Source organism: Loxodonta africana, chromosome 5, assembly GCF_030014295.1.
Source record: "Loxodonta africana isolate mLoxAfr1 chromosome 5, mLoxAfr1.hap2, whole genome shotgun sequence".
Taxonomy (NCBI): domain Eukaryota; kingdom Metazoa; phylum Chordata; class Mammalia; order Proboscidea; family Elephantidae; genus Loxodonta; species Loxodonta africana.
Window position 1 is genome coordinate 15,386,866 of NC_087346.1, and position 72,089 is coordinate 15,458,954.

The 72,089-nt window shown below is 42.2% G+C and overlaps 1 long non-coding RNA gene across 2 annotated transcripts; it reads right to left on the reverse strand.

Annotated features, from left to right (window-relative positions):
• Positions 1-6,577: 6,577 nt before the first annotated feature.
• Positions 6,578-48,707, reverse strand: LOC104845936 (uncharacterized). Of its 2 annotated transcripts, none has more exons than XR_010322008.1 (4): positions 47,713-48,707; positions 39,718-39,846; positions 12,333-12,449; positions 6,578-9,146 (listed from the first exon to the last, which is right to left on the reverse strand). It is a non-coding gene; the product is annotated as an uncharacterized LOC104845936 (long non-coding RNA). The 2 variants fall into 2 exon arrangements; XR_775717.3 differs by lacking the exon at positions 47,713-48,707 and adding an exon at positions 39,958-40,925.
• Positions 48,708-72,089: the final 23,382 nt, after the last annotated feature.

A 72,089-nucleotide genomic window follows, 5' to 3' on the forward strand; every position in this document is an offset into this window, starting at 1 on the left:
ATGGCTTGCTTCACAGTGATAGCAAACTAAAACAGAAATGTTATTTGTGCATTCATTCACATTCATACATTTAAAATTATTTATTGGGGCCCTAATATGAGCCACCTTCTGCACTAAGCACTGGGGATTTAACAGTGAACAGGACAGACATAGTTCCTGTTCTCATGAATTTTGCATCCTACAGGGTAGCTATAAGTTGGAATCGACTCCACAGCAGTGGAAGTTTTTTTTTAATTGGGGAGACGGACAATAAAAAATTAACTAAATACAACAATTTCAGATCATACAAAGCCAACGAAAAAAATAATACAAGATATTGAATAGAAATTTACTGCAGAGAAAGACAAAGAAGGCCTTTTTAAGGGGGCAATATTTAAGCTGAGATTTAAGTGATGATAAGAAATCAGCCATACAAAGATCTGGGCAGAGTCTTCCAGGCAGAGAGAACAAAAAGCAGAAAGAACTTGAAGCAGGAATGAGAATGGGATTCGCAAGGATCAGAAAGAAAGCCAGTGTGGCGGAAGTTTGGTGAGCGTGGAACAGAAGGATAGGAGATGAGAAAGAGTCCAGATAGGATTATGCAGGATCTGGTAAGACCATGTAAGGAGTTTGGATTTTATTCTCCATGAGGTGTAGGCTCCTTTTTCAACCTTTACTCCAGGCAAGTGGCTTTCTCTGAGATGAACAGTGGGGATGGTCCACTCTGGGGTCAGAGGCCAGTGCTGTCTTCCATTTGCTGTTAAGCTTAGTTGCACAATTGAATTCTACTGTCTATCTCTGGAAATCCTGGTGGCATAGTAGTTAAGAGCTACATCTCCTAACTAAAATGTTGGCAGTTCATATACACCAGGCGCTCCTTGGAAATTCTATGGGGGAGTTCTACTCTGTCCTACAGGGTTGCTGTGAATCGGATTCGACTCCACAGCAATGGGTTTGTTTGGTTGTTTGTTTTTCTGCCTCTACTACCTGTACATCCCTTGGTCCATCCATATTTCCTACTTTCCTTCTTCCCTTCCTTCCTTCTTTCCTTTTTTCATTCCTTTCCTTCCTCCTTCCCTCCGTCCTTCCTTCCTTCTTTTCTCCCTTCCTCTCTCCCTTTTTTTCTTTCTTTTCTTTCACTCATTTGACAAATATTTAAAGATCATTTACTATGTTCTAGACACTTCAAAATACTGGGGCTACAATGGTGAAAAAGTCAGACTATCCCATCCCTGCCCTATGGATTTTACAGTCTGGATTACTCTTGTAATCAGCTTCAATTTCTTCATGTTACCCAGTTCACCTCTGGAAACTTCCCCACCCATTTCTGGTTTTGCCCTTTTCCTGTGAGCTAACTGCTGAGATTCTGTTAGGAATTCCAGCCAAGGCCACAGGGTTCCTACAGCTGTCATGAACTTGACAAAAAAGCAGGGAGCCAAAGAATAAGGTGAAGGTACCGGTGACTGAATGACGAATGGGAGATTAGTGAGAAGCCAAGACACAAGCTGAATCTGGCAAGAGATCAAGCAGAACCAGGTATATTGTGAAGGTTTAGGCATGGTCTCTTGAACTCACTGTTTTTGGCACTTAAAGAATTTGACTTCTGCCTCTCTGACAGGTAAGCCTTTATCAGAATCTAGGCACACTTTGGAAACCCTGGTGGCATAGTGGTTAAGTGCTATGGCTGCTAACCAAAGGGTTGGCAGTTCGAATCCGCCAGGCGCTCCTCGGAAACTCTATGGGGCAGTTCTACTCTGTCCTATAGGGTCGCTATGAGTCGGAATTGACTCGACGGCACTGGGTTTGGTTTTTTGTTTTTGGTTGGGCACACTTTGAACATAAAGCATGAGTAAAAAGGTATACTGCTTCCTGTTCTCCCTCCTGTAGTTGTAATGCACCTGTAGGTAGTCAATACATATAAAGGAACAAGTCATGACAAAGAATGTTCTGTCTGCAACTCCCCCTAAGGGCAAGAGAAGTAGATGAGTCAACTACCTTATTGTCTTAGCCTATGGTTATGATCAAACATTTATGGAAAACAAATGATCATAGTCAGTGGTTTACGAAAAAACAAATTATTCAAAGCTAAGTGACAGGTGAGTTTTAAAAAACTCAGAATAATTTTACTTGAAAACCATCTTGTTCACCCATATCACTCAGCTGTCTAAAATAGGAACAACAGTAATAATCTACCCAACTTGTAAGATACACCGTTACATGTTGTTGTTGTTGTTAGGTGCCGTCAAGTCCATTATGATTCATAATGACTCTATGTCCACTGCCCAGTCCTGCGCCATCCTCACAATCCACCACTGCACAGAAACAGGAAAAAACCATGTGATGTCAGAAAAGTCCATTTTGCAGTCAGCCAGCCAGAAAGCCATGGAAATCAATGTGCTCCAGAGTATCTTCACTCTGGGAACACTCTCTAAGAATCGAAATGTTCACTGAACGTTTTCTGTGCTAATCATAGGTGGTCCTGCTAGTGTGATTGTTAAGGCTGTGTGTTAACTTGGCTGGGCCATGTGCCTCGGTGGTTTGGCGGTTATGATGTAGTTTGGCAGTTGTATAATGATATAATCACTTCCATGATGAGATCTGATATAATGTGATCACCTCCATAATGGGATCTGCTGTGAGTAGTCAATCAATTGAAAGGGCGTTTCCTTGAGAGGTGTGGCCTACATCTAATATATGTGGACTTTCTGGCAAAGCTCCCTGGCTTTTGCTCTGCTTTGAATCCTGCATTGAGATCATCAGCACCTAACTTCCAGTTCTCAGGACTTGAGCCAGCAGCCTGCCATCTGACCTGTGGACCTTGGGTTCATCAGCCCCTGCAGCTATGTGAGTTAGGAGAAGCCTCCAGCCTGAGGCCTAACACCTGACCCACAAACTTGGGACTTGTCAGCCTCTACAACTGTGTGAGCCACTTCCTTAAGATAAATCTTTCTCCCTCTTCCTCTCTACCCATATGTGTGTGTGTGTGTATGCGTGCATGTACGCGTATACACACACATTTGTACGCATGCTTTACTTGTTTTGCTTCTCTAGAGAACCCAGCCTAAGACACACAACCTCAGCAAAGCTGGGGGAGGACAGAAAGACAAATCACTGAGGTGTAGACTGAAGCTGCCACTAGCACAGGCAACTAGAAAAAAAACTAGAAGAGGGCCATTAAAAAGGGTTTAAGCTCTGTAAAGAACCCTCTGGGTCCTTGGGTGGTACAAATGGTTAACATGCTCGACTGTTAACCAAAAGGCTAAAAGTTGGAGCCCACCTGGAGGTGCCTGGGAAGAAAGGCCTGGTGATCCACTTCCAAAAACTCAGGCGTTGAAAACCCTGTGGAGCAAAGTTCCGCCCCGACATGTACATGGGGTTATCATGAGTCAGAATCGACTTAACAGCAACTGGTTTAAAGGAACCCTCTAACATTAAATCTCTGCTTCCTACAGTACTCTGAGAATTCTGCTGAAAAGAAACAAACACAGCAACAATAAATCGTGGTGATATTGATGATACTGGGGATTGGTTGAACCCCCGAGACTATGGCCCTGAACTGAAACGATTCCCGGAGATCACCTTTCCACTGAATAATAGACAAGCCTATAAAATAAACAATAATGCCCCTGATGAAAGTGCTCCTTAGAACAATCATCTTTATGAGACCGAAAGGGCGAGATCGGCCCAAAAGCAAAGATGAGAAGGCAGGAAGGGTCAGAAAAACTGGACAAATGGAAATGGAGAATTCCGGGTGGTAATAGGGAGAGTGCTGACACATTGCAGGGATTGCACCCAATGTCATGGAACACTTTGTGTATAAATTATTGAATGGGAAACTAATTTGCTCTGTAAACTTCACCCAAAGCACAATAAAATAATAATAATAATATTGAGGATAATAGCAGCCTCTGAGGATTTGCCACTGCAATTAATCAAAGCCAAAAAAAAAAAAAAAAACAAACCCCGTTGTTGTTGAGTAGATTCCAACTCATAGTGACCCTAAAGGACAGAGTAGAACTGCCCCACGGGGTTTCCAAAGAGCAGCTGGTGAATTCAAAGAGCCAACCTTTTGGTTAGCAGCCGAGCTCTTAACTACTGCACCACCAGGGCTCCACAAATGACCAAGGGGGGTCATAATGCCTACTGAGAAAACAAGAGATAAGGCCCAAAATTCAGTACAATAATCTTCACTTCGGTTCCACTGAGAATAAAATTTAGCACCAAACTCCACATCATAAAGGATTTCCTAATCCCTCAGGGTTTTCATGCAACTCCAAAAAACCATTCTGTTTGTTGCAAAACTTGGGAGGCTCCCGATGTCAAGGACTGAGGTCTAGGTTCTTTTTTGGTTTAATACCAGTTTTCCATCCTCTTCATGCCAGATTCTGTGTTGCTTTTGTAATTTACACAATAAAATGCTGTCTGTTCAAAAGGGAACATCATTAGAGGGTTGGCAGGAGCCCCTCAAATACTCCATTCATTTTGATTGCGGCACTTGACATCCTGCAAAGTTCACACACATGAGGAAGAGATTGCACAGCGTGAACTGAGGGGAAAAAACCCGCTGCCTATCCCTCCAGGAGGGTGCTGATAACGTGAGGCAGGTAGTACACAACATGCTTTATGGGACAGCTCTGTAAATGGTCATGACTTTCAGCACAAAACAAATTAAGACATAGTCATAGCCCCACTACCTCTGCTACCACTGGGTGGCATTCTCTGTGATTAAATATCTATCGTATTGTTTTCAGGCCTGCCAGTACACAAACTGCGGAATTCAGAATTGCAATTTACTTCAAGTCCTGAAAATAAAAGTGATATACTAAAAAAAAAAATTTTAAATTACACTTTACTTTCAACTGTAAGTCAAATCATTATGATCGATACAGAAGGGGTGACTAAATACCTTCCCAATACTGTCGTTTCACGGTGTTGAATATTGTTCAAAATAAATAGGCCATTTGGTAAATATTTTGAAATATTGTCTTAAAAGTGGAGTCCTGGTGGCGCAGTGGTTAAGAGCTCAGCTGCTAACCAAAAGACCGTATGTTGGAACCTACCAGCTGCTCCTTGGAAACCCTATGGGACAGTTCTACTCTGTCCTATTGGGTAGCTATGAGTCGCAATCAACTAGAAATCAACTAGACGGCAACAGGTTTTGGTTTGGCCTTTAAACTTTCAATTTATTATAAAGAAACCTAAGTTATGAAAAATCAGATTTACAGAAAAGATAAATTGAAGGAGGGTTGTTATTTACATCTTCTTAAAGAGTTCACCACAGGATTCCTTCATAGCAAACCCCTGTAATAAAATGGAGAACCTGTGACTCTCAGGTGGATTCCTGCCACTGTATGCTCTCGGTGATTTTCTCCTGTTGACATTTGGGAGGTGGGAGGGAAGTTTTATTTGTCCTTCAAAGAGTAAACTTTTTCCAGCCTCCTCTTTTCTGACTGCCAAGGCCCCCATATGAGAGCACATCCCAGAGTCTAGGGCAAGTGGGCCACCAATCATTGTAGCCTATGTGAGGAAGGGTGTCATTGTTAGTTCTCCACAACCTCAGGTCTTCTGTCCTCAGCCTTGGGTCAAAATTAACTCTTCTCAGCCATTGGTCCCACCAACATTGCCAAGGTTCCTCTGGCGAGACTTTCTCATGGTCCTGGCCACTCACGCTCTTAACCTATAGAGTCTACATCTCATGGAAAGAACTTGGGTGTTGGATTTTGGATCCTAATTCTGATCCACCCATTAATAGCCAAGCGACTGCAATACCTTGGAGCTTCAGTTTTCCCATCCATAGTGGTGGTAAGGATATATAATTTATCGGACAGTGAGAGGATTAAGTTAAATGTTCATAAAGCATCCAGCCCTGTGCCTGTCACATACCAAAACCCAAACCTGTTGCCATCGAGTCGGTTCCAACTCATAGCAACCCTATAGGACAGAGCAGAATTGCCCCATAGGGTTTCCAAGGAGAAGCTGGTGGACCTGAACTGCCAACCTTTTGGTTCGCAGCCAAACACCTAACCACTGTGCCAGCAGGGCTCCAGAGCAGGTGCTTAAAAAATGGGAGATTTCATGATGACAGCTATTACCCTGGGTGTTTCCTGTCTCTTTTTTTTCTCTTGTCTGTGCTTAATATTCTTCCAGCAGGCTCTCAGTTGACGCAGAGTTCCTTTCTTTTAACCTGTATTCCTCCCCACAAACTCCTCATCTCTTACTCTACTCTCCTCATAAGTTAGCTCAGTGGGCCAGAACGCCCACTCCCTCAACAGAAATCATTCCCTTCTCCTAACCCCCACCAGGAGCCAGACACTATTTCCATACAACAGTGGTACATCTGCATGTCATTACAGCCCAACTCCCCTGGCTCCGGCCAGACTGAACAGGATGCCAAATCCACAATGGCTTTTGGGGAAGAGAGTCTGTCGAAAGTTCCTCAGTACATTTAAAATAGAATTTGACTTATAAAACCTTGAGTGTATAGGTAACTTTCAGGAACAAGTATGCAGTTCCTGAGAAGTGACGTTCACAGGTTTAAAAAAAAAAAAGTTCTGTATGATTCTTTGTCCTTATATTGAGCCTTCTCCAGCATAAGAAAGGGAAAGGAATAAAGTTAACTAAAATTTGTTTTCTGAGTGTCTAATCTGTGCTAGGCACTGTATTACGTATTTCACAACCATTATGTTACTTAATTTTCACAACTAACTCCATGAAATGAGTACTATTATCTTCATTTTACAAATAAGAACTAAGATTCAAAGCGGTCAAGTGACTTGGGTTACAAATACAGCTAGTACCTGGCAGAGCCGAGATATAAATCCAAGTCTGTCTTACCATTTATGGCAGAGAATGCTTTATAACACATAAGATCCAATAAAACCTGTCTTTCTGGTTGGCTTAAATATTTAACCTGGTGCTTTGGATCATCGAAGTCAAAAGACCCTCTTATATTAGGTAGAAGAACTCTTGACGCCTCCAGCATCTGGGTGGTTGCAATACTCTCAGGTTGCCGGAAATCGTTAGGGCCAATGTGATGCCTTTCTCATTTCAGCGTCTCCAGAAAGCCCTAATCTCCTGGTGGGAATTTTCTGTCCAGCTTGCACAGTCATACAAAAAGCACTAAACCTTATGACTACAAATTAACCCTTTTTCCCTGGAGCTGTGTAGGGACAAAGATATGGACAGACTGTGACCTCTTCCATTCAGAGATGGACAAGAGACAGGCCAGCTGGGCAGGTGCTCAGGACTCCAGCCTTGACCAGGCACTACAACGTCACTGGGAGCTTAAAGTCTACTGGCAATATAACCCAACTGTAGGAAAATTATACTTATCAGGCTTCTGCTAGGGAAGTATACAGAATGTGGTGGAAAGAAATGTTTTAATAAGCTGCTTGGGGTGAGAGAAAGACTTTTAAGGCGTATGATTAAGTCATGGCTGATGGGCCCTCAGTTGCGATCTAAGGAGTTTAGGTCAGATGACTATAGGGCTCTTGTTTTGGGAAGTAGGGGTTATATATTTGGATTCAGAGCTGGATTGCCTAGGAAAGGCTGAGCCCTGTAACTCAGCATTTATTCATTCATTCATTCAACACATATATATTGACCACTTACTACATGCTGTGTTCTGTCTGAGGTGCCGGGAATAAACCAGTGAACAAAATGTCAAACTAAAAAGACCCCAGCCCTTCTTAAAAGCTTGTGAGTGGTCATCTAAAATACTCCTCTGGTCCCACCCTGTCTGGTGAAATGGAGAATGAAGAAAATCAAAGACACAAGGGAAAGATTAGTTCAAAGGACTAATGGACCACAACTACCATAGACTTCACCAGACTGAGTCTAGCACAACTAGGTGGTGCCTGGCTACCACCACAGACTGCTCTGATAGGGATCACAATAGAGTGTCCCAGACACAGCTGGAGAAAAATGCAGAACAAATTCAAACTCACAAAAAAGGACCAGACTTCCTAGTCTGACAGCAATGGAGAAACCCTGAGAGTATTGCCCCCAGACACCCTTTTAACCCAGTACTGTGGTCACTCCTGAGGTTCACCCTTCAGCTGAAGATTAGACAGGCCCATAAAACAAACAATAATACCCATAACTCAACCATGTATATGAGACAAAATGGGCACACCAGCCCAAGGGCAAAGACGAGAAGCCAAGAGGGGACAGGAAATCTGGGCAAATGGAAATGGGGAACTATGGTCGGGAAGAGGGGAGTGTCGACATGTTGCGGGGTTGGCAACCAATGTCGCAAAACAATATGTGTATTAATTATTTAACGAGAAACTAATTTGCTCTGTAAACCTTCATCTAAAGCACAATAAAAATAAATACATAAAATAATAAAAAGACTCCAGCCTTTCTGCTAAATAAGTATTGAGATAAAACAACCTGAAAAATAATATAAAATAAGAATGTAAAAAGACTAAAGAATGAACTGAAACCATAAGAAAAGACTTGGGCACTATGAAAAAAATATTTAAGAATATCAGTTTGTTGATGTGCCAGGTAAGTACCCTGCCATGAGTACTGAAATATTAACCTACATTGAGTGCCCATGTGCCCAACTCTGCTTCTATTTTATGATTCTGTGATTCTTCATTACATTTATAGAATAAATATTCACCAAAGCAAATACCAGAATTGGGAGTATTATTTTATTAGTACTTCAAGAACCTCTCAATTCAATGTATTCATCTTTCCTATGAACAACTAGAGACATTAAGAAGCAAAGAGATCAATTGAGTTTACCTGTTATATTTATTACAATGAAGGCTGTTTTTATAACAACAACAACAAAAAAAAACCTAAAACAGATGTTTAAAGAAGATAAAGAAGACATTCATTTCTCTCCCAAGTAGCAGTCAGGCCAATCTATCCTGGCAGGTCTGCTCCCCCTAAATCAATAAGGACCCAGGTTCTCCACCACCCCCCAGGGCATTTTACTTGATCTGCATGATCAAATCTGGGTCATGACAGGGGTCACTTCATAGGTAAGGAGCCAGACCAAATGGGAGCACAGGCCTGCTGTTTGAAGGTCAAGGTCTGGGTATGGCACAAATCGCATCCACTCTCATCCCTAGGCCTGAACTCAGTGACATTGCCCGGTCCAACTCCAAGGTTATCTGGGAAATAACCATGTATCCAGCTAAAACTCTCTTACTCTGGAAGAAAGAAAACATAGATTTAGGGGATCATTTAGCAGAATGTCACACCTGTAATTCTAGCAAATATGTGGAGGGGCAGTGTTTTAGTTACCTAGTGTTGCTATAACACAAATAACACAAGTGGGTGGTTTTGGCAAACAGAAACTTATTCTCTCATGGTCTAGGAGGTTAGAAGTCTGAATTCAGGGTACCTGGTCCAGGGGAAGCCTTTCTGTCTGTGTTGGCTCTGGGGGAGGGTCACTGTCATCAACCTTCCCCTGGTCCAGGAGTTTCTCAGTACAGGGACCCTGGGTCCAAAGGATGCACTCCCCCCCGGCTCTTCTGTCTTGGTGGTATAATGTCCCTTCCCTCTCTGCTCGATTCTATTTTATATCTCAAAATACAGCCTAATCCTGTAGATTGAGTCCTGCCTCATTAACATAACTGCCTCTACTCCTGCTTCATTAACATCATAGAGGTTAGGATTTATAAAACACAGGATAATCGCATCAGATCACAAAATGGTAGACAACCACACAATACTAGGAACAATGGCCTAGCCAAGTTCACACACATTTTGGGGGGACACAATTCAATCTATAACAGGTAGTTAGCTAAGCTTTTTTGGGAAAAAAGTATACTTCAGTATGTTAGTCAACCACAAGTATTTGTCAAAGTTCTGCTATTAGCTTACCATTGGGGGTAAAAGAAACAACAAAAAAAAGGAGGTGATAACTTAGATAGATAAGACTGTTCACATATAATAATCAAAATATAATTTTTAAAAGCATGCAAGTAAGTACTTAATTGTAAAGACTCATTTCTAATTTCAGATCTATATTTTTATACTATACTCTTCCAACTTGATACTCTCACATTTAATATATTTAGAACTTGTGTTTTTCCTAAAACTTTTTCCATATTACATCCCCTGCATTCACCTGAAAGTCATCAGTGACTTCCCAATCTCTCTCTCTCTTTCTCTCACTTCCCTACAGTAACCAGACTGCCATCCATTTATACTGGTTAGAACCAAATACCTACTCATCTCCTCTCTTGCCTCTGTTCTAGCTCAGGCTCTCATCGCTTCTTGCAAGGAAAGAGCTCCCACGCTCTCTCCTTCCTCAAACCATCCTCTATATTGCTTCCTGAGTGGTCTTTCTAAAACACAAATTCTTATTTTCAATAAGTATTTATTGAGTGCCTGATAAGGCCAGACACTGTCCTACATGTCTGAGACTCAGCAGTGAACAAGACAGATAAAGATGCTCTCATGAACCTTGCATTTTAGCAGGGGGTAGGGGGAGTCAAAGAATAAATGATATACAAAATAAGTGAGTAAAATATAAGGTACGTTGGAAGGTGACCAATACTAAGGGGAAAAAAGTAGAGTAGAATAAGGGAGATTGAGTGTTGCATTAAGTAGAGTGGTCATTAAATGAGAAGGTGACATTTAAACAAAGACCAAAGTAGGTGAAGGAGTTAGCCGTGGAGATCTGGGTAAAAAGAATTTCAAGAAGAGGGAGATGGCTGAGTTATAAAAACCTAATGTGGGAGCCTGCTGGTGTGTTCAAGGAACAGAAAAGAGGCCAGCAAGCCTGGAGCAAAACCATTGACTACAGAGAGGGCTTAGAGGGGATTGGAAGGACTTTGGTGCTCACTTTGAATGACATGAGACGTTACTGAGGGTTTTGAGCAGAGAAGTGGCATGATCTAATTCAAGGACCACTCTGATTGCTGCGTTGAAAGTAGAGAGTTGAGGGAAAGGTTTGGGAAGGCAAGGGTAGAAGCAGGCAGACCAGTTACGGAGCTATTGCAATATTCCAGACAAGAGATGATAGTGGCTTCTACAAGGATTATAATGGCGAAGAGCACTGGATATATTTTGAAAGCAGAGCCAACAGGACTTGATGTGAGATATGAAAGACAGAAGTCTAGGATGACATAAACGTGTTTAGAACTAAGCAAACGGAAAGGTTGAGATGCCATTAACTGAGATGAGAAAGACTGAGGGAGGAGCTGTTGGGGGTTTGAGAGGAGATCAGAGGTTTGGTTTTAGAATGATAACCTTGAGATGTATATTTGACATCTAAGTGAGGATGCTAAGTAAGCAGTTGGATATGCAAGCCTGGATTCAAGCAAGAGGTCCTGGCCTGGAGATAAATAATAAAAGCCAACACTTGTATATGTACAGGCACTGCACTAAGCGTTTTAGTTATGCTGATTCATCTAATCCTCACAACAACCCCAAGAGACAGTAGGAAATACCGTCATCTCTCCTTTCACAGATGAGTAAACTGAGGCTCACAGAGATTAAGTAATCACAAAGGTAATTTGTGGAAAAGTTGTAATTTGAACCCAGGTGTATAGGAACCAAAGGAGCCCTGGTAGTGGTTAAGAGCTTGGCTGTTTCCTGAAAGGTCAGCGGTTTGAATCCCCAGCCGCTCCACAGGAGGAAGATGTGGCAGTCTGCTTCCATAAACTTTTGGAAACCTGTCCTATAGAGTCACTATGGTGTCACTAAGAGTTGGAATTGAAGTGACAGCAATGGGTTATATAAGCACCAGAATTTGTGCTTTGAGCCATAATGCTATAGTGCAGGTAATAAATTTGGGGGTCTTCAGCATATGAATGATATTTAAAGTTTTGAGATGAGGTGAGATCCCTAAGGGAGTATGACAGGGAGAAGAGGTCTGAGAAATTTCCTTCAAAATAATATGGGATGGGGTCAATGGAAGCAGGTGAGAGTATAAATAAAATAAGATTGCCACAAAGTAGATAAATGTCAAAGCTGGGTATGGGCACATGGGGTTCATTACACCTTGCTGTCTGTAGTGCAGTGGTTAAGAGTTTGGCTGCTAACCCAAAGGTCTCTGCTAATGTACCAGGCACTCCTTGGAAACCCTATGGGGCAGTTCTACTCTGTTCTACAGGGTCTCTAAGAGTTAGAAGTGACTCAACAGCATCGGGTTTGGGTTTACTCTGTGTATGACAAAAAATTGTCCACAATAAAAAGTGAAAAACAAAGGTAGAGAGACGAGGAAGAATTACCAAAGGAAACCAAAAAAGAGTTACAATTAGGCAGGAAGAAAACCAGGAATGTGATATTGTAGAAATCAAGTGTTCTAATTGTCTATCACTGCATAAAAGACCCCCCCAAAACTTGATGGCCTAAAAAAAACAAGAAGCATTGATTTTACTCACAATCTGTAATCCGGGTGGGGCTCCTTCACCTTTTGGCTACTAAGAACAGTATTGCAATGAACATTGTTGTACAAGCATCTGTTTGTGTTCTTGCTTTCAGTTCCATTGAATATATACCTAGTAGTGGGAAAACAGAAAACAACAGGTGTTGGCGAGGATGTAAAGAACTGGAACCCTCATCCACTGCTAGTGGGATTGTAAAATGGTACAGCTTTTGTAGAACCATTGTGCTTCCTCAAAAAGTTAAACACAAAGTCACCATATGACCTAGCAATTGCACTCACTGAGACTTGATTTCAAAAATGCTCTGATACTTGAAATCAGGGATGAGGCAGGAATGTCAATGCTGTATCTCTCCCAAGGTACACCTGGCAAGTACAGAAGGGCAGGGGGCAGCTGTTCTCAACTCCCCTCCAGATTCTGAGAAAAGTGTTGGTCACCCCACATGCCACTGAACATGGCACTGGGGTCACTGCACTGTTGCAGAAGAGCCAAAGAGGGAACATACAAACAAAAAAACATGAGAACTGAAAGGCAAATTTTACCTTTACTTCCCCATTTCTGCTAACTTGAAAGCACAAAGGATGTCTAAAACCATCAGGCTTGACTCAGTACACGTTTTCATCATGATGAAGTATTTTTGCAAGTAATATCTTTGTTTTATTATATGTCTTTTCAAAACAGTCGTTTGAAAAGAGAACACTTAAAGAGTGGGTGAGGTGAAACCTCTAAGGACATCATTCTCATTATCCCATATTCTTGGCCAAGAGTTGAAGTGTTTCTCAAACACGCAAAGAACTGAAGTAACTCTCAAGAGCAGGTATTAACCCTTTCATCCTCTGCCTTCAACTAACATAATTTAGTCAAATCACAGTATGTTAATGAGGCATTTGAAGAGCAAATTCTACTTCACTACAAATATATACTTTTGAGTTGTGTTTTCTTCCTTCACCTCTCCCCATCATTTTTTGGTGCTCACCACCCCCGCCCTTGGCAGAGTCCTCTCCTTCTTGGTGTCTGGAAGATACCAGTCTCCTGATTTTTCTGTACATCTCGTGTTACCGTTCCTTATCCTTAGTTTTTGCACAGACTCTTCTTCAGCTTCTCACACCTCCTTTTCCTCAGTTCATTTCTCTCTTCATTCTAGGAGCTCTTAGTGGCCTCATCCTGACTCATGGTCTTAGACGCTGCTGCCCCATTGGTGTTTCTGTGGTAGTAGCGGTGGTATAAGGAGTCCTTGGGTAGTGCAAAGTACACTCAGCTGATAACCAAAGTTTGGAGGTCCAGATACACAGAGACAGCTCAGAAGAAAGGCCTGGCGATCTACTTCTGAAAAACCAGCCATTGAAAACCCTATGGAGCACAGTTCTAGTCTGACACCTATGGGGTTGCCATGAGTCAGAATTCATTCAATGGCAACTGGTAATGGCGGTGGTCATAACAGCAGTAGCATTAGTACACCCATGCCTCACTAACTGACATGGTTAGTTTCCAAACACAAGGTCGTTATGTGAAAATTGGCATTATGCAAAAACAGAAGACGGCCATATTGGATCACAAAATGGAAGATGACTACATCATTCCATAACTGCCAAATTACATCATTCCATAACTGTCAAGTTACACCATTACATAACTGCCAAACTGAGAATCATGGTACAGCCAAGTCAACACATAACCTTAACCATCACAGCCAGCATTACTCTTGCTTTGTACCTCAGCGTTCGTTACTGCCAGACATATGTCACTAATGCACAAAACAGTCGGATAGCAGATGTCTTACTATTGTTGTAAATGTGAAATGTCAGATAACAAAATGGTCAATAAGCAAGGAGTGGGTGTAGTTAGAGTAACGGCACTACACCGTAATGGCTGTGATAGTAGCAGGAGCACTAACAGCGCAGGAGTATTATTTTTAATCTCAATTATTGCAGTAGCCTTCTAAAAATTCTATCCTTGATTTTGCCCCTTCTTATAGCATCCGTCACATTGCCACCAGTGTAATCCTTCCAAAATATAAATTCAATCTTGTCACTCCTCACTTTCAATCTTCTAACAGCGCCGGTGGCCTTGGGGAAAAATGTAAATTCTTAGTATGGCATAAAAGGCCTGTCGTCCCTCGACCCTGACTACCTCAACCCTGCCATGCCCCCACATAACCATCCCAAACGACTTGCATTTTACCACATACACCATGTTGTTTCTCTCCTTTGTTCCTGGAATGCCCTTCCTCTTACCTCCTGCTCCACCCCCAATCTTGCTAATTTCCATGTGTCCTTCTGGAAAATTTCCAAGTGTCCTTTCCAGGAAAATAACCTCTACCCTTCTGGTCCACCAGGTGTCCATCCTATGTGTTTCCTCTATCACAGCACTTTACAACAATGATTATTATTATTTTGCTATTTGTTGTTTGTGTCCCTCTTTGCTCTATGCCTAGCACTCAAATGCAAGCACATTAGGGATAGTCAATAAGTGTTGAATGGGCTCTTTTCTGGTTCCAACTTTCCGCACCCGCTCTGGTGGCTCTTAGTCTATCTAGCAAGAGAGGTAGAAGTGTCAGTAGATAATCACAGTATAATTTCAGAGGATTCATGAACCCCCTTAGGCTCATCCAGAAATCCCAGGTGAATGACCAATTAAGCAAATGAGGAAATGGACATGCAGAAAGGACAACTGAGAAGAACATCACTACTTGGTGACCTATCGTGTCAGAGTCTTGTGAGAGCATTTGCTTTTTAAAGTTAAGAGTTGAAAAGCGTAGGATCCCACTCGCCTTCCAGACCAACAGTAAGCCACTAACCAGCACCTTTGGATATGGTCACTCCACCAGTTTGGAATCCACTTAATCAAGGGCATGGGAGAGAATTTGTAAAATGCTTTGTGGTAATCCTTCGCTTTGCTCTGATCCACCAACCTCATAGCTTTATTTAAAAATTTTTTTTAAAACACTGGCTTTTTATTCCTCTGGATTCTGTCCACATAAAGCCTCAAGGGTTTCTTTCCTAGGTCCTCTGTGCTCAGGCCATTTTCCATGGAAGTTTCTATTTCAGCTCTCTAATCTTGCCTCCCTCAGTCAGTTTCTCTTCTACTCCCCCTGGCCCTACTTTCAGCCATCTAACTCTTAGCACATAGCTCCTCATTTCAGCACCTGCCCTTGGCTCTGTTCAGCACTTTTTTTTAAATCACAAACTTTTTCTTCCACATCTTTCACCTTTTCTTACCTCATCACCCTTCCTCTTCCCTGGCCAGGCCCTGCGATTTATTTTCCACCTTCCGCTTCAACAGTTCTCCATCTGGTCTCAACATCCTTTAGTCTCACCCACACAGCAGCTTCTAGTCCAAAGTTCACATGTACTTCACATCTGTGACCTTTGTCTAAGTAAGAAAGAGCCTTACAGCAACACACATCAGGGTCAGCATTTCTACATCCCATTTCTCTTTGCAGCTGGTATGACCCATCTGGGTTAAGTGGCTCAATTGGTTAGAGCTGTCATTTTCAAGCTTCTGTGAGCTGCAGAATCCCTTATTCAAATAAAGCCTGAAAGTGTTAGCAAGAAATACTTAAAACACTGGCTTGCTCTGGCTGCAGCAGGTATGGAAGTCTGGAGCCCCCTCTGCCTCTCATTCTCATGACCCCTAGAGGAGTCTGCAAAACCCCAAGGTTTAAAAAGCACTGAATAAGAGTGTGTTCTAATGCAGCCCACATGGCAAGCTCCACACCATCAGGCCAGGTTTTGCCATGGGCTATGCAACATCCCAGAAAGCACCTAACATAATAGTTATGTGGGCAACCCTGGAGAGTAGCACAACTGACAGAGTTCAAATCCCAACTCTCCCACTTGCTAGGTGAGCATCACTGGACAATTTACTTAACCTCTCTGTGCCTGACATTTCTCATCTGTGAGGCAGGGATAATAATGGTTCCTGTCAGTTCAGTGGTAGAATTCTGCCTCCCATGTGGGAGACCTGGATTTGATTCCAGCCAGTACACCTCATGCACGGCTACCACCTATCTTCCAGTGAAGGCTTATGTGTTGCTATGATGCTGAACAGGTTTTATCAGCACTTCCAGACTAAGGTGGACTAGGAAGAAAGGCCTGGTGATACGTTTTTGAAAATTGGCCAGTGAAAATCCAATGGATCACAATGGTCTGATCCTCAACCTATCATGGGGATAGGGCAGGACTAGGTAGCATTTTGTTCCCTTGTGCATGAGGTTGCCATGAGTCAGGGGCTGACTTGGCAGCAGCTGACAACAACTTCTCTTGGTCTAAGAGGATTAAATGAGTTCAGACCTGGAAAAGGCTTAGAAGAATGGCTGGCTGACCAAGTGTAGGTGGTAGATAATTGTTTGCTATTGTTATCTCCAAAATTATATCACTGTTTCCAAGGGAGACCTGGGGTGAAAGTGTAAGTGACTCAACACAGTTTTGCTGTCACAGAACACACCTTGTAGTCAGTGGTTAGCACCGTCCTTCTCTTACATAAGGTACCATGGACTGTCCTTTTGCCAGTCAACCTGTTGAAGCACATGGAACGGCAGCTAGGTGCCCTAAAAGGGGACACTGACTTCGTCCAACAGAGCAACTGACTCCACAGAGGAGTGTACTTCTCAAGATTTATTACAGATTTAGATCAAGTAAAGATTATATTCAGTGCTCAGCTTTTCAATGGAAACAACATGGGCCATTTTCTTAGACTTGTAAATCTAAGGTTAATTGGGAGTTGAGTATTGCAATTTTAGGAAACAGGATACTTGGCATGTTTGTATATTTTTTAATCTGTCCCCTGTTTATAAATACAAACATATGCCATTAATTTATGCTTTTTCCTCCTATAGGCTTCACCAGGGCAACACAAATAAAGAGATTAGTCATTAAACCCAGAAGGAATTTGAAAACAGGACATAAACTTTAAAGAAGGTTATATACTGGGGGAAAAAAAAAAGATGTAAGAAGTACAAGCAACAGAAAATTAGCTGCTAAATCTTTGGGATAATGCATTTTTACAAGTTGTTTTTAATAACACTCCCTATATCGTACATACTTTAAGCTGTAGTCCTCCAAACTAAGCTAAGTAACTCTCAGAGGAAGAAGGGTAGAGGCCTTTCTAAGAAATATAAATAAGTCTTACAAACAAACAAAAATCCAAATCTTTTCCTTCCTGAGTGTGTTTTCCATATTACATTTTGCCCACAAAGCTGCTGCAGAAGATGGAGAGTGGAGATGCTGATCCTGCTTCCTGAGTGCCTGCTTTCCCGACGAAAACGAAGAATGAGAGATGGCCCCAGAGTTGTTCTTAAAGCTCAGCCCGAGTTAGATGCCTTCCGAGCCAGCAGTGGGAAATGCAGGAAGAGCTTTGTTAGCATCTTCAGCCTCAGGTTTCTGATTAGAATGAAAGGAATTGATGCTGATACAGGCCCAAAATCCCTTATCATCAATTCCCAAATCCCCAAATCCCTGCAACCACAAGTTTTTCATCATGGAGTTTTTTCAAAATAAACTCCTTCCATGGCAAAGCCCTACCTACTTGACATGAGCCTTTTTGTAGTTATTATTTATTCCACTTGGAGTCCCTGGGTGGTGCAAACAGTTAACACACTTGGTGGCTAAGAGAAAGGTTGGAGTTCAAGTCCACCCAGTGGTGCCTCAGAAGAAGGGCCTGGTGAACTATTTCTAAAAGATCACAGCCACTGAGAACCCGGTGGAACTCAATTCTACTTTGACACACATGGGTTTGCATGAGTTGAAATTGACTTGACGGCAACAGATATCTACCCCACTTAGGATGATGGCATGTAACTTTTGCTATAAAATATGGTAGTGTTTGTGTTAGCTGGCCCAGACCCCACTAAAAGTGTTATGTAATATATGGAAAATATACCATTTTACCTTCCTAAAATCTGAAAAATTCTGGATTCTGAAACACATATGGCCCCATGAGCTTTAAGGGCCAGTGGCCCTGTCCTAAATGTTCTGATGTGGGAAGAGGTCTACAAAGAAAGGATACCAACTGGTCCCACAAAAGCAGAATGAAATGCAAATCCAGAAGGGAGGTGTGGGCCTGCTTCACAGGAATGGGGACTCAAAGGGAGATCCCAGGGTGGTCTTAAAAGCTTGTGAGTGGCCATCTAAGATACCCCACCGGTCCTAACCCATCTGGACCAAGGTAGAATGAAGAAAACCAAAGACACAGGGGAAAGATTAGTCCAAAGAACTAATGGACCACAAGTACCACAGCATCCACCTGACTGGCTACCACCACTGATAACTACTCAAAACCCACCGGTGGCAATGGTAAGCTGTTTGTTGTTGTTGTTAGCTACCAGCCAGTCAGCCCCTGACTCATGGTGACTGAATACACAATGGGACAAAAACGCTGCTGTGTCCTGTGCCCTCCCCTTGATGGGCTGTGGACTGAACTGTTGTGATCCACAGGGTTTTCATTGGCTGATTTTCAGGCGTAGACCACTAGGCTTTTCTTCCTACTCTGTCTTAGTCTGGAAGCTCCAGTGAAAGCTGTTCGGCATCATAGCAACAATGCAAGCTCCACTGACAAACAGGTGGTGCGTACTTTTGAGGTACATTGGCCAGGAATTGAACCCAGGTCTCCCACACAGAAGGTGAAAATTCTAACACTGAACTATCACTGCCCCAATGGTAAGTTTAGGAAACCTAAAAAGAACAAAATTAGTTTTATTCTGGTTATACTTATTTTATTTTTTATTCTGGACTCAGACTGCCTGGGTTCAAGTCGTGACTCCACCACTTCCTAGCTATGTGACTGTAGACAAATTACTTAATCGCCTTGTGCCTCAGTTTCCTCATTCATAAAATAGGAATAATTGTGTCTATCCTGCACAGTTGTTGAGAGGATTAAGTGAGCTAATACTATGTGAAGCACTTAGAACAGTGCTTAGCTTATAGCAAGTGCTCCACAGAAATAAGCTATTAACACTATTGCACGCATCTGCAACTGGAGCTCTGGTGGCACAATGGTTAAGATCTACAGCTGCTAACCAAAAAGCCGGCAGTTTGAATCCCCCAGCCTCTCCTTGGAAACCCTATGGGAAGGTTCTACTCTGTCCTGTAGGGTCATCATGAGTCAGAATTGTCTCGACCGCAACAGGTTTGGTTTTTTGGTTTGGTGTCTGCAACTCTTTTCTAACTGAGCTTCATACATGGCTAATATGCTTTCTTTTTTTTTTTTTCTTATAGGATTTCTCATATCCAATTTCCTAAGAAGGTACTATGTCCACTCTGTTTTCAGGCATTGCTCTCTACACCTCACACATCCTACTCTTTAGCCAAACAACTTGTTTTTATTTACTGAACACACCCATGCTTTCCTTCCTTTGGGTTTTTATACATGCTGTTTCTCCTCCCTGAGCAGACTCTGCTCCTTCCTCTATATAAATAAATGTTGCCCAAGAAAAAATATTGAGCCAGAGCTGGGCTAGAGATCCATTTAGTTTCTGATTCACAAAGAGTATATTGGATCTTTATTAAATAGTCTAAAATGTCCTTTCAATAATGTTTTTCTTTAATATCTTTTTAAAAGACGTTTAAAGTGAATCAGAATGCAATTAAATGATTAATTGTCACAGCCGGGTTCTGTTGCCCTCAGCCTCTCCGTGTGCTATCTGACCGATTAACCTCCATTTCTGAGCCCTGTCTGATTGAGGACGGCAGTGACGGAAAATGCCTGGCATATCACATGACTGATACTTGCTGTCATGAGCCATCGTTTTCTAACTGTAAGCTTTCATTTTCAAAGCCTTGGCATGATTTCAGGAGCTGTAAACCCTCATATGAGTAAGTGAGCAGTAAGAACTGGCAGGTTTTCAATCTCCAGTCTCTTCAGCTTTAAATTCACATTTAGCTGTGTTCCCCTCCCCGCCCCTTTCTTAAGTTGGACATTCTTTTTGGTGAATACTTTTTTGATAAAGAAAATAGACTGGCAGTAAATTTAACTGAGACAGATACGGGTTGGTCCAGTTAGGGTCAGTTCTAGAGAAAAGAGTCAAGCTTGATTCTCAATCTTAATTCTATAGCAGAGCAGGAGGTGAGAGCAGAGGGATATGTCGGGCTCCCAGCTTCTCCATTTAAAACCATGGACTCAGCGTTGGGGGCACTGAAAATGCACTTGAAGGTTATGAACACATGGGTAGAGATAACCCATGATGCCACTTTGGACAGATGTTGCTCCTGATGTCTTGAGGAAGGTCAGGGGGCATCTATTTTTTAGCTCGGCTAAAGAGCCTGGACTTGATCTATCAGGCAATGGGAGCCACTGAAGTTTTATGGGCACAGAAAATAACATGGTTAGGGAACGGCATGAACTTTGGAGACCACCAGCATTGTGTTGTAATTCAAACCTTGCTTTTCATGTTGGGCACATTAGGTATTTTTCTGGAATCTCAGAAATGAAAGAAGTGAGGTATTAATACAATTTGCAGGGTTATTGCAAACATGAGAAATAACATACATAATGTACCCGCCCCAAGGCTTGGCACAGATAAATGATAACTGTTACTACTGCTGTGCAATGGACAGGAAGACACTGCAGGTGGGAGGCCATAGAGATCCAGATGAGAGGTAGAGAGAGTCTGGCCTAGATAAAGTGTTGTTGTTGTTAGGTGCCGTCGAGTCGGTTCTGACTCATGGCAACCTTATGTACCACAGGATGAAACACCGCCAGGTTCTGTACCATTCTTACAATTGTTATGCTTAAGCCCATTGTTGCAGCCACTGTGTTGATCCACCTCATTGAGGGTCTTCCTCTTTTCTGCTGACCCTGTACTTTGTCAAGCATAATGTCCTTCTCCGGGGACTGATCCCTCCTGATAACATGTCCAAAGTATATACGAAGCAGTCTTGCCATCATTGCTTCTAAGGAGCATTCTGGCTGGACTTCTTCCAAGACAGATTTGTTCGTCCTTTGCATGTTGCTATGAGTCGAAATCGACTCTACAGCAACGGGTTTGGTTTGGGTTTATGATGCTGGAAGCTATGCCACCTATATTCAGATACCAGCAGGGTCACCCATGGCGGACAGATTTCAGCTGAGCTTCCAGACTAAGGCAGACTAGGAAGAAGTACCCGGCAGCCTATTTCTGAAAACCTTATGAACAGATAAAGTACGGGCAAGGAAAATGGCAAAGAAAAAACAGGATAGAAAGCAAGGGAGACCACAAAGGTGGAATCCAGAATTTGACAATGATTGGACATGAGCGAGGGAGGAGAAGCCACAGAAACGCTCAGTATAACATGAGTTGGAAAGACGCAGACCTCTATGGTGAGCCAAAATAAATAAGAAACGTAAATAAATGTCAAACACCAAGCTTGGATTTCTGGAACGACTATGAAAATAACCAAAACCATATTCCTTTCTGCAGTGATCCCATCTGAACTCTTACTAATAAGAGCTGCCCTGAAGAGCAATTTTCAGCTCCACAGGGTCAGACGATTTGGGTTATAATATTACCCAGCGTAGTACACCAGGCAGGGTCTTCTTTCCACACATCCTCACCGAGGCTCACCTTCCGTGTCACCCTCACCACAGACGCCCTCAGGAACCTCAGCCAGGCGTCATGGCCATCACTCACTTTATGGGCCTCTCAGCACAAATGACTGCTGATACCCTCCTCATGCTATGGCTGCCTTCCCCCACAGACTTGTGCTCATGGATAACAGGTAGAGAAATACCTGGCACTTCAGAATAGCAGGGCAGCAACGAATAACTCATCACGAATGACATTTTCATTAGGCACTGCATTATAAGTTTCTTCAGGAACCAGCCTTCATAATTTTGTACCACTCTGCTCAGAGGGGATTAATATGACTTACTTTCACGTACCAGCTGCAGCCCCTCGTACAGCATAAGCTTCCGCTCCCGTCTAGATGGGCTGTGGATTTCAGCCGTGTCAGCTCCACATAATTCACAAAGGAATCAGCCCACAGATGCTTCTCAGCCACATGTGTGCCTGCCAGCACACACAGGGGAAACTTTACAGCGTATATAAACGGACTTTAATATTGCAGTATACCTTTTGGGATGTAAGTCTAATTTGTTAGAGCATGCAGAAAAGCTGACAAGCCACTTTGCATCTTTTTGGAGGCTCCTGCTTTGCACTCGCTGCCCTTGCAAAGTGCTGGAGAGGGCTATCTTCCCCACTCATGGCCCTCTTGCTCTCCCTACAGGAGCGCTCAAACCCACGCTCCAGCACTTAGAAGAGTTTGAGTGATTTTTGTTCCTTCATAGCTCTTCCCTTCCTCAACTGAGCTAAAGGTGTCATGTTTCTTGAATATCTCTGAGAAAGCCTTGAACGAGGTTTCACTTGATTTCATCATTTTCAGGCCAAATGTCACGCTGGCTTATCTCCAGTTAACGACCTTGTGCTTCTTTTGCAACCCAACCAGCTCCTGAATAACAAAACTCAAGAAACAGTGTGGAGCATGTATTAAGGAGTCCCTGGGTAGAAACCCTGGTAGCATAGTGGTTAAGAACTACAGCTGCTAACCAAAAGGTCAACAGTTCAAAACCACCAGGCGCTCCTTGGAACTCTATGGGGCAGTTTTACTCTGTCCTATAGGGTCGCTATGAGACTCTATGAGTCAGAATCAACTCAACTGCAATGGGTTTTGTTTTTGTTGTTTTGGGTGGGGGATGGTGCAAAAGGTTAATATGCTCCGCTGCTAATGGAAAGGTTGGCAGTTTAAGTCCACCCAGAAGCACATTGGAAGAATGACCTGGTGACCTACTTCTGAAAAATCAGCCATTGAAAACTCTATGGAACACATTTCTACTCCAACACAGATGGGGTCACTATGAATCGGAGCCAATTCAATGGCAACTGGTTGGTTTTAAACAGGGTTTTTGCTCTACAAAGTGACATGGGACTTGGGGAAGGGATTGGTGACAATGTGAAGCCAAAGCCTGTTTAGAAGTAAACTCCTCATAGATGGGAAAATGTTCCTTCTGGAGTCTTCACAGTATTCTTAATCCAGGGCACTTGGCGCAGAGTGTTAAATGGCCAGTTGTTCGCCTGGCAGATCCTCTGACGGTACACAAGTGATTCTTTATCTAAATTACTCTTGGATCAGAGAATTGGAGACTGAGATCCCTGGTCATAGTTCCTACTTTTTATCTCTGTGTATCAAAATAATATCAATGATACCAAAAAATAAATGAAAAACAACAAATCCATTACCGTCAGGCTGATTGCAATTCATAGCAACCCTATAGGACAGGGTAGAACTGCCCCATAGGGTTTCCAAGGAGTGGCTGGTGGATTCAAACTGCCAACCTTTTGGTTAGCATCTGAGCTCTTAACCACTGCACCACCAGGGCTCCACATCAATGATAAATGACTAATATTCATTGAGGGCTACTATTTCTGTTTTACTCCTTTGTCACGACTCTGTGAGATGGGTATTATTATTACTTCTGTTCTACAGATGAAGAAACGGAGCCTTAGAGAGGCTAAGTAGCTTACCCAAGGTCAGGCAGATGGCAATTGGGAAAACCAGAACTTGAACCCAGGTCTCCTTTATACCTGAGTCAGGGTTAAGAATCATTATAACTCATTAGAATGACGACCCTCACAAGCGACATTCCAGGAGTACTTAACAGAGAATTCCAGTTTGATATTCACAATACAGAAAAAAAAAATCCTCAGTTCTTACCAGCACGAGTTTGACTCCACACACACTTATGAATCTATAATGGCCTTAACGGTTTCAGAAAAAATCAGATTAACTCTGTGATATTTATTGACTTCCTACTCTATAAAAGGCACACAGCTGATCAATCACTAAATGGAAGTGGGGGAGGGGCTATGAAAAAGAATAAGATGGGGTCCATTTCCTCAAGTTAGTTACAACCTACCCAGGTAACACACTATGTGTACGTTCAGGAGCTGATCAATCACTAAATGGAAGTGGGGGAGGGGCTATGAAAAAGAATAAGATGGGGTCCATTTCCTCAAGTTAGTTACAACCTACCCAGGTAACACACTATGTGTACGTTCAGGAGGATACCAGAAAAGGCATTGCAAAACTGGATGAGATTAATCACTAAATTAACAATATAGAACAAAAGTGTTAGAATGATGAGGTTGAAGATTGCTGGAAAATGGGGGGAGGGAAAGGGAGGGTTTCCAGGAGAAGTGAGAAGGAATTGCTGGAGTGGTCAAGAGGCGGAAGGCGAGCTGTGCCAGGCAGGAAAGGGCAGAGCATGTGCCAAGCCCCTGGCGCAACAGAAGCCTACACGTCTCTTGTGGTGGGCAAAGTGTGAATTATCCACAAGGAAATTGAACCAGGTATAACAAGACTTAGTTTTTACCTCAGAATTTTATTTTTATGTTTTTAAATTAAAACCTTTTCATCTTCAAATTAAGATGCCGGGAGATTTTTTTTTTTTTGCTTTTGCTAATGAAAATTTATTTTCTCACAATTTAGGAGGCTAGAAGTCCAAATACTGGGCACAGGCTCTAAGGCAATGCTCTATCTGCCCACTTTGGAGAAAAACCCTTGTCTCAGCTTCTCAGGAGCTCCTTGAGATCTCCACATGGCATCTCTCTTCCCCCCACCTGTGCTTCTTTGCTTCTGTGCCTAACCTGCTTTTTATATCTCAAAGATGATTGGTTTATCACCCTACACTGACATGGCCTCATTAACATAACAAAGAAAATCCTATCCCCAAATGGGATTACATCCACTAGTATATACCCATTGCCATCGAGTTGATTTCAACACATAATTTTGGGAGACAAAATTCAGTCCATAACATTCCATGCTTTGATCCCCCTCAAATTTACATCCTTCCCACATACAAAACAGACACCAGGAGATTTTCTTTTTCAAAACACATCACAGCTCTGTTTACAATAGCAAAAAGCTGAAAGCAACCAAGGTGTCCATCAACGGATGAATGGTTAAGTAAATTGTGGTATATTCACACAATGGAATACTACGCATCGATAAAGAACAGTGAGGAATCTGTGAAACATTTCATAACATGGAGGAACCTGGAAGGCATTATGCTGAGTGAAATTAGTCAGAGGCAAAAGGACAAATATTGTATAAGACCACTATTATAAGATCTTGAGGACTAGTAAAAACTGAGAAGAACACATACTTTTGTGGTTACGAGGGGGGAGGGAGGGAGGGTGGGAGAGGGTTATTTACTGATTAGTTAGTAGATAAGAACTATTTTAGGTGAAGGGAAGGACAATACTCAATACACGGAAGGTCAGCTCAAATGGACTGGACCAAAAGCAAAGAAGTTTCCTGGATAAACTGAATGCTTCAAAGGTCAGCGGAGCAAGGGCGGGGTTTTGGGGATTATGGCTTAAGGGGAACTTCTAAGTCAATTGGCAAAATAATACTATTATGAAAACATTCTGCAACCCACTTTGAAATGTGGCATCTGGGGTCTTAAATGCTAACAAGCGGCCATCTAGATGCATCAATGGGTCTCAACCCGCCTGGATCAAAGGAGAATGAAGAACAAGAACACCAAGGTCACACGACATCTATGAGCCCAAGAGACAGAAAGGGCCACGTGAACCAGAGACTTACATCATCCTGAGACCAGAAGAACTAAATGGTGCCCGGCTACAACCGATGACTGCCGTGACAGGGAGCACAACAGAGAACCCCTGAGGGAGCAGGAGATCAGTGGGATGCAGACCCCAAATTCTCATAAAAAGACCAGACTTAATGGTCTGACTGAGACTAGAAAAATCCCGGCGGTCATGGTCCCCAAACCTTCTGTTGGCCCAGGACAGGAACCATTCCCGAAGACAACTCATAGACATGGAAGGGACTGGGCAGTGGGTTGGAAAGAGATGCTGATGAAGAGTGAGCTACTTGTATCAGGTGGACACTTGAGACTGTGTTGGCATCTCCTGTCTGGAGGGGAGCTGGGAGGATAGAGAGGGTTGGAAGCTGGCAAAATTGTCATGAAAGGAGAGACTGGAAGGGCTGACTCATTAGGGGGAGAGTAAGTGGGAGTATGGAGTAAGGTGTATATAAGCTTATATGTGACAGACTGACTTGATTTGTAAACGTTCACTTAAAGCTCAATAAAAATTATTAATAAAATAAAAAAATTAAAAAAAAAGAACATTCCATATATCCCAGTACAAAGAAAACGAGTCAGTGAACTTAGTTGTTTCAACAACCAATGCAGAATTGTTGATCTCCCACAAGGAGAAATTGACTTTCACCTATTTTGCTTTGATGTGCCTGAGTGTATGCCAAACATATGTTAAAGTTCTAAATATTATTGTTTACAAAACTTAGGACATAACCCCGTATGTAAATGCGATACGCTTTTAAAGTAACGCGACTGAAAAAAAAAAAAAAACATCACAGTTTCTATATGTATAAAATTGCCTATTTTGTCTTCAAAGTCTTAACAATTTCATTACATGATTTTTCTTGATGATATTGCTTTAAACAAACTTCCTCCAGTGGGCCAAAGCCAAATGAATTGACCTAAACAGAACTTCCAGAAGTACAGGATATAAACATATAAACAGATCATGTCTACTTTCCTTTTCTAACAACTCTGGGCCTAATGAATGCCTCATAATTTATTACACGAAGGGGAAGTTAACCCATCAAAGATGCTATGACTTTTCCTACTACATAAAGGTCTACTTCCTGTGTGTTTTCCTACTGCATCTTATCCACAGCAATCCGGGTCACTAAAGCATTGGTTTGCAAGTGATCCTTCTGGATTCTTGGGGACTGCCAATCTTCAAGAAATCGCGACTTTCCACTCACCGTCAGCTTTAGCAAGTTCCCAGTGAATGTGCAAACCAGGTGTATCAGCAAAATGCTGGTCTTTTCTTACGCATGGTGTTGGAGGTAGGGATCACTGGAGACCACCTATGAGATGAGACAAAAGGCTGCTTGCATCAGCCCTGCACACGCAGGCCTCCGCTGGGGCCTAAAAGTGTACCATACACACAATGCACTGCAACAGAGTGATACCATAACTTGATGGTATGTGTTTATCGAGCACCAATTATGGGCCAGATACTGTGCAAGAAGCTTACCTACATGACTGTCAGGGATTGCATTGTGTCCCCCCAAAATATGTGTCACCTTGGCTAGGCCATGATTCTCAGTGGTTTGGCAGTTGTGTAATGGTACAGTCATCCTCCATTTTGTGATCTGATGTAATTACGTGTTTTAAATCCTAAAGCCTCTCTGATGTGGGATTAGGGTGGGGTGTGTCTTAAGTTACCACTCTTATCATGTCACCCACCCAAAGCCACACAGTCGATGAGTGTACAGGCCTGGGAGTCAGAGCAAGGCTGCTTGCCTCCAAAGTCCTGGGTCTTCATTGTACTAAGCTTGACTGGAATGAAGTGTGAGCCTGGACATTTAAAGCACAGTGACACCTCTTCAGCTATTTCACATATACTTCTCCACCCTAGCTGGATCTGCCACTCTTCCCCTGTGCTACCCTTGATCTTAACTGTCTTTTTGTTGTTATTAGGTGTCTTTGAGTCAATTCTGACTCCTAGCGACTGCATGTGACAGAATAGGACTTTCCTTAAAGTTTTCTTGGCTATAATCTTTATGGAAGTAAATTTACAGGTCTTTCTCCTGCAGTGCTGCTGGGTGGGTTCAAACAGCCAACTTTTGGGTTAGCAGTCAAGCACTTAACTATTTGTGTCACCAGGGCTCTTTCTAACTGTCTTAGAGTACTTAAAACCCAGAGTAGCAAGTTTCTAAACTAGCAGGCTATTGCATTTGTTATTATGAAGTCCTCTGCTAGAGGGTTCGGGCCTCAGAAACAAGCTGAAGATGATCTAAGGCAGTGCATTTCAAATTCCCTGTGGCAAAGGACCAGTTTCCCTTCACTCCTTTGCTGACAGATGCGTGATCCTACTGTGTATGTCTGGTAGATGGCTCCAGCACAAAAGCAACTCACCATGCAAGTTCAACAACACCCTATTCAATAAAAGGGGACCCTGGTGGCATAGTGGTTAAGAGCTCAGCTGCTAGCCAAAAGATCGGCAGTTCGAATCCACCTGCTGCTCCTTGGAAGCTCTATGGGGCAGTTCTACTCTGTCCTATAGGATCACTATGAGTCAGAATCAACTCATCGGCAACAGGTCTGGTTTTTTCAATAAGAGGAATTCCTGAGTGGTACAAGTGCTTAATGCACTCAGTTGCTAACAAAAGTTGATGGTTCGAGTCCACACAGAGGCGACTTGGAAGAAAGGCCTGGGGGTCTACTTCCAAAAAATCAGCCACTAAAATCCTTATGGAGCAAATACAATTGAGAGCCCAAAAATAAACCCATACATCCATGGTCAACTGATTTTTGACAAGGGTGCTAAGTCCATCTGATGGGGAAAGAAGAATCTCTTCAATAAATGATGTTGGGAAAATTGGATTTCCACATGCAGAAATATGAAACAGAATCCAGGCCTCACATCATACACAAAAACAAATTTGAAATGGATTAAGGGCCTAAATGCACAAACTAAAATATATAAAATTCTTAGAAGAAAATGCAGGGGCAATGCTGTCTAGCCTAGCTGTTAACAATGGATTATCTAATAACAAATGCACAAACAGCAAAAGACAAAGTAAAGAAATAGGACCTCATAAAAATTAAAAACTTTTTTTCATCAAAAGCCTTTACCAAAAAAAAAAAGTGAAAAGACAAGCTACAAACTGGGAGAATATCTTTGGAAACCATATGTCCGATAAGAATCTAATAACCAAAATATGTATAAAACTTCAAAAACTTAACAACAAAAAGATAAATAGCCCAATCACAAAATGGGCAAAGAACTCGAATAGACATTTCACCAAAGAGGATATTCAAATGCCCACCAAACACATGAAAATATACTAAATGTCATTAGCCATCAGAGAGATGCAATCAAAACCACAATGAGATACCATTTCACTCCCATTAAGATAGCTAAGATTTAGAAAATAAAAATAAAAACAGGAAATAAATGTTTGAGAGGATGTGGGGAAATTGGAGCCCTTACACATTGCTGGTGGGAAACCAAAATGGTAAAGCTATTGTGGAAAACATTATGGCAGTTCCTCGAAAAACTAAAAATAGAACTATCGTATAAGCCAGAAATTCTACTCCTAGATATATACCCAAAAGACTTGAAAGCAGAGACTCAGAGACTTTTACACCAATGTTCCCTGCAGCACTATTCACAATAGTCAAAAGGTAGGGAAAAAAGCCTAAATGCCCATCATCAGATGAATGCATAAACAAAAGGTGGTACATTCATACAATGAAATACTACTCATCCAGTTAAGAGAAGTGAAGTCCTGATACATGCTACAATATGGATAGGCCTTGAAATAAGTCAATCACAAAAGGGTAACTATTGTATGACCTCACTTATATAAAAAAACAAGAAAAGAAAAATTGATAGAAACCAAAGTTTATTAGTGGTTCCCAGGGATGGGAGTGGGGGAGGATGGGGGGATTGTTGTTTATGGAGTACTGAGTTTCAGTTTACAGTGATAGAAAAATTGCACTTACTAAGGGTAGGATTGCACAGCCGATTATTATAATTGCTGTCAATAAGTCCTACACACCTGTAATAAGTTGAATGGGAAAAGTTGTGTGCTAGACGTATTTACAACAGTGAAGAAAAAAACAGAATAGCTGCTAAGGCTGTTTATGTGCAATCAAAAACCTCATGGAATTTGGTTCCTTGGTTTGGAGGTTTAGGGTCATGGTTTCATGAGACATCCCAGTTAACTGGCCTAATAACATGTTTAGTGCTTTTGTTCTACCTCCTAGTGCCCAGGATCTTAAAAGCTTAAAAGTGGCCACCCAAGACACAGCAATTGGTCTCTATTTGCCTGGAGCCACAGAGGAAGAAGAAGAGTCAGGAATAAGAGGAGGAAATGGAATGTGTGGCTAATTGCCTCCATGAACGATTGCTTCCTTTGTCATAAGACCAGAAGAACTGGATGGTGCCCAGCTACCATTACTGAACATGATCAAAGATTATACAGAAGAATCCTGATCAAAAGGGGGGAAATGTGGAACAGAATTCTGAATTCTCATAGACACCAGACTTGTGGAGCCATGCAGGCTGGATGAACCCCTGAAACTACCACCCTGAGATAATCTTTAAACCTTAAACCAAAAATACCCTCTGAAATCTTCTTAAAACCAAACAATAGTTTAGCTTAACTAGTAAAAAATATGTGCCTTAAGCATTATGCTCTTTCAAGAACTATTTATATAGGATCAAATTGACAACAGCAGCTGAAAGATTAGATAGGAAGCTTAAGGGGCAGTGAGCTTGTTAATGGGGAGACTCAATTCAGAAAAGGAGGATGAGAATGTAGTCAATGTCACTGAATTTTTACATGTAAAAACAGTTGTTGTATGTTTTGCTGTATATTTTCAACAACAAAATAAAATAAATAAACAAACCCTGTGCAGCACAGTTCTACTGACTCAACGGCAACTGGTGGTTTTTTCAATAAGAGTTCTCTGATCAGATGCCTGGATGTTGCAGCAAAGCAGTGGTATACTGGTAAATGTTTAGCAACTGCCTCCTGGGGGTAAGAGGAGTCCTGATTTGTAGCATTTTCCATTTGCCTGATAAAAAATTCTTCCTACAATGGCTGATTTCAAGCTATCAAGGTGAAGTCACTGAACACAGAAATGGGAAGAAATGTGTACAATCAATTTCTCTTGAACCAGGATCACCACCTCCACCACATAAAACCAAAAACCAAACCCACTGCTGTCAGGTTGAGTCCAGCTCTTAGCAACCCTATAGGAGAGAGCAGAACTGCCCCAGAGTGTTTCAAAGACTGTAATCTTTATGGCAGCAGACTGCCACATCTTTCTCCTACAGAGAGACTGCTGGGTTCGAACACTGACATTTCAGTTAGCAGCTGAGTGCTTTAGCCACCGTGCTACCAGAGCTCCTCTACACCACTGGGAGCTATATTCAAGTGTTATGAAGTTTGTACATAGTTACTGTCAATTTCTGTTCTTACCTCCTTGCAGATGATGGAAGAACACTGAAGGTGGAAGAACTCTACAGAACACTGATCTAAATTTCTTACGCTTAAGAGTCCACAAAAAAGGTCCCCTAAAGTCTATTCGCTCACTATTTTATTAGGATAAATTCTGGGCCCACAAAGTTCTAAGAAAACATTTTTAGAAATGGTCCATTTACCCATTCTTCACTATGAAAACATGGGTCTCTGGGACAGTGCTTTCTCAGCTCACTCTACTTTTCTGCAGCAAGTTAAAGGTTTTTATTATTTAAAGACTGCCTCTGAGTTCCTACAAAAAATGAAACTTAGACGTTAGCAAAATAAAGTATATCCACAGTAACACAGTAAATTTATAGACATTTGTCTGTATAATATTAGCTTTAGCTCCAACGGCCCATGACGATGCACTCAGGATCATGGTGAAACTGGAGGAATGCTTGGCTTACAACCATGACCCTTCTGGGCTTTTGCTAGAGAAATAGGTCCAGAATTTAACCTCAGACTAAGATTAAATTTTTTTAATTTACTAAATTTTATTTAGACCTCAGAATCTTAAAAACTGTCTATTCATCTATTATCTATCTAGCTATCCATCTCTATCTTTCTATCTCATTTACTCTCTCTAAAAATACATTAAGAGGGACCTGCATGTCAAGTCTGGTAATGCCAGAAAAAAGGACAAAAGGTGGTCCTCTTGATCACCTTTAGAAACAGGTTTTGCACTAAAACAGCTCCAGAAAGCCATGCCCCAGAGGAAGTAGAGACACCTTTGAGTGAGGACCAGTGACATACCACCAAGCCCAGCAGTCCAGAAGCCAAAAGTTACAAACTATGAACAGAGCACACATCTCCCCAGTGCAAGGAGGGGCTCAGCTCTCTATCTTCTCTTTTCCTTCCCTCCATCTGGAAGTATTATCTCAAAGGCTTCCCTGTCTCCTCTTTCACTTTTTTCCTTTTCCTGTTCTCCCTTCCCTAATGGAGCGTTCTTCCATTTCTTTTGCCACTCTCCAACATCGTAGTCAAGTACAGACTTTCCAGTGGTCCACTCTCTTTCTCCTACAACTTAGCTTTATTGTGGGCATGGGATCCTAGTCTTTGTTATAAGGAGCAATGAGGGGATAACACATTCAGGCAACTCAAGGGTAAAACCCAAAGCAGCCAGCAGATTCAAGGGCCTGGAGGAGTAAAGGCAGACAATGGGGAGTTGCATTAGCCCTCTTCATCTTTGCTTTCCCAGAACCAATTCATCTTTATTCTTTTTTTTTCAAACACAGAGCCAGCCATTAGTAGAATAGCCAAAGCCTGTGGCATACAGAAAAAGGATAAACAGTGATTGGAATGGGGAGTAACCAGCCCTGGAGTCCAGACAAGAGGTAATTAGGCTGACCTTGGGAGGTGGCCATGAGAATAGAAATGAAAACACAGATACAAGCCACATTTTGAAAGCAAAATCAACAAGATTTGACCACTGATTAGAGACGGGACAGCAAGGGTGAGGGAGAAAGATGGCACAAGTTCTTGAACGCTGACTACAGCCAGATGAGTCATCCTGGAGCTCAGCTCCAATTGAGTTACTCAAATGAGAAAAAGCCTTCAGTGGCTCCAAGCCCACCGCACACAGAATGAAGTCTAAATTCCTATATAAGGACTGCCACAATTTTGTACTAACTTATCATCAAGCCTGGACTTACCCATTTATTCATTCATGTACTCAGCAAACACTTATTAACCACTAATATGACTATGCTGGAGCCCTGGTGGTATAGTGGTTAAGAGCTTGGCTGCTAATCAAAAGGTCAGCCATTCAAGAACCCACTCCTTGGAAGCTCTATGGGGCAGTTCTACTCAGACCTATAGGGTCGCTATAAGTCAGAACCAACTCGACAGCACCTAACAACCATAACAACAACAATAAATGTCTATGCTGGATCAGGGAGTCAAAAATGGGGAAGAGGCAGTTCTTGACCTCGAGGAGTTCAAAGGGGTCAGTAGGGTGACCTTCAAATAAATCAATAAACATAGGCCAGTTCTCTTCATCCAAAATACATTGTTTGTTGTTGTTTTTTGAGTTCCTACTATGTGTCAGAGGCTTTTGGCATTGGGGGAGCCAGTGAAGTTACTTCTATTCATTTCCCAATTAGACCTGTAAATATATCAATTTGGGATTGTTAGTATAAAAAGCTGAGGCCATAGGAACCATAGAGGGAAGAGACTCAAGAAGGAGAAGAGAGTCAAAGCCAGGCTCTGGGAGTCATGCCTACATTTCAAGAATTGGGAAAAGGAAGAAGAGCCAGAAGTGGCCAGAAGAGTAATCAGAGAAGGAAGAGAAAAACAAGGGAGTCATGGAATCTGGGGAGCAGAAAGTTTCAAGAATAAGGGAGAATCTGGAGTGTTCAATGCAACAGAGAGGCTAACAGAGAGATAGGGCTGAAACAGGCATCACAAAGCCACTGCTCATTTCAATCGATAGCAAAGATTTAATGAACAGAGGCAAGGAAGTTCATGGAGAGGAAAAGATTAAAGATGCACAACAGAGCAAAACCAAAAACCAAACTCATTGCCATTGAGTTGATTGCAACTCATGGCTACCTCGTGTGTTACAGGGTAGAACTGCTGCATAGGGTTTTCTTGGCTGTAATCTTTACAGAAACACATCACCAGGACTGTTTTTGCAATGCCACTGGGTAGGCTCAAATCACCAACCTTCCAGTTAGTCACCAAGAGCAAATCATTTGTCCCACCCAGGAACCTACAGCAGAACAAGTGGATGCTTAATAAAGACTCTGGAGCAGGAATTGGGACGGCACAGGACTCACGAGCATGGGGAGGGGTGGCCTTGGAAGAGAGGAAAGGCACTTCTTCCCCCAAGACTAGAAAGAAGGAAAGGATAGACAAACATGCAGAGACACAGGGAGAGGGACGTCACGGAGGTTCACGGTGGGCTTGGAGACCGACAGCCCTGTGTGTGAATCCCAGCTGGCACACACTCTTTGTGTGATCTCCAGCAAGTTATTTAAGCACTCTGATTCTTAGTTTCTTCATCTATAAAATGGGTATAATAATACCTTTCTCAGAGGGTGGTTGTGAGGAAAAATTGAGGAGATACATGTGCAAACAGTCTTCCCCTTGCCTTATCAGTCTGAGGTACTTATGGGATCACATAAATCCTACTGGCCCTTAACCATACCTGCTCACACAGGACTGTAGCCCTCTTCAAAGTTTTCTTGAAAAAGTGCTCACAAACAAGCCCTCCCCACTGAGCCCCAGTGCATCAGCCAAGCCCCTGCTGTCCCTGGACGTAGAGTATCTCTGCTGCAAATGAGACCCTGGAACAAACAAGACTTCAATCCAAACAATGCCGCCAGGTACTACAGAGCTTTCCCGAAACCCGAGTGAGAAGCACTGTGCTCTACCTAGCAATATTCCTCCCCTCCCATGACCAGTTTTAAGTCAGGCTCCTGGAAGACTCCCTATCCTTCCTATGAACATATTTCTGGAAGGCTTACTCCATTAATTTGCTAGACAGCTCCTGACAGGTGTCAGTCCCAACCTAGGCTGGCATATACCTTGCCACACAGCAGGGACAAAAGAAAAATTAGTTCCCTTTCTCCCCTAATCCAGCACCATAGTTTTATTTCTGCTTCTGGTTTGGGATGTCCCTCCCCCCATCCTCAGTTGCATCTGGGTTTGAGCCAGGTGCACAAAGACTTGGGTATACTATACGGTGGTGGGCTGGTAATGTTTAGCAACTTCTCTCTGGAGGAAAAGCCTGATTTGTAGTGTTTACTAATTTCCGTGGTGTAAATACTCCCATCAGAGCTGATTTCAAGCTACTAACATGGTATCAGCCAGTTTGCAAAATTCCAGAAAATTTAGCAATCAGCTCTTGAAAGTTGGTATGAGTTGGTTCCAGCACATCACTGGGCACGTTGACTGGGAAGACTAGCCTAGCAACTTATTGAAGCCACTCTGAAGTTTATGTGCACTTAATAAAGCCCCACGCATATACAACGACTGCTTTGTGAGGACAACATCCCACCCCAACTGTATGGCAAATGGGGATGAACTGCAAAGGCACTGAGTCTCACTTACAGATGGTCACTGTTTTTGTGCGGTTTGGGAAAGGATTGTATTTAAATGAAGTTTTGCCATTTTGAGGGAAGCAGACACACCCTGATGGGTGAAATCTCAGGGATGATCACAGAACAAAAACACTGTCACCAAAAAAGTAAATAGTGACAAGTTTATAAGATGCTGTTGGCAGTCTCTGGATTTCTCAGTGCTGAACACTTGAGTTGGGCATGGTGGGAGCGGCTGGTTAGCCATTTGTCAGGCAAAGTCAAAACAGCCCTCCAGCTACAGCACAGACGGCAGACTGCAGCTCGTCAGCATTTTATTTATGACTCTTAATTAGCAAGCAAAAAAGGAGGGAAGAAGTTCCCAGCTTGAGATATTCAGACTTACACATACATATTTTGCCCAGAAACTATCTTGGTCAAAATAATTTAAATCCTCATAATCTTGAGAGGTAGGTGTTATAACTGACATTTTATTGACAGAAAACTCCTTCCTGGAAGGTGTAGTTATTCTAACTTTACCAGTGAAAGCTCAGAGAGGCCAAGTGATTTCTCTAAGGCAACACAGCTAGAACATGGCAGAGTTGAGACTTGAACCAATCTTTTGACTCTATTTCAAAGGCTCTTTCAGTCATGCAAGGTTGGCTCTTACCTGGCATGTCAGATTAACAGTCCATTGACTTGGGTTAAAAGAGAGTTGACCGACTACCAAACTCATGACATTTGTGAATAAACTTCACATTCTTATGGTTAGAATTAATTATATTTGGGGGTAAAGAGGTTATTGAGTAAGATGACCTTTGCTGAGGAACTCCCTGTCTGCTTTTGAAAACCTAGGGTCTTGCTTTGTGGTGAACGGTCAAATCAGTGACAGGGCAGAGAAGGAAGAGCAGATCCTCACCGCCCAGCAGAGAGTGGCTCGGAAATTAAAGCCCGAGTGACCATGCTCCGTCAGAAAAGAGTGTCTTTGAGTTGTTGGACCCTTGAGTGATTGTGAGGTGTAGGAACCATCAGAAGCATAAGCAGTGTGGAGACCGTAAACATGTCAGATTGCTTACATCAACCCTCTATTCAAAGACAGCATTAAGAAAGTGCCGCAACAAATTACTTCTGATCACTAAAAAAAAAAAGAAAGAAAACCTGATATTTACACAAAACCAAAAAAACAAAACCCACTGCCGTAGAGTCGATTCCAACTCATAGCGACCCTATAGGACAGAGTAGAACTGCCCCATAGAGTTTCCAAGGAGTGCCTGACAGATCTGAACTGCAGTCACAGCACTTAACCACTACACCACCAGGGTGTCCGATATTTACATAGCATAGAAAAACCATTGTTATCGAAGTAAATCATCCTTGTCGTTGTAAGCTGCGGTCGAATTGGCCTTTAACTCATGGTGACCCCATGTACTATGGAATGAAACACTGCCTGATCCTGTGCCAGCTCCATGATCGGTTGCAGATTGGACCACTGTGATCCTTAGGATTTTCTTTGGCTGATTTTCAGAAGTAAGTTACCAGGGTTTTCTTCCTAGTCCATCTCTAGTATGGAAGTTCCACTGAAATCTGTTCAGCATCATAGCAACATGCAAGCCACCACTGACAGAGAGGTGGTGGCCACATAGGAGATGCATTGGCCAGAAATCAAAACCAGGTGTCCCACGTGGAAGGCAAGAATTTTACCACTGAAACATCAATGTCCCCAATAAATCATCCTTATTGTAAGTTTATTTAGTTTTTCAATTCCTGTGACCTCCAAAGGGTAACAAACAAACAAACCCACTTCTGCCAAATCAATTCCAACTCATAGTGACCCTGTAGGACAGAGTAGAATTGCGCCATAAAGAGTCCAAGGAGGGCCTGGTGGATTCCAACTGCGGACCTTTTGGTAAGCAGCCGAGCTCTTAACCACTTCGCCACCAGGGTTTCCCAAAGGGTAAAGTGTTTATATTTATACTCAAGGGTTCCATGTCTCCCTAAAGAATAAACTAGAAGGCAGCAATTTCCAAGCTCTCTGTGCAGGTGTGGTCGACATTCTGATGGCCCCTTCTTCTCTCTTACCAGGTACATAGAAGAATTGCACTTTTTTTTAATCCCCTTTACATGAAACATGGAAACCCTGGTGGCATAGTGGTTAAGAGCTATGGCCGCTAACCAAAAGGTCAGCAGTTGGAATCCACCAGGCGCTCCTTGGAAAACCTATGGGGCAGTTCTACTATGTCCTATAGGGTCACTATGAGTTGGAATCAATGTGATAGTAATAAGTTTGGTTTTTTTTTTTTTTTTTTGGTGACGCAGGGCCATGTGACTTACTTTGACTGATGAAATATGATGGGATGTAATGTGTGTCACTTCTAGGTGGAAGTATTTAAGAGACAATTCCCAGTTATCCATGCTTTTCTCAGCAATTCCATAGCACATGTTGAGACAGCAGGTTGCCTGTCAGTTGAGTCCCAGAGTCATTTTGTCAAGCAGAATCTCTGCTGAGTTTTGGAAGCTGTTGTTACCACAGCATAGTTTCACCTACCCTAACTGATATAAAACCAAAAATAAAAATAAACCAAGCCCATTGCCATTGATTCCAACTCATAGCGACCCTATAGGACAGAGTAGAAGTGCAGCTGGTAGATTCAAACTGCCAACCTTTTGGTTAGCAGCCAAATGCTTAACCACTGTGCCACCGGGGATGTCTTAGTATTTTAGTGTTGCCATAACAGAAATACCACAAGTGGATGGTTTTAACAAAAGAGATTTATTCTCTCACAGTCTAGGAGGCTAGAAGTCTGAATTCAGGACACCAGCTCGAAGGGAAGGCCTTCTCTCTCTGTTGGCTCTGGGAGAAGGTCCTTGTTATTAATCTTTCCCTGGTCTAGGAGCTTCTCGGTGCAGGGACCCTGGGTCGAAAGGGTGTGCTCTGTTCCTGGCTCTTCTTGCTTGGTGGTAATGAGGTCCCTCTCGTCTCTGCTCACTTATCTCAAAAGAGATTGACTCAAGACATAGTCCTGTAGATTGTGTCCTGCCTTATTAACATAACTGCCTCTAATCCTGCCTAATTAACATCACAGCGGTTAAGATTTACAATCCATAGGATAATTACATCAGATCACAAAATGGAGGACAACCACACAATACTGAGAATCATGGCTTAGCCAAGGTGACGCATATTTTTGGGAGACACAATTCAATCTGTAACAGTGGAGAAGTAGGCTAATTAGAAGAAAAAGTGAAAATCTAAGTTAAAAGCTGAAAACTCCTGGACATTTTGAATCCTATCAGAAATCTGAGTCTCTGAGGAATCACTACCTGGGGTTACATTCTTCATGGAGTAGGTAAAAGAAGGTGAAAATTGGAAAATTACTTGAAATTAATCTATTCCTTCAGATTTCCAATAGATTACAAGAAAGAATCTAGATTCCTTAGGATCCATAAGACATCTTCTGAGTTGAACATGAAATTGAGATTGAATCAAATCCATTTAAGAAATACCTGTTGAGTGCCTACTCGCAGTGTTAGACATTGCAGGAAATGCTATGCGGAAGCCCCTTTTTTTCTTTCAAGGAACTTACAGTCTAATTAGTGAGCTCAAACTTAACATCAGGAAAGTCAGGTAATAAAATTTTAAAACAAAAGCTTAAGATAATAATAAATGTGATGCTAAAAGTCAGCATAATAAGTGCCCAAATTCACCATGTAGAGGTGCACCGAGATGATTCAACCACCCCTGAAAACCTAGTGAGACTTTGTACCATGCTTCATCCTGTCAGTTAATATATTCCTATCAGTGCCTTATGGCTGAGACTGGTGGCAAATGGAAGAGATGGAGGTGAAGTCCATGCTCTCAAGGCAAACAGCTAAAGGAGAAAGACCTCCTCAAGTTCTTGGTGGCTGAATTGGAAGTGGCCAAAAGCCGATAAGCTACCTTGTGGGCATTGTCTTGTTTTGCCACGTGCCTTCAGTGTAATGGTGAAAGGACTAGAGGAAGGCAAAGGCCAAGGCCAAGAATCTGCAGCAGCTATTAGGCCGTCATATCCCACATGCCTCCCTCACCCCTGCTCCAGACGGCCTGGCTGTAGCAACAAGGGATGCTGCCAACCCATTGGGCAGCAAGTGAGGAGCTCATTTCTGCATATATCAGGGCACCTAGAGGTAGCACACTGGGAATCTGTCTGTGTATTAAAACATAAGCTTGAGATCTTATTAAGGAAGACTTGATTATCACAAAGACATTGGTATCGATTCCCACTACCCTCCTCACCCAATCAGGCCCAGACAAACCTGTGCTGTACAAAATGACATGACTTCATGGTTCAAACGAAGGCTCTGCACTCTTCTTTCCAAGTTTCTGGAATCATTGAAGGATGAGTGTAAACTATCAACATTCAGTGCATTCTCCAAGCTGCATGACTGAATTCCCGAAAAGAAGGAAAAAGGTTAAGAATTCATCTCTTACCAGAGTTTAAGCAACCTACCAAGGTAGCCCCTGGTGGTGCAAACAACTTGTATTCAGCTACTAACCAAAAGGTTGGCAGTTCAAACGCACCCAGTGGCACTGAAGAAGGAAGGCTGGCAATCTGCTTTCATAAAGATTACAGCTATGAAAACCCTAGGGAACTTAGTTCGACTCTGTAATACATGGGGTCACCATGAGTAGGAATCGACTCGACAGCAACAGATTTGGTTTGCCAGGGTAGAAGTACCCTGATGCCAGGACACCAAGCAGCACTGAGCCTGGAACAACACTGCTGCTCCTTCCCTTTTATTAGGAAAGGGGCAAATATCAAAGTCAGTGCCTATCACACCCACAGTCTTCCTAAAGGGAATGGTCATTTCCTCAGTCCAGGCTGGGAAGCAGCCCTGGGCAGTTCTTTGGTAATGATGACTCAAAGGCAGCCAGTCATAGCCTAGCTCATCCCCTGGGAGGTAGCCTGGCCTTCAAAGCTCTCTCCAGTCAGGGACATGCAATTAACTGAGCCAATTAGACCTCTCTCTCTCTCTGTCAAAATTGAACAGGAAGGTAGTCATTCACTTGTTAGTAAGAACAGAAGGTGAAAGGAGGTATGCAGAGAGCCTATGCCATGTAGGAAGCCCATGGGGGAGTGGATATGAGAGTGCAAAGCTAAGACTAAGCTGAAGAAATGAACTAATGAAAAGACACACAGAGTTGAAGCTGAATTCCAGTCGGGGTCAGCAGTTGTGGTGCAGAGTCCGAGTGGCTGAGTCACTATGATGGGTGGGGTAGGAGCAGGCACATTCATGGCTGAGCTGCTCTGAACTCCAAACCTTTACAGAACCCAGCTCCAGCTTCCCTGTGAGCTTCCCTGGAAACTAATGCCCTGTGAGAGTCCTGTCTCTTGTATCCTGGCAATAAACCCATCAGCAAGGTTTCCTCAGTGTGACCCAGCTCTCACCCCCAAACTGACTAACACACACAAAGAGGGTCAGGCTCCACAGATACCTGGGCTCTGGTCAGTCTAGACCACCCCTGATGTCCCCTCACCCGTGTCAGCTTCATCCCAGGCATTTGACACTTAGCATGTCAGGATATACTGTTATTTATATGTGCAGGCGTTGCTGCTGTCTCATCAGCTACTTGTTCTATAAAATATTTTTAGCATGAGAAGGGGTGATGGAGGCTGAGAGAGCGATTGGGAAGAAGAGAACTGCCCTAAGTGGGGACTGTCTTTTCCATCTTGACACTCTCCATGCCGTGCTCAGCACCTTGAACATATACATGCTCAAAAAATGATTGTTGATGATGCTTTCTTAATCCTACCTTCCTGTGTTTACAAAAGACAAGTACAGGCAATTGAAAATGAGGTCTCGGGGGGACCTCTGGCAATTGAAACTCTTCCTTCCTCCCTTAGGGAGTGAACTAAAGAACACATAAGTGTACCCATGTGGTCTTCGTAGAAAGATATCACTCAGGGCAGATTAGGGGAGAAGGGAAAAAAGAAAAGAAAACACCTTCTCAAATCCATTTAAAACACTCTGTGCAGCTGTTTCCTGGACTCTCCGGAAGAAGTAAGACGGAAAATGCTACATCTCCCCCCAACTACCCCCACCCAGCCCTCCATACTGACTTCCAGGTGACGCAATGATGAGCCCTCTGCGGTGCGCTGTCTTGAGGGAGGCAGCAAGCCACAGAGCGTGAGGTGCTGCCACCTCTCGGATGTTCTTCGCCATAGCAAGTATCTGTCCCAGAAAGGATGTATTTTGATGATATTATGGATGTTAACGGGCAATCTGTTCCGAAATAATTGCTCTGTGTGTTGGCCTCCTTTTCCGTTTTAGAATTTCAAAGGCATTGCAGGCCCAAAGCGGCTCTACCCTGTTAGTGGTACCTACGCTGATTAAATGAAGCCCATCATAAGTACAGAGGCACAAAAGATCTTGTTCTCAATTAATAAAACACAGTTAATGTTGTCATTGAAAAACTCCTGCCACTGCAATTTAGACCGATTTAGAACTTCAATTTAGAGCTGGGTGCAGATTTTCAGATATGTATCTTTTAGCTGACATGATTAGCACCGCATAATTTCTGGGATACGCCCAAGTTTCTACCAGGAAAAAAGAAGGTTTACCAGAAACACACAATATTGAGGGCTTCCTTCCCTTCTTCCCTAGACACTCACTCTCTCTCTCTCTCTCTCTCACACACACACACACGTACACACACACATGCACACATACATGCAACCCAGTTCAGTTCCAGTTATTCTGTGTTCACAATGTCTCCCTCTCCTGTGGGAAACCTGACAAGTCCATGTTGGAAATATCCAGGGTGCTCTGAAGTAGGAGACAAATTCTCAGGCTTTTATTGCATGATGGTCCCTTTGCAATATTTATATTGATCGGCCTTACTCCTGAGAGGAAATAGGTTGTTTCTCTTATTCTCCCAGGTATAGGTCATTTGAGCAGTTGGGTTGTCATTTTTTTAATCTTCGCATTTCCCTACGGATGCTCAGAGGATGATTTAAGCTGCCACATTAGCTGCTTCAGGCGAGATTTTCAAAGCTACACCAGGGGAGTTAAAAGAGCAAATCCTGTTATTGTTACAGGATTAAGGCACAGAAGTCCCAGAATACCGGTTTGGAAATGTAGCCAAAGAATATTATTTTAATGTACTGGATGTTATTTTTAGACTCAGTTATAGCCCAGTTATCAGCTGTTGTAGCAAAAACGAGACAAGACAGATAGCTGTCTTTAATCCAAAATTCTAATGAGGTTTTTGGTGTTTGTGTTTTCTCACCACTTAAAAATCTGGATATTTGAAGAAAGAAAGGAAAAGATAGAAACTACAGCAGCTACCGCCTACCTGCTCCTCTGTTGCAGGTTCTCTGGAATATTTTAGAGTAGTTCCCTCCCTGGGTCGGGGAGGCAGGTGGTAAGAAGAGGAGGGATTGAATCATGGGGACCTCTTGACCGCACCACGAAAAGCTCCTGACATCAATCATTTCTATTTCTGCTTTTACACATCTTCTTAGTCTGATGTTCAAAAATAAATATCTGAAAAAGTCTTCCAGTTGGAGTAACTTTGCTTCCAAGTTTTCCCTGCGGGCATCAACCAACATTTATTGATTCTCCAGATCCCTGCTGTTGGGTTTTATTAAACTGGGGCTTTTCTTTTCTTTTGGTCTCTGAGCCATTGCATAGATTGGAGATGACCACACCACTGTCTCCAGGCTACGTTAGCCTGTTAGATGGCATGCTCCAGAAGCATTCTGGCTGTTCTGAGAGGCAAAAGTACTCTACCCTGGTAGTTCCTCTCACTGACTTTCAAAATCCCCGAGTATCTTCAGTTTTCTCAGAGAGTATCATATCATCTAAAAAGGATAAGCATGTTTGCACAGATCTGTCTGTGTAGGGTAAGGTGAGTGGGGTCCATTCCCACTATAAGTAACATTTGGAATTGCCTTATGTTATCAAGGAGTGTTTTCACTTTGAACTCTTCCTGTCTTTGGCCACGAAGGACTCCCAGACCCCAGAGCCATCTCAGCAAAGACAAATGAACCTTTCTGAGCCACCAGGAAGGACCCACCAGGTCTGACTTGGGTTTTCAGAGCAGTTGTGAGGAGGGTTAGATGAGTATGTAACATTATGGGAAGAATCTAGCTCAGTACTTGGCACATTGTAGGCTTCACTGAGTTAAGGAAGTGGCAGCATAAACAATCTTAAAAATTCATCTTTTAAAAGTATGTGCTTTTTTCAAACTTTTTCTTGTACATTATCTCACCAGCAATACAATGAGGAGTCTTGCCAATGCCTGTGACAGTTACTCAATGTACATTTAATGTGGAGATAACCCAAGTCACAAGTCGGCTTTTCCCATGCTGTGTACACATAGAGGTTGAGCTATAAGTAGGACTGGAATTAAATCCTCCAGGTCAGTTTCTAGGGCATTTTTCATATCATACCACTATTCATCTGTGTTTCTTCATCTCTTAAATGGAAGTAATTGGGTCCTAGACATTCGAACTCCACAGCAGCCCTCCCAAATATATGTATCAAAAATTATAAAAATAAATTAATCAATAATGTTTATGAATATCCTACATGAGGGGCACTGGAGGTTCAGTGGTAGAATTTCACCTTCCATGAGGACAACCAGGGTTCGATTCTCATGTCCTCTCATGTTCAGCTACCACCCGTCTGTCAGTGGAGGCTTATGTGTTGCTATAATATTGAACAGACTTCGACAGAGCTTTCATACTAAAAAGGACTAGCAGAAAAAAGTCTGGCGATCTACTCTAAAAAATCGGTCAAATAAAATACGGAGCACAATGGCCCCGTCCACAACTGATCATGTGGATGGAACAGGACCAGGGAGCATTTTGTTCAGTTGTTCATGAAGTCACCATGAGTCAGGGACCAACTCAACGGCAGCTAACAATAACTACCACCACCACTGATACAGTATAATAAATTAGATACTAAAAATATATATATGTTTTATAAACTGCTTTTCCTCTCCGGAACACACATTTAAGAATTACTAGAATACTAGTATACGCCTATATTTTACCAAGATTAAAAATTTACCAGCATCTAGCCCAAAAGCCCTGGTGGTGCAGGAGTTAACAGCTACGGCTACTAACTAAGAAGCTGGCGGTTCAAATCCACCAGCTGCTCCTGGGAAACCCTATGGAGCAGTCCTACTCTGTCCTGTAGGTTCACTCTGAGTCAGAATTGACTCATTGACAAGGGGTTTATGTATTACTAAGATGAATTTCAATGTCAGTAGGTACTAATAGGAGAAATTGATAATCTGTCGCAGTGGTTAAGAGCTCAGGCTGCTAACCAAAAAGTCGGCAGTTCAAATTCACCACCCACTCCTCGGAAACCCTATGAGGCAGTTCTACTCTGTCCTATGAGGTCACTAAGAGTCAGAATCAACTTGAAGGCAATGGGTTTGGTTCTTGGGTTTAATACTGCTTTTGGAGAGTTATACAGATAAAATGAGACAATGTATGTAAAAACTACACTAGCAGCCTTCTAAAATGGCTCCCAATGAAACTTGCTGCTTAGTTTTTATGCCCTGTGTAGCCGCCTGCCCTTTGAGTGTGAACTGGACCTAGTGACTTGCTTGTATAACAGAATATAGCAAAAGCGATGGAATGACACTTCTGTGATTGGGTGACAAAGACCATGACTTCCATCTTGCTAATGCTGTCTCTCTTGCTGGCACTCTCTCGCCCACTCACCTGTGAGATCTTCAGATAGTCAACAGCTAGTAAGGAACAGGGGCCTTGGTCCAACAACCCCCAAGGAACTGAGTCCTGCCAACAATCACACAAGTGAACGTGAATTCTCCCCTAGTCAAGCCTTAAGGTGATTACAGGCCCAGCTAACACGTAGATGATGGCAGCCTTGTGAGAGACCTTAAAACAGAACACCCCATTAAACCACTCCCAGATTCCTGACCCACAGAAACTGTGAGCTAATAAATGTTATTTTAAGACACTCCGCTGTGGGTAATTTGTTATTCAGCAACAGGTAACTAACACAAGCACCGTGGACACTTTAAAGTAGGCAATGTATAGATGCCATATTATTTTATAGCGAGGTTGTAAATTTGGGGGCTTATCTACTAGATCAGATTTTTTTTTTCAAGCTGGCAAACAGAACCCTAAAGAGTTACCCTTGCTAAAAGGAAAAGCTAACTAGTTAGTCGGTGGAAAGGAATGACTGGGATATATTCTGCTGATGGTCTTCCTAGCTAATGCCAGAGCAGCAACTAGTCCTGTATGGTAACCAGCACCAAACAGCAATGATGACGAAGGCACGTCTTCAATATACAGCTAGTGGGCAAAGATGCAGTTAAATTCATCATTGCCAAGCAGGAGTTGAAATGACAGTGGTACACTGGAACCACTTCTGTAAAACATTGGAAAACATGGACTCTGACCTCGCAGAAATTAAATGGCTCCCTCAGCAGTACTATTTTGAACGGTTCTCATTGCCTACTGTAGACAGTTGGCTCTTAATCCGTTTTATAGAATCACTTTCTGTTCCCTTGGATAAAAAGGAAGTACAAAAATTTCAAGTGCCATATTACATGCATGGTTCTATTTGGGCACAAGCACGTTGTCCTTGTCATAAATTCTGACTCAGAATGGGAGCTGAGGGTTTACTGTCTCACTCTTTATACTTACAAGATTGACTAAACTGATTAAAAGAAGAAATGTGTAAGCTTTGAAACTGTTCACACCAGTGATGTGGTTTCAGTAGCTTATAAAAGTGGCAAACCAGAGAAAGCCAAAAGAAGGAAATATCAGGAAAGAAAGGGCTCTTAAAAGCAGAGGGTTGGTTTGTTCAGAATTCAGAAGTAGGCATTTCTTTTGGGGGCCTGGGAGATACCCCTCCTCCTGTCTATGGCCAGATTGCGAACCTTGGAAACGTGGGGTTACTCCCCTGTGTGCCCTCCCTCCATCACATCAGGGGTAGCTACTGACGCCTCTCAGCAAGTGAGGGGCAGTCACTCTGGTGGATAAATTTTCTCAAATCCTCTAAGAAGTCTTCAGCTACAGACTATGACGTGTGTGTGTGTGTGTGTGTTGGTTTGGTTTCAGTTTCTTAGCCCGTGAAGAGAGAACTATCCTCACATTACAGGCTTTTTTTTGCTCTTGTCCAGTAAAATACTTGAGGCACGATAGTGTAGTCACTAAAATGAAAGATTTTACAGGTGAACCGCAATGGTATGAACTCCAGTCTCACAATTTACTAGCTGTGAAATATTGGGCAAATACTTTAAGCCCCCTAAGCCTCTTTTTTTTTTTTAAGCCTCAGTTTCCTCGCAGAAAAATACGATGATATTACCTCCCTCACAAGGTTGAGGTGACGGCTAGATGCGATAATCCACGTAAAGCACTCAGCATTGTGCCTGACAGGTAGTACGACCACTACCAGTTGCCATCAAGTCAGCTCCTGCTTATGGTGGAGTCCATGTGTGTCAGAGAAAAACTGTGCTCCACAAGGTTTTCAGTGGGTTTTTGGAAGTAGATCGCTAGACCTTTCTTCCGAGGTGCCTCTGTGTGGACTTGAGCCTCCGACCTTTCAGTTAGCAGCAGAGTGTGTTTACTGTTTATACCATTCAGGGACTCCCAACACATAGTAAGTACAATATAAATGGTCTTGGTGATTTTTAGTACTATTGTTTTTTGTGTTGTTAATTTTCTTTTCATGTGTGAACTGTTAGCTCTTTAAAGAGATAGACTGTTGGGATTTGGGGCATGGATATTTTTCAGTGAATTTACCTAGGCCGAAAAAAATCCCTGCCAAGCAGTCCTGAGAATGTCCCTTCTCTGCTCTATCACCACTCTTTCTCTTGGTGATCTCATCCCCTTGTGATTTCAAACACCATCTGCTCCATGACAATTTCCAAATTTATATCTCCAGCTCAGATATCTCTCCTGAACTTCAGACTCTTGTATCTAACCGCCTACTTGATGTTATTAGGATATCCAGTGAGTATCTCAAACTCAACACACCCAAAACAACACTTAATCTTCCCCCAAAAAACTTGTCTCAAGCACAATTTGCATATCAGTTGGTGGTACCCCATTCATTCAGGGACTCAGGCCAAAAACCTCAGAATCATTTTTGTATCCTCTTTTTCTTTTATAATTCATATGCAACTCCTCGGAAAGTCCTATTGGCTCTACCTTCAAAATATATCCAGAATCTGAGAATTTCCTACCACTGCCATTTTGTCACCTCCTTCCTCTCCCACCTCCAACCCTACGCCCAGTTTAAGTCATCATCATCTCTTACCTCCAATAAACCAAAAAAACCAAACCAGTTGCCATGAAGTCAGTTTCAGCTCATGGCAACCCTGTGTGTGCCAGAGTAGAACTCCATAGGGTTTTCCAAGGTTGATTTTTTTTTTTGGAGGGGGGCAGTCAATCACCAGGCCTTTCTTCCAAGGTGCCCCTGAGGGGACTCAAACCTCCAACCTCTCGGTTAGCAGCCAAGTACGTTAGCCATTTACACCACTCAGCAACTCCAGTAACCTTCTTTTTAAAAAATGATCTTGAAATAATTTTAAACTTACAGAAGAGTTTCCAGGACAATACAAGGAACTTCCGTATTCCCTCCTCCCATATTTCCCAATTGTTAACATTTTACTACTTTCACTTTCTCACCCATCCTCTCTCTCGCATGTGCCCTCTCTCTCTCTCCTATACATTCTAAACCTTTTTATAAAATATTTTATTGTGTTTTAGCTGAAAGTTTACACAGCAAATTATGTTCCCATTTAACAATTTTTATGCAAGTTGTTCTGTGATATTAGTTACTATTTTCATAATGTATCTGCATTCTCATTGTTTCCATTCTGTTTGTTCTGTTTCCATTGATCTGGCTTCCTTTCCCCTCCGTGCCTTCTCATCCTTGCTTTAGGGTAAATGTTGATCGTTCAGTCTCATATAGTTGATTGTTTAAGGGAGCACATTACTCACAGGTGATACTGTTTATTTTATAAGCCAATTTATTATTTGGCTGAAAGGTGACCTCCAGGAGTGGCTTCAGTTCCAAGTTCCAAGTTTATCTTAGGGCGATAGTCTCGGGGATTCCTCTAGTGTCTATCAGTCCAGTAAGTCTGGCCTTTCTCAGGAATTTGAATTTTGTTTTACATTTTTCTCCCATTCTATCCGGAACCTCATATTATGGCCCTGGTCAGAATGGTTGGTAGTGGTAGCTGGGAACCATCTAGTTTTTCTGGTCTCAAACTAGAAGAGGCCGTGGTTCATGTGGGCTATTTGTTCTATGGACTAGTTTCTTTTTCGAGTCTTTAGTTTCCTTCATTCTCTTTTGCTCTAGATCAGTAGAGACCAATAGTTGTATCTTAGATGGCCACTTGCAAGCTTTTAAGGCCCCAGATGCTATTCATCAAACTAGAATGTAGAACATTTATCTTTATGAACTATGTTATGCCAATTGACTGAATTGTCCCACAAGATTATGGTTCTTCAGCCTTTTAACCTAGTAAACCAATTCTGTGAGGTGTTTGAATACGTCTAGGAAGTCTGCAACTGTGCCCCCACGTGCTTTATTATATATATGAATACACACACAGCACAATCAAAAATGTATATAAGGAGTCCCTGGATTATGAATGTCTGATTTATGGACAACTAGTACTTAAGAACGGACTTCCATAAAGCCTATTACATTAAAAATTTGAGTTAAATACAATGGTTCATAATAACAAACATACACACTACTTTGTGACTCTCGTGAAAACACTGCATGGTTTGGGAGTGTTAAGTGTTTTATACATATAGAAAGGTAAAATGTATGCTATATCCTAAGACAAACATTTTACTAGCTGCCGCTAAATAAGAAACATATGTACCTGTTCTGGCTTACATACAAATTCAACTTAAAAACAGACTTAGGGTTGGATGGATTTTGTTCGTAACTCAGGTACCACCTGTATACGTATGTGTACAGGTACATCTATACACGCACATGCATGTACTCACATATGCCTTCCTATACACATATATGCATAAATACATATCTATGTAACCACACTCGTATTTTTTGTTATTACCGTTGTTGCAAAATTGTATGTATAGCATTTACCGAAATTGTCCTTTATTCTTGGGTACTTAGTATTTTCATTTGCCTTGGCCAAGTTGTACAGGCTTCCACAGTATTGGGTATTGCCTTTCCCATCACCAAAAACAAGTGTCTACCATCTAAAAAGTGATTCCCCCTCCCTCCTTCTCCCATCCCTGGTAACCACCAAAGATCATTGTTTTCTGTACATACACCTATTCTTACTTCTTATGAAAGTGAGACCATGCAATATTTGTCCTTTCGTGATTGACTTATTTCCCTCAGCATAATATCCTCCAGAGTCATCCATGTTATGTTTTGCAGACCCCTCGTTATTCTTTACAATCGTATAGTCTTCCATTGTTTGTATATACCACAATTTTTTCATCCATTCGCCTGTTGATGAACACTTAGGTTGTTTCCATCTTTTTGCTATTGTGAATGATGCTGTAATAAACTTAGTTGTGCATGTGTCAATTCATGTCATTGCTCTTGTGTCTCCAGCATATATTCCTATTAGTGGGATCACCTGGATCATAAGGTATTTCAATTTCTAGCTTTTTGAGGCAGCGCCATACCATTTTCCATACTGGCTCTACCAATTTACAACCCCACCAGCAGTGTTTAAGGGTTCCAATCTCCCCACAACCTTGCCAGCATTCATTTTCTATTTTTTTTTTTTAACAGTGCTACTTTTGCAGAGGTGAGATGGTATTTCATTGTAGCTTTGATTTGCATCTCCATAGGGTCGCTATGAGTCAGAATCGACTTGATGGCAATGGGTTTGGTTTTAATAGCTGATGATAGCGAGTATCTTTTCATGTGTTTTTTAGCCACCTGAATGTCTATTCTAAACTTTTTGAAAGCAAGTCATATCATCTGTAAACACTCCAAAGTGTATTTTCCAAAAAACAAGAAAACTATTCCCTTATATAACCAGCACACAATTATAACCCACTGCCGTCGAGTCGATTCCGACTCATAGCGACCCTATAGGACAGAGTAGAACTGCACCATAGAGTTTCCAAGGAGCGCCTGGCGGATTCCAACTGCCAGCCTGTTGGTTAGCAGCTGTAGCACTTAACCACTATGCCACCAGGGTTTCACACAACTATACAACTCTTTAAATTAGGAAATCAACATTGATACAACACTCTCATTTGATTCCATTCGAATTTCCTCAGTTGTCCCAACGTTTCTTTTTCCTCTGTGGTCCAGTATGCTCTCAGAAGCATGTGTTACATTTAGCTGTCATGTCTCCTCAGAGTCCTTCATTCTGAAACGGTTCTTCAGTTTTTCTCCATTTCTCGTGTACAGGGACAGATTTTTGCAATTGATTAATATTAAGTGGGGAGGTATTCCTAGTTTATGTCAAAATATCCTGTTGCTCATGAAACTTTCACCCATTGGCCTTAGCATCCATTGATGACTTCAGTCTAAATCAACCACAACTGTGATGGTTGCCTAATGATGGTTTTCTATTTCCACTAGTCTTTCTACATTTATTGGTTGACATTCGGTGGTAATGACAAGCTTTTCCTTTCCTTTATTCATTTGTCTGTTTTTTAAGTGTGGACTTCTATTTCATCCAATGGGTTGTAATCCATTATTATTATTATTTATCTTGATGCTTAGGTTGTTCCTGATTTGGCCAGTGGAGCTCGTGTGAGCTGGCCCTGTGTTCTTTGGAAATGTCCCTATTATTCATTGAACATTTCCTTAATTTCTGGCATAGGAAGATGCTCCAGGCTCATCTTACATTTTCCAATCCCCTGCCCTGGAATCACCACAGCCCTGGTTTCCTTTTCCTCCTATGTGATATGTGTTTCAATAGAAGGTGTTTCCACACAAGAGTTGTAGGAACAGGGTCGTACTTTGGAAGTGTTAGGGGGCAAAGGGGCGAATATTGAAAGAAAGCATGTTAGCTGCAAGGAAATGGTTTCATAATAGGAAACGCTCAATATGTTCATAGGAAGAGGGTGGAGAATAAATACAGAAGAATAGTTCTTGATCAGGGAGGAGAAAATGAAACGAAAACCTAGAGAGGTTTTAGTTTTGTTTTTAATCATACATCACAGAACAATAAAACGAAACCAAACCAGTTGCTAACAAGTTAATTCCAACTCATAATGACCCCATGTGTAGAACTGTGCTACAGGGTTTGCAATGACTTTGATCTTTTGGAAGTAGATCACCAGGCATTTCTTCCAAGGAACCTCTCGGTGGATTCAAACCACCAACCTTTCAGTTAGTAGCCAAGCACTTAATCATGTGCAACCCAAGGATGCCTAATTATTCACCGCATGCCTCCGCTTACCCTTCTGTTGAGGGTGAGCTCTGGTGAGAGCCATGGATTCAGTGGGAGAAACTGAAAGTGTAAAAGAGAAAGGGATAAATGATAGAGATGGTACCAGAAGAGGCAGGAGAAGGAAGAATCTGTGGCATAACCGGAGGAGTTAGCCTTGCATAAGGGAAGCACCTCATCTTTCTTGGACCAATAGAAGGGATGTGTTGCTTTGGGACAGATGCAAGTGTCCCTAATTTCCCCATTCTAAGCCTTTTTAACTGCTGGGTAGTTCTGAGTTGGAACTGATCTGTTGACAGTGGGTTTGGTTTGTTGTCATTGAGAATATTCACAGCAAAACATATACCAATTCAACAGTTTCTACATGTACAGTTCATTGACATAGATTACATGATTTGAGTTGTACAACCTTTCTCACCCTCCTTTTCTGAGTTGTTCCTCCCCCGTTAACATAAATTCACTTGCCCCTAAGGTTCCTATATAATCTTCCAGTTGCTGTTGTCAATTTGATCCTATAGAGATAATTTTTAAAAGAGTATAATGCTCAAGACAGACATCTTTTACTGGTTAAGCTGAACTATTGTTTCATTTTAACCTGATTTGTTTTAGATGGTGGAAGATGGTATTTAGAAACCAATGTCTGCTGCTCAGCATGCTCACTGCCACAGGATGCCATTGCTTCTAAGCCCTCTCAGTGGACACAGCTAGGAGATACATATATGTCTACACATGGACACAGAGCTCTGGTGGCACAGTGGTTACACATTTGGCTGCTAACCAAAAGGTCAGCAGTTTGAATCTACCAGCTGCTCCTTGGAAACCCTATGGGACAGTTCTACTCTGTCATATAGGGTCGCTGTGAGTTGGAATTGACTCAATGGCAATCATTTTTTTTATACATGGATACACACACACTTATACATCTATATTATTTCTTTGTATATATATATATATATATATATATATATATAATCTATATACTGAAGATGGAAACCCTGGTGGTGTAGTGGTTAAGTGCTATGGCTACTAACCAAAAGGCTGGCAGTTCAAATCCTCCAGACCCTCCTTGGAAACCCTGTGGGGCAGTTCTATTCTGTCCTGTAGGGTCGCTATGAATCAGAATTGACTCAACGGCAATGGGTTTGGTTTTTTATGCTGAAGATCATTCAAAAGTAGTTGTAGTAGTACGTGGACAGGAACTGGCAGATATTCAAGCCAGGTTCAGAAGCGGACATGGAATGAGGGATATCATTGCTGATGTCAGATGGATCTTGGCTGAAAGCAGAGAATACCAGAAAGATGTTTACCTGTGTTTTATTGACTATGCAACGGCATTCGACTGCATGGATCAGAACAAATTATGGATAACATTGTGAAGAATGGGAATTCCAGAACACTGACTTGTGCTTATGAGGAGCCTGTACATGGACCAAAGGCAGTCGTTTGAAAAGAACTAGAGAATACTGCATGGTTTAAATTCAGGAAAGGTGTGTGTCAGGGTTGTATCCTTTCCCCATACTTATTCAATCTGTATGCTGAGCAAATAATCTGAGAAACTGGACTATTTGAAGAACTTGTCATCAGGATTGGAGGAAGATTCATTAGCAACCTGAGATATGCACAATACACAACCTTGCTTGCTGAAAGTAAAGAGGACTTGAAGCACTTACTGATGAAGATCAAAGACTACAGCCTCCAGTATGCATTACACCTCAGCATAAAGAAAACAAAAGCCTCACAACTGGACCAATAAGCAACATCATGATATATGGAGAAAAGGTTGAAGTTGTCAAAGATTTCACCTTACTTCAATGACTATAGAAGCAGCAGTCAAGAAATCAAAAGACACACTGCATTGGGCAAATGTGCTGCAAAAGACCTCTTTAGAGTGTTAAAAAAACAAAGATGTCACTTTAAGGACTAAGGTGCACCTGACCTAAGCCACGATGTTCTCAGTTGCCTCGTATGCATACAAAAGCTAGAGGATGAATACGGAAGACCGAAGAAGAATTGATGCCTTTGAATTATGGTGTTGGTGAAGAATATTGAATGTACCACGGACTGCCAGAAGAACTAACAAGTCTGTCTTGGAAGAGGCCAGAATGCTCCTTAGAAGGACGGATGGTGAAACTTGGTCTCACATACTCTGGACATGTTATCAGGAGGGACCAGTGCCTGGAGAAGGACATCATGCTTGGTAAACTAGAGGGTGGGCGAAAAAGAGGAAGACCCTGAACTAGATGGATTGACACAGTGGCTCCAAAAAGGGTTCAAGGACAACAATGATCCTGAGTATGGCACAGGACCAGGCAGTGTTTCGTTCTGTTGTACATAGGGTCACTATGAGTCAGAACCGACTCAACAGCACCTAACAACAACAACATATCTATATGTACAGATGGATATAGATATAAATGCAAAGAGACCTGTGGATATAGATTGTGGGTTCATACTGATACCTCCAGTTACAATCCAACACTTCATAGTTCCTTCTAACCTTCTCCCTTTCTGTGTTTGTAAATTCCTTCTCTAGCAGTGAGAAATCTGGCCTCCATTATCCTCATTATATTTACTTACATGCAAAATCAATTTACTAATTTGCTTAATATAGTCAGTCTCCAACCATGATGCTCATCTCTTCCACCTACCACCTCCACTTCCCTCCTCTCTGCAGTATCTTCAGCTGCTGGATCCACCAACCTATACCTACCCAGCCCCAATCCATACTTCTGTATGGCTTTCCACCCTCCCTCACTTCACATTTTCAGCTACCCTGCTGCCACCTCCATGGTGATGGGAATGGGAAGGAGAAGGGGTTGCAATAACATCTCCACCTCAGAATTTATCCTCACTCAGGAATCAGAGTGAGTCTAAGAAAATGTAAATCCATCCATGTTCCTCCTCTGCTCAAAACCTTAGGACACTCCATTTCACTCAGTATAAAAACCAAAGCTCTGACAATGGCCTGCAAGGTGCAACATGATCTGGGCTTTCTTACCTCTGTGCCTTCATCTCCTACTATTTTCCCCCTTACTCACTGTGCTTCAGCCCCTCTGTACTTACTATTCCTCAAACCTGCCTGCCATGTTCCCAACTGAGAACGTTTGTACTTGTTCTCCTTTCTGCCTGGAACACTTCTCTCCATATGAATGCAGCATGGCTAACTAACTGCCTTACTTCTTTCAAATCTTTGTTTAAATGTCACCTCAATGAGCTCTACCATAATTACCACTTTAAAAAGTTCAGTCCTTCCGAGTACATCTGATCCTCCTTACCTCCAACTCTGTATTTTCCACTGCACATGTCATCATCCAACATGCTATATAATTTACTTATGCATTATGTTTAGCATTTACTATCTATTCCACTTCCCCTATCATCACGACTAGAATATAAGCTCCTTTGGGACAGACTCATTTTTTTTTTAACTGATGCAGCCCAAGCACCAGGAAGAGTATTTGGCATGTATCCATTGCAATCTAGTCAATTCTGATTCATAGCGACCCTACAGACCAGAGTAGAACTGCCCCATAGGGTTTCCAGGGAGCAGCTGGTGGATTCAAACTTTGAACCTTTTCGTTAACAACCTGAGCTCTTAACCACTGCACATAGTAGGAGCTTAGTAGATAATTGTTGAATAAACAAATGAATTAACATAAGCATTATTATCTCCATTTTATTTATGAAAAAACTGAGTCTCAGAGAAGATAAAATAATTGTTCTAAGACTCACAAAGATTAAAATAACTTGCCTGAAATTCCATCCCCAAATTATTTAATTTCTAAACATTGTGGTACATTAATAAATATTGATTAATCTTATTGACAAATTCAAAATGGGCCTAATTTAGAATCAAGGAATGTTCTAAGAACTATGACAAGGTGACCCACTGTGTATTCCAAAACCAAAAACCCATTGCCATCAAGCTGATTCCAACTCATAGCAACCCTATAGGACAGAGCAGAAGGAGTGGCTGGTGGATTCAAACTGCCAATCTTTAGATATTGGTATTCCCTTGAAAAGAAAAACTTAGTTCTGTCATATGTTAAGAAGCAGAATCAGAAAGTAACGTTATTGAGAAGTTGGCAAAACCTCAAAGTCACTGAGATCCTCAACATGATTTATTCTGTACTTTCTAATTCTACTCGTGGTTCAGGCCAGAACCTGCTCCTGTTAATGAGGCACTTTTCAAAGTATAAATGGATTTCCATCTCCCTCCATATAGATAACCCCAGAATAAATGGGGTTTATGGACAAAGAAGTTCATCATGGAATTGTTTATAGTGGTGAAATATTAAAAGCAATTAAAGTGTCTACTATATAAAAACGGTTAAGTAAACTATGGTGGTTAAGCACTCAGCTGCTAACCAAAAGGTCAGCAGTTCCAACCCATCCACCGCTCATGGAAGAAAAGACCTGGCAATCTACTCCCGTAGAGATTACAGCCTAGGAAACCCTACGGGGCAGGTCTACTCTCCATAAATGGTCGCTGTGAGTCAGAATCGACATAGCAGCCCACAACAACAACAACATATGCTTTCATCAGGAACTGGGTTTGTGCTTGTCATCCTCCAACTAAATTCAATGTCAGATTCATCCACGTTAAATTACAACGACCAACAACATCTATTGAGTATTTACTATGTGCCAGGCACTGTTTCAACTAATTTACATATCTCTTTTGACTCTCACAAAACCCCTATGAGACAGGTACTACTATTAATACCATTTTACAGGTAAAGATTCTAGGGAGCAAAGCTGAGAGTCAGGAAGTAGACTACAGAGGGAAATGGCTTTTCCACCATGAGGCACCTAGGCTCTGCTTCCTTGTCTGTATAGTCTGGGTCCAATCAGAAGAGAGAAGATGTATAGTAACTTGAACAGGCAATACCAAATACAAATAATTATTAACTATAACATTGAAGCCCCAGTGGCGCAGTGGTTAAGAGTTCAGCTGTCCGAGCCCAAGAAACAGAAAGGGCCACATGAACCAGAGACTACATCATCCTGAGACAACAAGAACTAGATGGTGCCCAGCTACAACCGATGACTGCCCTGAAGGGAACACAACAGAGAACCCCTGAAGGAGCAGGAGAGCAGTGCGATGCAGACCCCAAATTCTCATAAGACCAGACTTAATGGTCTGACTGAGACTAGAAGGACCCCGGAGGTCATGGCCCCCAGACCTTCTGTTGGCCCAGGACAGGAACCATTCCCAAAGCCAGCTCTTCAGACAGGGATTGGACTGGACAATGGGATGGAGAGGGATGCTGGTGAGAAGTAAGCTTCTTGCTATATACTCCCAATTGCTCTCCCCTTAATGAGACAGCCCGCTTCCTCCCTCCACTCTCTCTTTTTGTGTCCATTTCACCAGCTTCTAACCCCCTCTAACCTCTCATCTCCCCTCCAGACAGGAGATGCCAACATAGTCTCAAGCATCCCCTCGATCCAAGAAACTCACTCCTCACCAGCATCCCTCTCCATATATAAGTTTCTGGAAGCCCTGGTGGTGTAGTGGTTAAGTGCTACGGCTGCTAACCAAAGCGTCGGCAGTTCGAATCCACCAGATGCTCCTTGGAAACTCTATGGGGCAGCTCTACTCTGGCCTATAGGGTTGCTATGAGTCAGAATCAACTCGACGGCAGTGGGTTTGGTTTTGGTTTTTATATAAGTTTTTGTGTGAGAGACTGACTTGATCTGTAAACTGTCACTTAAAGCACAATAAAAACTTAAAAAAAAAAAGAGTTCAGCTGTTACCAAAAGATCGCAGTTCGAATCTACCACCAGCTTCTTGGAAACCTATGGGGCTGGTCTACTCTATCCTGCAGGGTCACTATGAATCGGAATCGACTCGAAGTCAACGGGTTTGGTTTGGTTTATAACAGATGACTGGAGTAACAGAGAACTGACTACTAAGAAGTAAAGAGAACCGTAAAGAATATGGAATAAGGAGCAGCCATTTTTTACTACTACCCCCAAGGCTGAGATACTTTCCCTAAGGAAGGACCCCCGCCTGCTCTCATCACAAGGACTGAAATCCAGCCCTCACTGGAGAGGGCACAGCCGTGGCTCCCTGTGCCCTCTCCAGTGAGGTCGCTGTTGTGCTACACTGACAGAACAGAAACTTGCCCTCTAGAATTTATGGGAAATTCAACCTGCCCTCTGGGGTGCTGGTAAAGCTGTACACTAGAGGATGTTTTACTGGGGGGCTGGCTACAAAATCACCCAAAAGTTGATACTGGGGGAAGCTGCTGGCCACTGGGTGCTACTGTCTGTTCTGCAGGTCAGGAGCCAAGTGCTGGAGAAGCCACACGTCCTGCAGGAGTTTGCTAGTGAGCAGGCCAGACTGGGAAGCAAAAGTCTTTCCTTCTGCAGTGCCTCTCGGGCGCCCTCTACTGACAAAGATTAACATTGTGCCAGCTGGCAAAAAAAACTACTTAAAGGGCCCGTATTCATATTCCCTGGAGCCCTGGTGGTGCAGTGGTTAAGAGCTATGGCTGCTAACCAAAAGGTTAGCAGTTCGAATCCACCAGCCACTCTTTGGAAACCCTATGGGGCAGGAGCAGTTCTACTCTGTCCTATAGTGTCGATGGTCACGGGTTTGGGTTTTTCTAATCCATTTTTTTTAACCACTTTCCCATGGAATCCCTGGTTGGTAAAAACAGTTAAGTGCTGGACTACTTACAGAAGGGTTCAAACCCACTGAGAGACACCTAGGAAGACAGGCCTGACGTCTGTTTCCGAAAGGTTACAGCCTTGGAAACCCTATGGGGCAGTTCTGCTCTGTCCTATAGGGTCGCTATTAGTCGGAATCGACTCAATGGCACTGAGTTTGGGTTTGCGTTTTTGGTATGTGTCATGTATTTTGGACATGTTTTCAGAAGAGACCAGTCCCTGGAGAAGGACATCATGCTTGGTAGAGGGTCAGTGAAAGAGAGAGAAAAACCCTCAATGAGACGGATTGACACAGTGGTTGCAACGATGGGCTCGAGCATCACAATGATTGTGAGGATGGCGCAGGACCAGGCAGTGTCTCATTCTGTTGTACACAGGGTCACTATGAGTCGGAATCAACTCAACAGCATCTAACAACGTGCACATATCGAGGCAGTGTTGGTTCAGTAGTAAAATTCTCACCCTTCACGCTGGAGACAGGGGTTCAATTCCCAGCCAGTGCACCTCAAGCGCAGCTCAACAGGTTTCAGCAGAGATTCCAGACTAAGACAGACTGGGAAGAGAGGCCTGGTGGTCTACTTCCAAAAAATCAGCCAGTGAGAACACTGTGGGTCACAATGGTCTGATCCCATTGTAAATAGGGCCAACAGCATCTAACAACAACAACATGCACACATCTGAGTAGGATATAAAAGAATACCAAATATGAAGAATTAGTTAACCGATGAAGTAAATCCAGCCACAGCTAAGCAAAACCAGCAGGATTTGAAATATCCGCAACCTTCACGTTTAAGAACAAGACAAGCCAATTCCCTTACAGTTCTAACAGCAATTTGGGGAATCCCCTAAACACTGACCTCTCAGTTTGGCCCCATACTTCCCAGAAAATTTGATTTAAATTTCTCAATACAAAGCAGTAATTTTTCAAGCCATAGCTCCTGTTAACATCAACAGCTCTGCAATTCTAAATTCTAGGACACTCTGATAATTCTCCTACAAAAACCTTGGCAGTCACACCTCTCTAATCCCATAATAGCTTGTAAGAAGAGAAAGAAAGAAACTGGACAAGATGAATGAAATTCAAATAGCAAATAGTAAGGATTATAAAGTGATAGGAAAAGCATCTGGAGGTTTATTTCTATTGACTCTTACCCAGCACTTTGTTAGGAACAGACTATGTTTCCATCTGAATGAATCTTCTGGGAGGCAGCAGATGCCTTCATGGTATCTAAGTATCTTTTCCAGTTCTAGGACTTCATTGTTTGGCAGAGGTCTGGCGTACAAGGAACATGCTGTGAAGAAGCACTCAGTCTACAACAGAATTTTTAAAAAGGAAGAAAAGTCGAGGCTGTGAAGGAAGAGAGATTCTAGAGTGATCTACCATTCCAGTTTGTCAAGGACTGCCCTGCTTTGGGAAATCCTGGTGGTGTAGCGATTAAGAGTTCAGCTGGGAACCAAAAGGTCAGCAGTTCGAATCCACTAGGCACTCCTCGGAAACCCTACAGGGCAGTTCTACTCTGTCCTGTAGGGTTGCTATGAGTCAGAATCAACTGGACGACAACAGGTTTGGTTTCTTTTATGTTTTTTTGTTTGTTTCGGTCCTGCTTTGAGCCTGAAGTTCCACGTCCCACCGGGAAACCCCATAGTAACAGGCAAACCAGACTGTTGGCCACCCTACGACTTGGATCTGACAAAGATTAGCTTCTTAGGGTTTCCATGCAAATTAAAAGCTTTAATTAACTAAGCCTCATGAACTCCTTACCAGGGAGATAAGTAATTACCCCACTTTCAACTAATGACACTAATTTCTGCCTCTTTCACCCAGCCGTATTTAAGCATATTCTCACTATCACCCACACAAAGGCTTGACTCCATGGGTTCTTTGGATTAGAGATCAGGAGCAGCTGTGTGTGGTTAAATTCTGGGTCCTACTGGAAGTGTTCAGGACAAAAGCTTACCCTTTCCTTTATCAACGATAAAATGGCAAACCCTCCAGGAGAAAGAGTCCTCCTTCAGTGAGTCCTATGACTATGTAAGAACTATATTCCTAGAATCCCAACAAACTCAGAGACCCAGTATTTCTGGTTTTGATTAGTGCTCCCTTTAGGAAGCACAATTCAACAACCCACATGATTTAAAAATCAATCCTGTTATAGACTTGAGTTTCCGTAGGTGGCACAAACAGTTTGTGCTCCACTAGGAGGCCTGGTGGTATGGTCGTTATACGCTAGGCTGCTAACCAAAAGGCTCGTGGGTTCGAGCCCAGCAGCCACTCCATGGAAGAAAGATATGGCAATCTGTTTCTGTAAAGATTACAGTCTTGGAAGCCCTACAGGGCAGTTCTACTCTGTCCTATGAGGGTCGCTGTTATGGATTGAACTATGTCCCCTAAAAAATGTGTGTATCAACTTGGTTAGGCCATGATTCCCAGTATAGTGTGGTTGGCCTCCGTTTTGCGATTGTAATTTTATGTTAAAAAGGGGATTAGTGTGGGATTGTAACACTACCCTTACCTAGTCACATCCCCCATCCAATGTAAAGGGAGTTTCTCTGGGGTGTGGCCTGCACCACCTTTTATCTCTCAAGAGATAAAAAGGAAGAGAAGCGAGCAGAGAGTGGGAAATTCATACCACCAAGAAAGAGACACCAGGAACTCATACCACCAAGAAAGAGGCACCAGGAACAGAGTACATCCTTTGGACCCAGGATTCCTGTGCAGAGAAGCTCCTAGTCTGGGGGAACGTTGGCAAGGTGGCCAACAGAGACAGGATGCCTTTCATCTGGAGCTGACACCCTGAATTTGGACTTTTAGCCTACTTTACTGTGAGGAAATAAATTTCTCTTGTTAAAGCCATCTACTTATGATATTTCTGTTCTTAACAGCACTAGATGACTAACACAGTCGCTATGAGTCAGAATGGACTTAACACCAGTAGTTTTAGGAACCTAAAGGTTGGTAGTTTGAAAGCACCCAGAGGCACCTCAGAAGAAAGGCCTGATGATCTGCTTCCAAAAGGTCACAGCCTTGAAAACCCTATGGAGCAGTTCTGGTCTGTAACACATGGGGTTGCCATGAGCTGGAATCAACTCAACAACAACAAGTTTTTATCATTGACTTGCTTCTTTTAAAGAAAATAAAACAAAAACAAAAACCCAAACCCATTGCCGTTGAGTGGATTCCAACTCATAGCGACCCTATAGGACAGAGTAGAACTGTCCCCATAGGGTTTCCAAGGAGTGGCTGGTGGATTTAAACTGCTGGTTAGTAGCCAAGCTCTTAAAAGGAGTAAAATCCATTGCCGTCAAGTCAATTCCAACTCATATGACCCTGTGGGACAGAGTAGAACTACCCCATAGGGTTGCTAAGCAGTGGCTAGTAGATTTGAACTGCCAACCCTTTGATTAGCACCCACTTAACCACTCTGCTCCAAAAGGAAATAAAGGGGATCCAAATACACCATGTACACAACACTCCCCTCTTTTCCCTGTTTCCTCTCATCTCCTTCCCTCAGATGTTTTCAGTTGCGCTCCACAACTCTCTGTGATTCCCATAAAACCTCCACCCCCAGCCTGTGTGGCTTTCTTTGCTTCTCCTCCCTCCACTCTCAGCACATTAACCTATCTCCTGTAATGACAGAACTCTTTTTCATCAAGAGGTGGGAGGAAGGGAGAAACTGGGTTGGTTAATTACAGGATTCTTTTTGACAGGCAAGGAAAGAAAGAAAGCCTGGGAACATTCCCATGTTAATTATTTGTGTTCCATAGCATTCCCAGTGTTGGTACGGGTCTGATGTAGATACCCATAGCGTGTTCGTGCTGAAAAGGACTGCAAATTCATGAGGCCAATCCCCTAATTTTAACAAGCGAGAAAAACAATAGAGACATTAAACAATTGGTCCAAGATCGCAAAATGTCCTTTCCATTGCTCTGTGATGTATAAGCTTAAATCTTGTGACTTGTAGTTATCAAAAGGAATAATAATTCACAATGACCTTCAATCACAGACCACTAGAAACATACTAGTAGTTGAATAAGTGGGGTTTATTGCATGTTGCAGCAAAGGTGAACACACACACGATAAGAAACCATGGTGTCTCTTAGTAAGAGAGTGTTAAAAAGGACTTATAGAATTGGGACTGTGTTAGGTGATTTGGGGGAGGGCCAGTTTGTCATAACTGCGGTGGCTTAAGTGTTGCTAAGATGCTGGAAGCTATGCCACTGGTATTTCAAATACCAGCAGGATCACCCATAGTGGACAGGTTTCAGCAGAGCTTCCAGGTTGAGACAGACTCAGAAGAAAGACTTGGCAAACTACTTCTGAAAATTAGCCAATGAAAACCCACAGATCACAATAGAACATTGCCCAACTTGCTTGCTTTGGGAATGTCATCAGGAGAGATCAATCACTGGAGGAGGATATCATGTTAGATGAGGGAGAGAGAGACCCTTGGTGAGATGGACTGGCACAAAAGCTGCAATGGTGGACTTGAGTATGTCAGAAATCATGAGGATGATGTAGGACCAGGCAACACTTTCTTCTGTTGTAGGTTGTCATGAGTCAGAGTCGACTCGACAGCAGCTATCTATTTATCCTAAGGAAGTAAACTTTGCTGTAGATTGGATGCTATCAGGAAATGGGGGTAATTCTATGACTGAATATTTTTAAAAATCTTATCTAGAAGGAGAGGAGACTAGACTTAGTTTAAAGCCATAATCGGTTAAAAAAAAAATTATCAGTCACTCATGTTTGCCAGAATAGGGAGGTGTTGGGTCATTTTTGTGGCTTGGACAATGCTCATATTTTGTCTGTGTGCAGACATGGTTATGCAGCGTCTTGTTTTTGTCTTAATCCTTCATGGTCACAGAGTGGCCTTGTCTGATGTTGACGTCCTATGAAATTGCCTATGTTCCACAAAAGAGCACAAAGATCTTGCTGTGAATACAAGGGCACCTCCTGGATTTGGGGGCTGCTTCTCCCCTTCTCATCATTAAAACTACCATTTAGTGAACATTTTCTATGTCCCAGGAAAATTTTAATCTTCATCACTAACCTGGAAGTTAGTACTATTTTTATTATAATTTTCATATGAAGAAACCAAGGTTTAGGGAGGCTGGGAATTTGCCCAAGTTCACACAAGCTAGTAAATGGAAGACCAGGGGCTCAAAACTGGACAGTCTTTCCTCAGAACCCACACTCTGTGATACTGCCATGTGTGAACTGGAACACAGGGGGAGGAAACGTTAATCCACGGAAATGCGGAATGTTTCTGGAGTAAGTACAATGGGAAGAATGAAAGGAGAGGAATTGCAGGCTGCACTGAAGGACAGGATCACGAGACACTCAGGATGTAAGACGAGAAAACGTGGAAAGAACCAGGTGTGACATTTTAACCATAAAATCTTCGTTGGGAATAGTCCAATAAAAGGAAAGCTGACTTATTGATCCTTAACTGAAGAGTGACTTTTATGATTTAGAATATTATTTTAAACTTTACTCTCTGTTTTCAGTATGAATTTAAATTGACTGACAGGAGAAGGAAAAATCAGCAGCAACTGCCCTGTCGTAGTCAGTCAGAGTAGCGCCGTGTAGTCCAAATGGGACAGCGAAATTGTTCAGGGCCTTGTGATAGAAGCTGCAGGCACCTGGCAGTACCAACAATGACTTAATCATAATGATTAGAGGAGAATATGGTTATTAATAGCCTAATACATGCATTCATTTTTAAGAATCACCTTGCAGAGCGAAATGACAGAATGAAACTCAAATTAACAGGCAAAGGCCCCCATTCCTCTGTTTCCACACACCTGCACCCTACCCCACCCCCGACTTCAGTGGGTGTTCTGGGCACAGAGAAGAAACAGGAGCGGGATATTGATCTATTTCTAGTATTAGAAAGAGTTCTTGTCTCCGTAAATTTCAAGGCAGGCCTGCATCCTGTGCTCACCTTAATAGAGTCAAATAACACACTGAGGTACCATGACACACTCCTTTTTCAAAGTAAAGAAAGCCACAGTTCTTTCATGTGTTGGGGGGAGGTGCTAGGAAGGTGGTTTGATAAAAAGAAGGGAAAATGGGAGTGAAAAAAGGTTGCTCTTCAACTGCTGCAGCATTTTCACTGATCTGCCCTTATTCTGCATTCTCTCTTTCAGCCTTCATTCAACAACTCATTGTGTCCCTACTATGTGCCATGCATGCGCTAGGCTCTAGGAATAAAAAGTCAAAAGAAAAAAAAAAAAAGGAATAAAAAGTCAAAAAAGCCCTTAAAAATTCTGTGTAGTTTGTGTCTGTAATTTTTCTTTGCACAATGCCTTGGCAAGTACTTAATAGATGTTTCCTGCTGATAACAATTACAATGATGACATTGGGAATTACAGTTGTCCTTAAAAGTATAAATGGCAAAAATGAAAAAGCCCATCCCAAAAAAGGCTTTTGTCCATCCAGAACGTATTGAGCAAAGTTTTTTCAGCTAAGACCTTGCTCTGGGCTCTGAGAGAAATACAGAAATAGTCTCCACTCCCAGGAAGGCCTTGTAGTCCCATAAGCTCACCCTAGAATGGTAGCAATTCCCAGGTTAGCCTTTTGTTTCTCCCAACCTCAGAGATGACTGATGGCCAGTCGGTAGTTGACCTTGCTGCCTCATCAACCCACATCTAAAATGGGTTGAAAACTGTCCCAGGAAAATAGCATGGGGTTGAATAGCAATGAAGTTGAATATATATTCTATAGGCAACAATACCAGGGAAAGCCCCCAATGACCCACATTTCCAACGCCATGCATTCAAGGCGGGTTTACCTCTGTGCCCACAGAAGGACAACAGTACATGAAAGCCACATTAGCTCATGCCTGCAGCTCATCTACTCCAGCACGAGACCTTTAAGAGAGATGTGTCTGCTAGATAGATAATAGATAAAGGGTAACTTTGGTGAAGGGTAAGACAGTACATAATACTGAGGAAGCCAGCACAACTTGGCCAAGGTAAGATCATGGAGGCTTCATAGACACATCTAAACTCCCTGAGGGCTGGGGACCATAGTCTCAGGGGACATCTAGCTCAAATGGTATAACATAGTTTATAAAGGAAATGTTCTACTCTCTACTTTGAGTAGTGTCTGGGGTCTTAAAAGTTTGTGAGCAGCCATCTAAGATACTCCACTGGTCCCAACCCATTTGGAGAAAGGGAGAATGAAGAAAACCAAAGACACAAGGGAAAGATTAGTCCAAAGGACTAATGGACCACAACTACCACAGCTTCCACCAGACTGAGTCCAGCACAACTAGATGGTGCCCAGCTACCACCACTGACTGCTCTGACAGGGATCACAACAGAGGGTCCTGGACAGAGCTGGACAAAAATGTAGAACAAAATTCTAACTCACAAAAAAAGACCAGACTTACTAGTCTGACAGAGACTGGAGAACCCTGAGAGTATGGCCCCTGAACACACTTTTTTTTTTTATTAACTTTTATTGAGCTTCAAGTGAACGTTTACAAATCAAGTCAGACTGTCACATATAAGTTTATATACACCTTACTCCGTACTCCCACTTGCTCTCCCCCTAATGAGTCAGCCCTTCCAGTCTCTCCTTTCATGACAATTTAGCCAGCTTCCAACTCTCTCTATCCTCCCATCCCCCCTCCAGACAGGAGATGCCAACACAGTCGCAAGTGTCCACCTGATATAATTAGCTCACTCTTCATCAGCATCTCTCTCCTACCCACTGTCCAGTCCCTTTCATGTCTGATGAGTTGTCTTCGGGAATGTGAACACACTTTTAACTCAGTACTGAAGTCAGTCCTGAGGTTCACCCTTCAGTCAAAGATTAGACAGGCCCATAAAACAAAACAAGACTAAATGGGCACACCAACTGAGGGGCAAGGATGAGAAGGCAGAAGGGGACAAGAAAGCTGATAATGGGGAACCCAAGGTCAAGAAGGGGAAAGTGTTGACACATCGTGGTGTTGGCAACCAATGTCACAAAACAATATGGGTATTAATTGTTTAATGAGAAACTAATTTGCTCTGTAAACCTTCATCTAAAGCACAATAAAAAAAAGAAAAGAAAGATGTGTCTGTATAGGATGTCACCTGACTCTATCATTTCAAAGTGTCACTGAGGATTGTGTGGGCAGTGTTGCAGGGTTAAGTGACAAGAACATGGTTAGTTTCCCACAGAGATTTTGTAGGAACAAATAGCAGTTGCTGGCTGTGGAAAGAATTCTTTGAAGATGCATACAGATGCATTTGCCCCATTAAGAAGGACCATAACCTGTGGTTGCCTGGATCCCCCCCACCGCCCCCAGGCCACATCCTTGCAAAGACATCTGCTTTTCTAGATTCCCAGCTAGTCCACAACCCAGCACCCTTAGCCAAGCCCCGAAGCCCGCATCTGCTCTGCTTTTCCCCATTCCAGATGAGCACAACATCTTCACTTTTGCTATTGTGATCACTACAGAACCTCATGATGGGCATAGGTAAAGACACACTTCTCTACACAGGATTCAGAAGGGATGGTCCTAGGTTAAATCAGAGGAATCTTAACCTCAATAATAAAGAAAAGCAGATGGATCTCTACCAACATCTGGGATTAGAACCTTAAGAATCTCCTTAGTAAATATCTCCTATCAATCAGAAAGTACTCAACAGAAAGGAAAATTAACATGTATTGAGTAAAAAAAAAAAAAAAAAAAAATTTTTTATTACTACTAATCCTCTGTAAGGTGCTTAATATTATCTATTGATTTTCATATTGTTATGGATTGAATTATGTCCCCCCAAAAATGTGTGTCAACTTGGCTAGTCCATGATTCCCAGTATTGTGTGATTGTCCACCATTTTGTCATCTGATGTGATTTTCCTATGTGCTGTAAATCCTACCTCTATGATGTTAGTGAGCAGGGATTAGTGGCAGTTAAGTTAATGAGGCAGGACTCAATCTACAAGATTAAGTTGTATCTTAAGTTAGTCTCTTTTGAGATATGAAAGAAAGAAGTGATCAGAGAGACATGGGGACCTCATACCACCAAGAAAGCAGCACAGGGAGCTGAGCTTGTCTTTTGGAGCCTGAGGTTCCTACACAAAGAAGCTCCTATAGCCAGGGAAGATTGATGATGAGGACCTTGCTCCATAGCTGACTGAGAGAGAAACATTCCTCTGGAGTTGGCACCCTGAATTCAGACTTCTAGACTACTAGAAGTAAAAGTAAAAAAGCAAAAGACCTGAACCAACTTCAAAGGGCAGCTCGAGAAGACAAAGTATATAATAACATGTGCAAAGACCTGGAGTTAGAAAACCAAAAGGGAAGAACACTCTCGGCATTTTTCAAGCTGAAAAAACTGAAGAAAAATTTCAAGCCTTAAGTTGCAATATCGAAGGATTCTATGGGGAAAATTCAGTTTGTTGTACTGTGGGGGCTTGTGCGTTGCTGTGATCAGAGAAGCTATGCCACCAGTATTCAAATACCAGCAGGGTCACCCATGGCAGACAGGTTTCAGCTGAGCTTCCAGACTGAGACAGACTAGAAAGAAGGATGCAGCAGTCTACTTCTGAAAAGAATTAGCCAGTGAAAACCTTATGAGTAGCAGCAGAACATTGTCTGATATAGTGCCACAAGATGAGCCCCTCAGGTTGGAAGGCACTCAAAATATGACTGGAGAAGAGCTGCCTCCTCAAAGTAAAGTCAACCTTAATGACATGAATTGAGTTAAGCTTTCGGGGCCTTCATTTGCTGATATGGCATGACTCAAAATGAGAAGAAACAGCTACAAACATCCAGTAATAATTGGAATCTCAAACGCATGAAGTATGAATCTAGGAAAATTGGAAATCATCAAAAATGAAACGGAATGCATAAAGATCAATACCCTAGGCATTAGTGAGATAAAATGGACAGGTATTGGCCATTTTCAATAAGACAATCATATGGTCTACTATGCCAGGATTGACAACTTAAAGAGGAATGTAGTTGCATTCATCGTCAAAAAGAGAATTTCAAAATTTACCCTGAAATACAGTGCTGTCAGTCATAGGATAATATCCATACACCTACAAGGAAGACCACTTAATACGAGTATTATTCAAATTTATGAACTAACCAAAGATGAAGAAATTGAAGATTTTTACCAACTTCTGCAGTCTGCAATTGATCAAACTTGCAATCAGGATGCACTGATAATTACTGGTAATTGGAATGTGAAAGTTGGAAACAAAGAAGAAGGATCAGTAGTTGGAAAATATGACCCTGGTGATAGAAACAATGCCAGAGAGTGCATGACTGAATTTTGCAAGACCAACAACTTCTTCATCGCAAATACCTTTTTCACCAACATAAACAGTGACTATACACATGGACCTCACCAGATGGAACATGCAGGAATCAAATCAACTACATTCATGGAAAGAGATGATGGAAACACTCATATCACCAGTCAAGTCTCCAGGAATTGATGGAATACCAATTGAGATGTTTTAACAAACAGATGCAGTGCTGAAAGTGCTCACTCATCTATGCCAAGAAATTTGGAAGACAGCCATCTGGCCAATCAACTGGAAGAGATCCATATTTATGCCTATTCTCAAGAAAGGTGATCCAACCAAATGTGGAAATTATCAAACAATATCATTAATATCACAAGCAAGCAAAATTTTACTGAAGATCATTCAAAAGTAGCTGCAGCAGTACATCAACAGGGAACTGCCATAAATTCAGGGTGGATTTAGGAGAAGATGTGGAACCAGGGACATCATTGCTGATGTCAGATGGATCATGGCTGAAAGCAGAGAATACTAGAAAGATGTTTACCTGTGTTTAATTGACTATGCAAAGGCATTCAACTGTGTGGATCAAAACAAATTATAGATAACACTGTGGGGAATGGGAATTCTGGAACACCTAATTTTGTTCATGAGGAATCTGTATGTGGATCAAGAGGCAGTCGTTCGAACAGAACAAGGGGATACTGCATGGTTTAAAGTCAGAAAAGATGTGCATCAGGGTTGTATCCTTTCACCATACCTATTCAATCTGTATGCTGAGGAAATAACCCAAGAAACTGGACTACATGAAGAACAGGGCATCAGGATTGGAGGAAGATTCATTATCGACCTGTATTATGCAGATGATACAACCTTGCTTTTTGAAAGTAAAGAGGACTTGAAGCACTTACTGATGAAGATCAAAGACCACAGCTTTCACTATGGATTACACCTCCACATAAAGAAAACAAAAACCCCACAACTAGACCAATAAGCAACATCATGATAAGTGGAGAAAATATTGAGGTTGTCAAGGATTTCATTTTACTTGGATCCGCAATCAACACCCAAGGAAGCAGCAGCCAAGAAATCAAAAGACACATTGCATTGGGCAAATTGGCTGCAAGGGAGCTCTTTAAAATGTTAAAAAGCAAAGATGTCACCCTGAGGGCTAAGGTGCACCTGACTCAAACCATGGTGTTTTTAATTGCCTCATATCCATGCAAAAGCTGGACCATGAATAAGGAAGAATGAAGAATTGATCCCTTTGATTCATGGTGTTGGTGAAGAATATTGAATATACCTTGGACTGCCAAAAGAATGAACAAGTCTGTTTTGGAAGAAATACAGTCAGAATGCTCCTTAGAAGCAAGGATGATGAGATTATGTCTCGCATAATTTGGACATGTTACCAGGAAGGACCAGTCCCTGGAGAAGGACATTGTGCTTAGTAAAGTAGAGGGTCAGAGAAAAAGAGGAAGACCCTCAATGAAATGAACTGACATAGTGGCTGCAACAGTGGGCTCGAGCATGGCAATGATTATGAGGGTGCTGCAGGACCAGGCTGTGTTTCGTTCTGCTATATGTAGGGTCACTATGAGTCAGGAGCAACTCAGTGGCACCTAACAACAACAACAGCCTACGAGGCTGTGAGAGGATAAACTCCTGTTTGTTAAAGCCATCCATTTGTGATATTTCTGTTGTAGCAGCACTAGATAACTAAGATATACATCAATCTGGCAACTTTTATATTATTATTCAATCAGTTACACAAAACATTACTGAGGTTCAAAGAAGGTAAAGAACTTGTCCAAGGTCACCCAAGTAGTAAGTACAAGAACTGGGCTTGGAGCCAGTCCTGTCTGATACCACAGCTTTTTACTACATCCCTCAGCTGTTTGTTCCAAAAATGTACAAAGGGAGGTCATGGGGTGCAAGATCCTCCCTCAGGATCACAGTCAATAAAGACAATAAGTCACACTTACCTCTTCTGTAAACCTGACACAGGAGCAAATGTATTCCAAACCCTTAGACAATGTAAATACTTTGCGATTTTCATTAAAGCAAAATAGCAATTAAGTACTTCAAATATTTATAAAATAAGTCAACCACATTTGAGGGAAAATGTAAAAGCATTGCAATTAAACAGATCTGCACACACTGCAGGGTATTTTTCTAACAAAAGGAGCACAGAATAATGCTGCTAATAAAAACAATGATGAGCTTGTTTAAATGTTCTAATAACTCATTTAGTGCTGTTCTGAGTGGAACTGTATATTAGTAATTTCAAATAAAGTCTTTGATGAAAGATTATATATATCTCTGCTCATTCTCCTCTGTAAAGCTAGTGATTCAAGTGGGCTAATTTGTTCCCTTTCTTCTAGTAAAATGTTTTAAGTGATCTATAAATGTTTCTCTCCCTCTATTCATATTGTAAGAGGAACCAAGTGAATAATAATGAATAGGAATAAGGAGTTATACTGATGCATTGGAAAGTAACGAGTGCCCCACCACACACACACAACACACAAGCGCATGCGTGCGCGCGCGCACACACACACACACACACACACAGAACACACACTCTGAATTCTCATTTGGACCTCCCAATAAGAAATGGGCAGATTTTACATCTCAAAATAAATATGCACTCAGGAAACTACATTAAGAACTAACCTATGGTTAGGAGCCTTTACTAGGGGTCAATGGGAGGGAAGGAAAAAGGAGGACTCACTGCTTAGGGGATAGTGAGCCCCTTTTAAGACTGATGAGAAAATTTGGAAATGGATAATGGAAAAATGGTTGAACAATATGATAAATATAACCAATGTCACTGAATTGTACAAGTGAAAAAGGTTGAAAAGGCAACTGTATTGTTATACACACACACACACATCTGTATATATCTTAGTCATCTAGTGCAGCTATAATAGAAATACCACAAGTAGATGGCTTTAACAAAAAGAAGTTTATTCTCTCACAGTCCAGTAGGCTAGAAATCCGAATTCAGGGTGCTGGCTCAGGGGGAATTCTTTCTGTCTCAGTCAGCTGTGGAGGAAGGTCCCTTTCACCAATCTTTCCTTGGTCTGGGAGCATCTCAGTGCAGGAATCTCAGGTCTAAAAAACGCTCTCTGCTCCCAGCGCTGCTTTCTTGGAGGTATGAGGTCCCCCCACTCTCTGCTCGCTTCCCTTTTCCTTTTATCTCTTGTAAGATAAAAGGTGGCGCAGGACAGATCCCAAAGAAACATCAGGGATATGACCTTAGTAAGGGTGTTAAAATCCCACACTAACCCTCTTTATTTAACATAAAATTACAATCGCAAAATGGAGGATAACCACACAATACTGGGAA